The sequence below is a fragment of the Salvia splendens genome, unplaced genomic scaffold (assembly GCF_004379255.2).
Source record: "Salvia splendens isolate huo1 unplaced genomic scaffold, SspV2 ctg704, whole genome shotgun sequence".
NCBI lineage: Eukaryota > Viridiplantae > Streptophyta > Magnoliopsida > Lamiales > Lamiaceae > Salvia > Salvia splendens.
The window spans coordinates 1-72,089 of record NW_024599372.1 but is presented as its reverse complement, the minus strand read 5'-3'; the positions used below and the strand labels follow the sequence as shown (position 1 = coordinate 72,089).

The window sequence follows — 72,089 nt, the reverse complement described above, 5'->3', positions numbered from 1 at the left end:
GACGCATGCTAAAGGCGTACAACTACATTGGGGTTTTGGAATTTTGTGCACCTTGATTTGTGAACCGCTATAAGTCTATAACCATGAAAGGCATTCAAGCCTTCTGAAAAAAAAGAATGAAAGATATTTATGCATCTTGTCCGTGTAAACTACTTCCTTCGTTCCATAGGTAATGAAGTCATTTCCCTTTTTAGTAAAAGTCAACATATTTATTCCTACTTACGTTTCCTCTCTCTTACTTTATTATCTTTTTATTTAATACATTATACATTATTTTCTTAATCTCCGTGCCGAAAAGAAATGCCCCATTACTATGGAACGGAGAGATTAACACCCAACAAAGATGTTTAGGCTTTGCATGCTCTTACACATGAACGAGAATGTATTATGTACTCATGAAGTAGTGGATGTGGGTTTTCATAAAAGATAAAGATGTAACACCGCTAGCAACAGAGCTTCATCGAACTGGACAAAGCAAAATTTCAACAAATTAAAAGACTAGGCAGAGAGAGAGCTTGACAACTTGAATATTGTGAATGTAGAGATTTTGGTGTTCTGTATAATGGACTTGACTACCATATAATAGGTGTAATCCAATGCATGATGAGGCAATTGAAGTTAACACAACTTAAGTCTGTCATCATTGCTAGAGTGAAACGACTCCACCGGGGGTTACAGATGTTACACGCGCTACTCAGGGACGCGTGCTCGAGTTGAACCTGGACGGACACACCTCACATCTAGGTTCGTTCACGTATGAGACTTCTATATGTCAGCCACATTTCCTTCGCCTCATTATGTTGGCGATGTGGCCACCTCTGACCACGGACCACGGCTCACGACCTCGGCCTCTGCATCCACGAGGCGAGGCAGCGGCGTGCGTGTGAGGTTTACCACCCATCTTTGTCCACTTTAATTATTATATGTAATAATTTAGCCTCTTAAATATAAGATTAATGAAGGCTCTAAAATCTATGTGGGATAGTTAATACACCTACTCACAATTGAAAAAGTATGAAAGATAAGAAGGGTGGTTAAAAGTATTGTTAGTGGATAGTGGGGTTCCACATTATTGTTAATGTTTAATGAGTTGTAATTGCATAGTGGTATAAGTTTTAATTAAATTGATATATAAGAGTAATAAGTTGTGGACAACTTTCCATAATGAAACAAATGCCACTGTCTTTACAAAATTGAGTGATGCTAAATGGCCATAATGTGGCCGGCCATAAAGATTTAATTTAGTCCATTTACATGAATAAAAAAATTAGAATTACCGATATAAACTTATATGTGTGTGAATGGACTTGTAAGTTGATACTTATCTTTGAATTCCATTACGAAAACACATTAATATCACGAATTACTGTATACGTTGAGCAACAATCAAGAAATGACAGTAGTAATAAGTTGAGCAAAAACTACGAAAGAGTAACACTAACATGTTGAGCAATATATAATGAAGATGATATAAAAGTAAAATCAAGTAGTATTAAACCAAAAATTTGAAAAAAAAAACAATTATTTTTGTTATTTAATTAATTTATGGCTGGCCATAATATGGCCGCATAGCATTATTCTACAAAAGATTATAGTACTTCACTTTTCCCATTTTGACCTTGAATTGGAAAATTTTCCTGTGATTAGCTTCCAACAATTATATTCCAAATTCAGTAAAAGCAAAGATTAATCGTTGGGAAAGATTATCATGCTATTATATTTCCTACTTGTATGTTTGGCTGGATGGCATTCACAAATCACAATAGTTTGACATTCATAGCATGATGACTCTGTTTTTTTCCCTTCTAACAAAAATGAGATTCACAAATTTTACAATGTATCAGTAAAACAGTAAAAGAAATGAATGAAGCAACAAAATTAAATTTGTTTTTGAAACACACGTGTTCACAAATGTTTAACGCGGATACAACTCACTGATCGTTGCTTCATTTCTGGAAAACTCAGTTGCTTTGATCTCGTCGTCGCTACTAGGCACGAAAAACCCGGGCTGCAAAGGCACCGGGAAAGTGTAAGACAAGCTGTGAAGCATCACCACAACCGAAGCCATCGTCGGCCGATCACTTGCATTTTCTTGAACACATAACAAGCCGATATGAATGCATCTCAGCATATCATTCCGAGAGGCCGAAGCAGACATCAATGCCGGATCGATCATCTTCTTCGCTGTTCCCGCACGCCAATTTCTCCAAGCCTATAAAAATACTCATGATTTTACCAAATCTTTATTGATGTTTTAACCACTCTTAATCAATGAAAATACTTGAACTTACAAAGCTAAGCATGTAGTCTACGTTCTCTCCATTTTCTACATTCTTGAAAGAGCTATTACTCTGTCCGCTGATGATTTCCAACACCAGCACTCCAAAGCTAAACACGTCGGATTTCATCGAAAAATGCCCATTTCGTGCATATTCTGGTGCCATGTACCCGCTGCCAAATGTACATAGGATATGTTTTCAAGCAACCGAAAAGAAGGTACTATAAAAGAACATTTATAACTTACTAGGTTCCAACTATTTTGCGTGTTTTGGCCAGTGTTTCATCATCTGTGAACAATCTTGCCATACCGAAATCTGAGATTTTAGGGTTGTTGTCTTCATCTAGGAGTATGTTGCTCGCTTTAAGGTCACGATGAATTACACGGAGACGAGCCTCTTCGTGCAGATAAACAAGTCCTTTGGCGATGCCCTTTATGATCTTGTATCGGCTGTCCCAATTAATAGCCAAACGCTTCATCGGATCTATATCTCAACAATATAAGTACATATATATATATACATCAATTTTTAGTTAACAGAATTTGGATGTTTTTTTATCAGGTGGCTAAAATGAAAGAGGGAATTACCAAAAACAGAGCAATCTAGGCTTCCATTATGAACAAATTCATATACGAGAAGCCTCGTAGTGAAAATCCCAACAACCTTACTAAATTTTTGTGCTGAAGCTTGACCATCAACACCACTTCGTTCTTGAACTCCAATTCACCTTGCTTTGAGCTCATTGATAACCTTTTGACTGCAATTCGTTGGCCACTCCGAAGTTTTCCCTATACAATTCATGCGTATATCAAACTATGCACTATAATATTTTTCCAATAATTTTATTGAATATGAAAGTTTGGTTTCAACTTATCTATAGTAAGATGATTAATCCCAAATTTTGCCTCTAGATTAAAGGCATATTTACCTTATAAACTGCACCAAATCCTCCTTGTCCAATTTTAAGTCTATTGGAGAAATTGTTGGTGGCAGCTACAAGCTCTTCAAAATCGAAAATGAGGGACTGCTCTGCGCTTACATCCTCCTCCTCCTCATCTAAGCCTATTTAAATCACATAAAATGTAAATATATGTCAGAAGCTAATATGCATCATAGTCAAATGATGATTTAAAAATAATTGGATTACTAATGTGCTCTGCTTTCTTCTTCAATCTCTTTCTGACATAATTGCCAACACAAGCAGAAATAAGCAGAGACGCAGCAATTGGAACAAGAATAATGATCACTATTCGAGTGCTATTACCATCATTGTTCCCTGCAAAAACCAGATTACAAACTCATTTACTTAATAGGCATAATTATCATTTAATACCTATCGTTACATTGAGTAATCAACGTGTAATTTGGGATTACCTGGCGATGACGGAGGAGACAAAGGCTCTGCTATCATCGCTCGAACTTGCTCAATCCGACTAATATTATAAAAGGGCTCAATAGAATATTCAAGATAGCAGCCTGGCATATACAAAGCAATCCGTGCATTGTTACCACAACACAGCAATTGCTCCGCCCTGATCAGGCAATCCGCGCAGCCCGCCGCCGAGAGATCCGGCACGCACTGCACCATCACGAACATCGTCTGAAAATCTGGGGCCGTCTCGTTCCCCGCTGCAATCTTCATCAACGGCCCTCCTGCAGCTGCCTGGCCGCGAAGCTCCCTAAGCAGCACCCGCAGCTGCTGGTTGAACTGCTCGGGGCTGCTCACATTCCGGACGCTCCCGGAAAGGACACTGTATGATTGAGCTCCGGCGCCGCCAGATATGGGCTCGTCGGAGTAGCGCAGAGTGCACATTTGTCGGAAGAAGATTCCTTGTCTCCAGTTGGGGCAGAGTGATTGGAGAAGCGGGGCGATGGCTTCTCGGAGGCAGCTGCGGCATTCCTCTAACTGAAAGTCGGTTCGGCAGAGCGCGCTGGCGTAGACTCGGTCCGGGGCTTGGCCGGCGGTGGCGTTGTAGTAACCGTTGTCGGTGATGTTTGCTGGGAGGGATGAAAGGAGGGAGATGAGGTTGGCGCTGTATGTTCCGTTGGAGGTGTAGTTGCCGCCGAAGCAGCCGTAGTTTTGGGCTGTTACGGCGGCGGAGAGGTTGGTGAGGATGGCCAGGATCAAGAGGAGACATGTTTGACTACTCATTATCGTTTGAGTTTGGTTTTAAAATTGGGAATGGGAAGAAATTAAATAGACCAAATTCAAACAAGTTGGGTTTTTATAAGAACTTGTGGGGTGGAATATATTGCATGCATGCTATTTAACAACCAAATCATTTTATTTAAAATCAATATGTACGTCAAAAGTTACTTATATAAAAAAAAGACTATGTAGGTCAATAGTTGACCTTATATAATGACAATATATAGGTCAATAGATGACCTTATATTAAAACAACGCGGTGTGTAGAATTAAGCAGAATTTAATATATTACTTTTAATCATTTTCAATTTTATATATTTATATAAACTCTGATATTTCTAAAAAAAATTTAAAGTTGTGCAATGCTTGGCAAGTTGAGCTCAACACAGAGCCAAATTTAGAAGGAAAACATGGATTGAATAAATATGCCGTAAACAGGACGTTCACTTACTGAGTCGTCGTCACTCGTCACATTTCATGAAAAAAATAAACATTGTAAACCAACTCATTCTGCCAAAATAACACTAGTATTAATTCAAATTTCATTGTATCTTTTCCTCCCAATTATTACTCATTCTCTAAAAATATTAGTAATACTCACACCGTCCCACAAGAATATGCACTATTTACTTTTTAATTCTTAATTCGTTCCACAAAAATATGCAATTTCTAATTTTAGAAACTTATTTCTCTCTAATGAGATGTGACTCATTCTCCACTAATAATATTTTAATTATTTTTTCGTTCTACCTCTATGTTACTTTACTAATTTTGCATTAAAACTCGTACTGAACCCAAAGTGTATATTATTTTGGGATGGAGTAATTATTATCAAACTTCATTCTATCTTCTCCCCTCAATTATAACTCATTCTCTTAAAATATTAATACTTCATCTCCATGATTTGAAGATTCATTTTGACCCGACACTGATTTAAATGAGCATTTTGACTCAGACACGTGCAAAAAAAAATTACTTGCAATTACCTTAGGACAAAAGAAGTACTCCCTCCATCCCTATAAACATTTGGTTGGCATGAGTTTTAATGCATAAATAGTAAAGTAAGAGATCTATAGAGAAAAAGTAATTAAAGTATTTTTTAGTAAAAAATGAGTCTCACCTCTACCTCTTTAGAGATAAAAAACTTTCCAAAATTAGAATATTTATAGCTTTTAGGGACAGATTAAAAAGAAAATTGTTAATACTTTTGAGGGATGGAGGGAGTATTATTTAACACTCCTATAAACAATAGTATGTCGTTTGTAAGAGCTACACTAGATTCTATCCTCTTGTTGACTCCCCAAGGTCCATACTACATATACATACCCAAGCCTTCCTTAGACGAAATCTAACTTTGAAATGGTGCTCAGCCTCGCAAATCGCAATCACCTGAAAGGACGAGTGCACTGGAAGATTTTCGAAGTCTGTCGAAAATACACCCCTTTGATAGTGAAAAATATAGGATGTCAACAAGCCCATCCAATTTGTGGTTGTAATTGCAACATAAATCGTAATTTCAGACTTTTGATAGTTGCTGTTTCAATTTGTGGTTGTAATTGCAACATAAATCGTAATTTCAGACTTTTGATAGTTGCAAGAAACATCGAGGGTCTCATTGCACATTATAGCCAGAAAAGCAAAGGTGCAGGTTATGGTATAACTTAAGACCGATGAAGTAGCTTACAACACAAATAATAAGTAGACTTATGTAATCAAAATTTAAAAATGAAAACTATCACGACTAAAGATAAATTTGTTAGTTATTGGAACTTGATAATTAACATACTCCAATGACCCCTGTCGAGAATGATGCAGATTTTATATCTACTAAAGCAATGTGAATAGATGAAACAAAACCACTAACCTAACTCTGCTACAACTCTCCACCCTAGAAAGGTATCAAATGTTTTGTACATCACTCACCAGTAATCCTCTCTAATCCAAGTGCTTTGGATACTGGATGCTTCTACAAGTATTTCCTCTGTAGTCTGTATTGAACAAAAAAATGCAGCTCTGCAACAGCAAAAACTCAAAGTTAATCACATTGCTAGAACAATAACCTTCAACAATCAGCAACAAGTCTGATTGATTTCTGGAAATATACAAGTTCGCTGCAATCAACAAGATATGATATGCAAGACATACCCACTCATTTGGTCTTTTTTACTCAGAAATTCTCTTGTTTCTTGCCTCTGCTTTCCAATGCCTTCGGCTGGATCCATTTGCTGCACTACTATCCGAAATTGGAGTATTTGAAGGATTTAATAGTGGATTTTCTTGATGGCCGCCACCATCCACAAAGGTCGCTGAACTTCCGCTTGAAATTACAGTGCCACCATTATTCAAAGGACATGTTTCTGAGTTCTTGTGCATATGGGCTGTCCTGGCATCTTTCTTCCAATCTCTCTGACAATGAATACGGGTCAAGTAATCTGGGCCATGACCCGGGGCAATTCCGCTTACTGAAATATCAACTTCCAGAGGTACAGATAGAAACTCAGTATGCAGCTGCTGGTAATGCACAGGTGTTGATTGATCAATACTTGAAGCCTTTCTTAGATCAGCTTCTTGACGCTTACGAGCTCTATATCTACGTTGCCTCTCCCTATTCTTCAAACGACGAACCGAAATATCATCAGGACTTCTAGCAGCTTCTTTTTCATCATGATGCAACAACAGAGAACCATCCATCCTGGAATAACCACAAGTAAAATACAGGTTAGAAAGACATGTGTTTCAAAAGAACATCAAGTAACTCTTGATTGCACAATTTACTTCATCCATATTGATTTTCAATAAAAATTTAATTCCACAATGAACAAATAAACTGGGTTTATTTTTCTGTAAGCAATCACCACACGTAAAGGCATAAGAGGCACAGAAACGTAAAAACTGTTCCAATTAGAGGAACAATATATAGGTGCAATGGAGACTTGAGATGACAGAAACGTAAAAACTGCTCCAATTAGAGGAACATTATATAGGTGTAATGGAGACTTGGAGATCCTCTCAGATAGGAACATACAAGTATGTAATGTTTCTGAGAGAATGAGAGTATGGATGCATGTTTAAATTAATATCCAAAGTTAGTGCCATGGGGAATATAACTTTGAAAATCCTTTAAATTTGAGCCTGAGGTGTCTTCAACCACAACATGTAGATCATAATTTTTCTCCTTGAAAGATGAATTATAGCTTCTACTAAGGTATAAACTTACACAATATTTACAACACATCTGACCAGCTTAAGGAGGGTAGGCACTTGGCACTTGAAAGAGAGAATTTTTCCATATCCTTATCTTTAAGAAAGTATGTTTGAGCCTATAAGAAACAGCAAAGCAGACCACATGTACACTTCACATGCAAAATTGCAATAGCTATAACATAAATATAGATGATCCAGTACTTTATATCCACCAGATGGAAAATTTGACAGTTGAAAAGAGGGTAAAACAATGAAGGTGGTCATTGGCAGATAGATCTTTATGAAACACTGTTAGCAACGCAGCAGATATATTCAGTTGGCAAGAGATATTATTGAGAAAGAAAGAAATAAACCACTAAACGGTAGCAGTAGGTAACTAGATATGGCTTGAAGATACACTAAAACTGATGGTAGCACTAGTATCCTGTTTTAAACAACAGCTGAAGAGAATTAACTCAGTGGAAGTTATCCTATTGCTTCTTTTAGTTGCAAGAATTCAAGAGGTTGGTAAGTTTTCTTCCCAAGTGCTATTGACTTAATGTTAGCCACTTGATTCAATTATTCTAGTTTTTTCATAAATGATACTCCCTTCATCCCTCACAGGTATAGCACATTTGACTTGCATGTGTGAAAGCCAAACATAGCAATTGTGCCACACTTTTGAAGGACAGAGGGAGTATTAACAACACCATAAGTATGCGTTGCAACTTGCATGTGTGAATGCCCAGACTGCAAGCATCACACATGATGTTGTCAAAAACGCGCCTGGGGCGCAGGGTGCATGTGGCTTGGCTGGAACCGCCCCTAGGTAGCCACAGCGAGCCAGGGGCTGCTGTGTGATCCTGGAGCGTTCGTGACCTTTCAAATCTTTAAGCATTAAAACCTTCAAACGCCATTAAATCTTTTTTCCCTAAAATTACTAAAATACAAAGAACGTTGAAATCTGACATAATCCTTCAAATCTCCAAAAATAATCTCTAATGTTCCTTTAAAAACAATGAATGTTCCACAATTCTGAATACGGCTCATTTTCAGCATTCTTCTTCTACTCAAATTCTTCCTTGTTCTTCGACTCAAAGGTTTCAAATCCTTTCTCAATTCAACTCACATTCTCCCAGAATATTTGAAGAATGGAAAAAATCTATTAGAAACAGATTCATGTTTCGAATTCCACCTGTGACTTTTCTTTTTATTTCCAAGGTAAAAAACATACTCCCACCGTTTCCTAAAAATAGGAACTTTTGAACGGCACGGGTTTTAATAGTACAAAATTGGTAAAGTAAGAGAGAGAGAAAGGAAAAGTGTGTTAGTGGAAAATGGGTCTCAACTCATAGAGAGAAAGAAGTTTCCTAAAATGGAAAGTTTCTATTTTTAAGAATCATACCAAAATGGAAAGAGTTTATATTTTTAGGGATCAAAGGGAGTATGTTTTTTACTTCTGTTTTCGTTTTCGAATTCCACTTGCAACTTTTGGTAATTGTCTTTTTTAATTAATCCCAGTGACTTCCATACAGAAGTTTCTATTTCTAGTGCAGATTAACTGATTTTTGGAACTGTTAGTGCACCCGATTAGAGGGCCCACACCCTATCGCATCGTGTCACACATGTATTTTAAATGTAGAAGTTATGGATACAAGAAGATGGCTAGTCCTCTGTGGCAGTCTTTGAATAACCACACCACTACTTAGGGGAAAATAACTGACAGTGATTAAAATCACCAATTCTTCATATAGGAGTTTTCTGTATCAGACTATCAGGATTAATCAAATCTGCATCAAAAACTACTTTATAATGGCTCCTCCATTCATGAATTAATCATTGATCTCTATATGAGAGCCAGAGACGAGAAATTATCAAACGCATCACCTTCATGTGATTCATCACAGTTTCTATGAGGGAATTGCTAGAGGAGTTGAAGTCGTGTACTACTATTAAGAATAAATTAAAGACTGAAGACAGCTAAATAAGCTTTGTTTTTACCATTTTAGCATTACTGCTCAGGCTGGAACACAATCTAACGATGTCTCCTTGGATGATCATAACTTGCATGCATTCTACAGTAGTATTTTCCAATAATCAAAATCACGAAATCATCAGAGCTCGCATCGGGCCATACCCTTTCACAGATATGAAGTTATTAGATCTCTGTTATGATCTATTTCGAGCCATTTATTTCCAGTTTAGCTAAGACACATGTTATGATGAATCGGCGAATTTCTGATGTTAGTGAATGCAGGAAAAACGCAGATCACGACACAGAGAATTTACGTGGTTCGATTTACTGAGGTAAATCTACGTCCACGGGAAGAAAAGAAGGCAGAGTTGTATTGCTTGATCTGTTTTCTACAGCTTACAATACAGACTTGCTATTTTGTATTTTATCTCTAGAGATCGAGAGAATGTAACCCTATCTATCAGATCTAGGTTCTATTTATACAAAGGACCAAGATCGTGGCATGCAGCTATTTACTAGGTAGTGGATGTCGTGGAGATCGTGGCGATCTTGCATGGGTCCACTATCCTGCATGAGTTAATGACTGCTTGACACCACTAAATAGATCGTGGGTGTAGTGGAGGTGGAAATCCTGCATGAGTCCACTATCTCCTAGTTCGGTCAAATACTGAGACCGAACTGCTGAATTATGGCCGAGCAGCTTTTGCCGATCTGAGAGTAGAGCTTGATGCCGACCTGAGAGCAGAGTTTGATTGGTTGGCTTTTACCGAGCTGTAGGCTGGGGCCGAACTCTTTGGTTGTGCCGAACTGAACTCTGATACTCTTTAGTCATGCCGAACTGATACTCTTTCTTGGGCTTTAGGCTGATGGGCTTTACTGCTGTTGGGCTTGTTTAGTACCTTGTTTAGTACGTACTCCATCACTACCCCCCCCCGGAAAGCGAAGTGAATTACTTCGGCATTCTGGATAAAGGTACGGGGTAAGTCGATGTTTGTCCTTGGTCTTATGAAGTGAACTCTTTTTTGACCGGACTCGTCTGTGGTCTGATGAAATAAACATCTTTGACCGGACTCGTCTTTGGTCTGATGAAATAAACATCTTTGACCGGACTAAGCTTGTGTCCTAATTTGGCGAGTTTTATCGCTCGGATCGGACTTTCCGTTGTCCTAATTTGGGGATCGGACTTTCCCTTGTCCTAATTCGGCGAGTTTTATCGCGTGGATCGGACTTTCCCTTGTCCTAATTCAGGCAAGTTTTATCGCGAGAATCGGACTTTCGTTGCAGTTCGTTTCAGACGAAGTGCTTGATTTTTAAGCCGAATTGTGGTCTGGTATCCTCTTTAGAAGCTTGGACTTCACAATCGTTGGCTTATTGCAGCTCGTTTCAGACGAACTGCTTGTTTAAGCTGAATTGTGGTCTTGTATCTTCTGTAGAAGCTTTGACTCACAATCGTTGGCTTGTTGCAGCTCGTTTCAGACGAACTGCTTGTTTAAGCTGAATTGTGGTCTTGTATCTTCTGTAGAAGCTTTGACTCACAATTGTTGGCTTGTATATGTTCTAAGAAGGGGATCAGCCTTCGAAGAACAAGATACCTCAGTACCATTTGTAAGAGACGACACGCACAGAGACAGACAAAACACACAAAAACGCACAGAGACAAATAAAGACCAAGTAAGCCAAATAAAGCACATTGACTGAACAGGACTCAAGACTGACTGACCGGACTGTCTCTTACAAATGGAACTTTTTGAGGTTGGAAATGTGCCATGTTCGGGGTACCTGTTCTCCTGACATGTGAGCCAATTTGTAAGACCCTTTGCCGAGGACTTCTGTCACCCGATACGGACCTTCCCATGTGGGTTCGAGCTTGCCCAGCTTTTCTGCTCGGCTTACCTCGTTGTTTCTCAAGACGAGATCTCCCACTTGAAATTGCAGCTTCTTCACCCTTTGGTTGTAATACCGGGCTACTTGCTCCTTGTACTTGGCTGCTTTTATGCATGCCAATTCTCTTCTTTCTTCGGCAAGATCTAGCTCGGCTCTCAGTCCGTCGTCATTCATTTCTGAGGAGAAATTTAGAGTTCGGGGACTGGGTACGCCGATCTCCACCGGAATTACGGCTTCAGTGCCGTACACCAGACTGTACGGAGTTTCACCGTTGGAGGTTGTGGGTGTAGTTCGGTAGGACCATAGGACTTGAGGGAGATTTTCTACCCATTGTCCTTTGGCTTGTTCTAACCGAGCTTTTAACCCTTTCACCAGGATACGATTTGTTACCTCCGTTTGTCCGTTTGCTTGTGGATGAGAGACCGAAGTGAACCGCTGTTGAATATTCAGCTCTTGGCACCAATTCTTGAACGTCTTGTCGGTGAACTGAGTCCCGTTATCCGAGATGAGGATGTGGGGTATGCCAAATCGGCACACTATGTTCTTCCAGACGAAATCCAATGCCTTCGAGCTCGTTATCGTAGCTAATGGTTCAGCTTCTACCCACTTTGTAAAGTGGTCCACGGCAACGATTAGGAATTTCATTTGCCGAGGAGCTTGAGGAAGTGGTCCCACTATGTCTATGCCCCATTGCATGAAAGGCCAAGGGCTTTGCATAGTGAATAGATCGGTCTGCGGCATCCTTGGGATATTTGCATGGATTTGGCACTTCGGGCATGTCTTGACGAGCTGCACTGCTTCTTGTACCAAGGTTGGCCAATAATATCCCCATCTTAGAACTTTTTTAGCTAAAGCTCTAGCTCCGATGTGGCTGCCGCACGATCCTTCATGAACTTCTCTGAGGATGTAGTCCGTCTCTTCTGGTCCTACGCACCGCAATAACGGCTGGAGGTAAGACTTTCTAAAGAGGACTCCTTCATGAAATTCGTACCGAAGTGCTCGGCACGTGATCTTCCGAGCTTCTCTCTTATCCTCGGGCAATTGTCCTTGATCCAGATACTGCAAGATCGGCGTCATCCAGTTCGGCGAGCTGGACACTGAATGTACCTCGGCTTCATCAATGCTTCGATGCATTAATTCTTCCGCCTTTGAGCTCGGATCTGAGGCCAACTTACTTAAGGTATCTGCTCGGCTATTTTCCGCCCTGGGAACGCGGATTATCCGAAAATAGGAGAAACTTCGGCTGATGCTTTGCGCTTTGTCCAAATACTTCTTCATTCTCTCGTCACGGGCTTCACTTGTACCCAACATGTGATTTACTATGACTTGTGAATCACAATGGACTTTGAGAGATTTGACGAGCAGACTTTGCGCTAACTGGAGTCCGGCAAGGAGGGCTTCGTACTCGGCTTCATTATTAGTAGTGGGGAATAGGAACCGAAGTGAGTAGGTTACCTCGTGTCCGTCGGGAGCGACGAGTAAAATACCAGCTCCACTTCCCATCTTGTTTGAAGCTCCATCTACGAATCCGCTCCAGCAGTCTGGCGGCTCTACTTCGGATTCCAAGGGCTGTGCTAGTTCGGCATTGGCAGAATTTTTCTGTTCGGCAATGACAGGGATTGCTTGATCGAACTTGGCCTCTGCAAGAAAATCTGCCAAGGCTTGTCCCTTGATGGCTTTTCGAGGTAGGTACTCGATTGAGTGTTCTCCCAGCTCTATGGCCCATTTGGCGATTCTGCCTGATGCTTCTGGCTTGGTCAAAACTTGCCGAAGAGGCAGATCGGTTAAGACGCATACCTTGTGAGCATAGAAGTATGGCCGCAGTCTCCTTGCTGCATTTACTAATGCCAGAGCAATTTTTTCCAGAGGTTGATACCTTGTTTCTGGACCTCTTAATGCTCGGCTTGTAAAGTAGATGGGAAACTGCTTTAGGCCTTCTTCTCGTACAAGCACCGCGCTAATGGTTTGATCGGATGCCGCTAAGTATAAGAATATTACTTCGGCTTCGGTTGGAGCAGAGAGAATAGGAAGCTCGGCTAGATAACTTTTGAGCTCGTCAAAGGCCTTTTTCTGCTCGGCTCCCCACTCGAACTTTGGTGCCTTTTTCAACACCTTGAAGAACGGCAGTTGCTTTTCGGCTGCTTGGGAAAGGAATCGATTCAGTGCGGCTAGACATCCGGTTAGCCTTTGCACGTCATGTATGGACTTCGGCATTGCCATGTTCTGAACGACTTGAACTTTTGAGGGGTTTGCCTTGAGTCCGTCCTTTGAAACCCAACAACCCAGAAACTTTCCCGAATCTACCAAAAAGGTACACTTTTGGGGATTAAGTTTGAGGTTGGCTTTCTTGAGCACGTTGAGAGTGGACTTAAGGTTGTGCTCGTACTCCGAAGTGCTTTTGCTTTTGACGACTATATCGTCAACATACACTTCGACCTCCTTTCCAATCAGGTGCCGAAAAAGCTTGTCTACCATCCTTTGATAAGTGGCTCCGGCATTCTTTAAAACCGAATGGCATCTTTTTATAAGCGAAAATGCCGAAATCGGTAATGAAAGCTGTTTTCGGAGCGTCACTCTCATCCATCAACACTTGGTGATATCCTTTGTATAAATCAAGAAAACAGAAAATTTCGAAGCCGATCAAAGCTTCTACTTTTTTATCTATATTCGGAAGGGGATAGCAATCTTTGGGACAATGCTTATTTAGATCGGTGAAATCTATGCACATCCGCCATCCTCCTTCCTTTTTCTTGATCATGACAGGATTGGCCACCCACGAAGGATACTTCACTTCGAATAACACATCCGCCTTCAATAATTGACGGACTTCGTCATGGATGACTTGACTTCGTTCTGCCGCAAAGAGTCTTTGCTTCTGTTTTATCGGCCGGACCGAAGGATCAATATTTAACCGATGAGTGATTACCTCGGGGGGCACTCCGGTCATGTCCAACGGAGACCATGCAAAGACGTCTTTATACTCCTTGAGGAGCTGGATGGTTTTTTCCCGAAGTAGAGGCGTTCCCGCGAAGCCGATCTTAACCGTTCTGGATGGATCGTCTTCGTACAGCTGAACTGTCATCGAGTTCGGCTCCGGTATGACTTCGGTCATCGCCTCTGACTCCGGCTGCTGTGATTGCTATGCTTGATGGTGCCGATCTGACTGCTCGGCACTTCTAAGCGCAATTTGTAGACATTCCTTTGCTCTCTTTTGGTCACCTCGGATGACCGCTATCCCTCCTTTAGTAGGGATCTTGATGGTGAGGTGATAAGTAGAGCAAACGGCCCGAACTGTGTTGAGCCAGTCTCTCCCCAGGATGATGTTGTACGGGGACCGAGCTTTCACCACAAAGAACTCGATCATCGTATTGGAGCTTGTAGGCGCTTTTCCCACCGTGATCGGAAGGCTGATAATGCCTTCAGGGCGGGTGTCCTCCTGGGCGAAACTTTTCAGAGGAAGTGGAGCCGGACTAAGCCGAGCTGGATCCACTTCCATTTTATCGAAACATTCTTTAAAAAGAATGCTGACTGATGCTCCTGTATCCACAAATACTCTGTGGATCAGTTTGTTTGCCACTCCGGCTTGAATGACAATAGCGTCTTGGTGAGGAGAGATGGCTGGGACGGGATCGGCATCTGAAAATGTAATCACTTCGTCTTTCTTCAGCCTTTTATGTGTTGGCTCCTCTTGATTGGAACCTCTGCGTTCTGCTTTTAGGGACGACTTAGTCTTCCCGGCAGGGAGAGCATCAATAGTCTGGATTACTCCATCATATTGCGGCTCGTCGTCGTCTTCGGGATCCTCATGCCTTTTCGGATCCTGAGGATTGCAGTTCGCACCTCTCTGCCATTTGTTCTTTTTCGGCTGCTTGCTTTGGTATTTTTTAACGTTCCTGTTTTCACAAGAACATCAATACCTGCAGCCAAATCTCGGCACTCCTCGGTATCGTGTCCGTGGGCTTGATGGAAGGAGCAATATTGATCCTGAGGTCGCCGCACGGCTGATTTCGTCATCCGCTTTGGTCTTTCGAACATATCGGAATGTAGTTCGAAAATTTCCGCTCTTGACTTGTTCAGCGGTACGAACTGAGCAGGCGGCTTCTCGGGGTTGAGACGGGGTCCCAATCTGTCTCGCACCGGAGCCCTTTGAATTCTTTCAAATGGAGTCCGGCGAGGATGCCCCTGATCGCTATGATCGGGCTTCCTTCTGTCTCCTCGGGACGATGAGCTGTCTAACGACCGTTTGCGACGGTCTGCCTCATCGGCCCGGGAGTACTGGTCCACAATGTCCCACATTTCCTGAGCTGTCTGCGGACCGCACTCAACGAGCTTCCTGTAGAGAGCTCCAGGCAGGATTCCATTTTGGAATGCCGAGATGACAAGCAGATCGTTGAGATCGTCTACTTGCAGGCATTCCTTGTGGAATCTTGTCATAAAGTCGCTGATTTTTTCGTCGCGACCTTGACGAATAGAAAGCAGCTGAGCCGAAGTGATCCGGGCTTCCGCTTTCTGAAAGAACCTCCTGTGGAAAGCATCCATTAGATCTCGGTAGGATCTAATGCTGCCTTGAGGAAGGCTGTCGAACCACCTTCTGGCGTTCCCGATGAGCAGCTCGGGGAACAGCTTGCACATGTGGACCTCGTTGAGACCCTGGTTCGCCATGTTATATTGATAGCGTCCCAAGAAATCATGAGGATCCACGAGTCCGTCATAGGTTATCGACGGAGTTCGGTAGTTCCGCGGCAAAGGAGTTCGGGTGATATCGTCCGAGAACGGAGTCTTTAATGCTCCGTACATGGCGAACCCGACATCTCTTCGGTACGGAGGAGATGGAGTTCTCCTGTGGTTCCGGTACCGAGGAGGAACAGGAACATGTCGGGGTTGAGGATTCTTTCTCCTGGAAGACACGTCACTACTGCGGGTAGTGACTTTCATGCCTAGATGAGGAGGGAGAATCCGTCGTTGTCTTCTCCGGCTGTTGGCTCTTCTGCAGGAAGGTTAAGAACTCCTCCTGCTTCTCGGCCAAGAACAGCTTGACAGCTTCATTTAAATCGGGCTGCTGGGAAGACTCGGTGCGATGACTCCTGGAGTGGCTTGTTCCTTCTTCGTGAGAACCGGAGGTAGATGTCTCCCGAGGCCGTTTTTCAGACCTGCGAGCTGGACTAGCTTCCTCACGGTTATCACGAACGGTATTATGGGTGTTATGTGATCTGGTATGCATTTTTTTGGGGTGGAAAAAGGGTCAAAAATTCGCTTTATCACAAATTTGGTTCTCTGTTTCCCACAGACGGCGCCAGTGATGAATCGGCGAATTTCTGATGTTAGTGAATGCAGGAAAAACGCAGATCACGACACAGAGAATTTACGTGGTTCGATTTACTGAGGTAAATCTACGTCCACGGGAAGAAAAGAAGGCAGAGTTGTATTGCTTGATCTGTTTTCTACAGCTTACAATACAGACTTGCTATTTTGTATTTTATCTCTAGAGATCGAGAGAATGTAACCCTATCTATCAGATCTAGGTTCTATTTATACAAAGGACCAAGATCGTGGCATGCAGCTATTTACTAGGTAGTGGATGTCGTGGAGATCGTGGCGATCTTGCATGGGTCCACTATCCTGCATGAGTTAATGACTGCTTGACACCACTAAATAGATCGTGGGTGTAGTGGAGGTGGAAATCCTGCATGAGTCCACTATCTCCTAGTTCGGTCAAATACTGAGACCGAACTGCTGAATTATGGCCGAGCAGCTTTTGCCGATCTGAGAGTAGAGCTTGATGCCGACCTGAGAGCAGAGTTTGATTGGTTGGCTTTTACCGAGCTGTAGGCTGGGGCCGAACTCTTTGGTTGTGCCGAACTGAACTCTGATACTCTTTAGTCATGCCGAACTGATACTCTTTCTTGGGCTTTAGGCTGATGGGCTTTACTGCTGTTGGGCTTGTTTAGTACCTTGTTTAGTACGTACTCCATCATGTTACAACAGCACTTTCTTACCTAAGTTTCTCTTATTTGATATATCATGTAAATTGTCATTTTCCTGAGACTTTCTTCATCAATTTACTACTTTCATTATTTTCAAATGAGTTAGCATAAGAAATGTGTGAATCAACAATAAAAGCTCAGATTCCCCATTTCACAGAGATAAAAATCTTAGTCATGATCTCGCAGCTAAATCCGTTCACGAGGTATACATATACATATTAAGCAACAAATTTTAGTAATCAATCGAGATTACACATCGATGCATTGCGTATATAGAAATCACAAAACACCCTAATTTCTACAACCACGCCCCTACAAAAAAAAGAGAAAAATTTACCTGGTTGAAGATTCCCCGATGAAAAAAACAGGTGCCAGGAAACACCATGAACAGACCGCCGTAGCTAGGCCGGAAGATTGAAGAGGAGATGGACGATCGAGAAATGGGATTGGTGAGCTAATTTCAGTTGCTTTACGGAGAATTTCTTGGGTTCATAATTTGATAAAGTCAAAGCTCCCCTAAAAATAACAAATTAATTTTAATTTAGTATACTTTATGCTAATCTTGCTTTGTCACCAAATTTCGTTGTTTAAAGATAACCTTCGACTTGTTATAAATTACTACTGGTATAGGATAAAAAAAATTATTGATAATGTTTGGGTATGATATGAGTACTTGATATTTGATATATAAATTAAAAAGGCATCTGCGAACTTTGTCAAACTATCATTTTTGATATGTAACATTTGAAAATATGTCCGTTAACTTCGACTTAATATCATTTGAGCTATTATTTTTTTTACAGGAATATCCTCAGAGCATCTATAACGGGTGCCATTAGCTAGAAGCAGCTTGTGCCGTCAGCACGACACGCGACGAGCTCGCCGTTGATGAAAGACCACGCACTCAGCCTACTCCAATTTAGTTTGATTAGTAGTTCCATCGATTCATAGATTAAACCGTGAACTGATAGTTCCATTGCTTCGATTAATGTTCCCATTTTAGGATTCAGTGTTAAATTGAGGTTGGTTGAAGTGTTCTTTCGAACTAATGCTACGAAAGAATCTAGAAACAAATTTATCATTCAAAATATCCTTCATCAAAGGTACATATGTACAGTCGCCGCCAACTAATTGGACTTATGTCCGGCCGTCGTCTTATTAAGATTAGGCTAAAAATTCTAAATCGTGAAAAATATACTATCTCCGTATTTAAAAAAAAAAACTTTTAAAACGGTACGAGTTTTAATACATATAAAGTAAGATAAAAGAAGAGAAAATTTGATAAAATAAGAGAGACAAAGAGAAAATTTGATAAAGTAAGAAATGAGAGGAGAAGAGAAAAAAATAATAAAATTAATGTTAGTGGATCGTGGGTTCACTTAATTATAGTGGTATAAGTGGTAAATAAATTGATACTAAGATTTTCTGGAATAGAAAGTTTGAAAGTTTCTATATTTAAGAGATGGACTAAAATGGAAAGAATTGTTATTTTTAATATTCGGAGATAGGAGTCTCATTATTCACAAATCTAGTCTTAAAGACCGAACTAGAGACCAAATTAGGGCCCTTAGATCTAGATTTTAATGGATGAGATTAAACCATGTCTCATGAATTTCGCTACTTCATTATATAAGCAATATACTTCAAATTAGGGGTATTTCGGTCAAATTACATCTAGGGTAAAAAAAAATATCAACCCTGCTTCTCCTCATTCACGCCGCTCCTCTTCTTTCTCATCTCTCCCGCTCTTTTCTTCTTCAAATCGAAGAATACTTCTCCAAATCGAAGAATTCTTCTACTAATCGACGAATTTTCTACAACAAAGCGACGAATCTTCTTCTACAAAGCGGCGCTCATCTTCTACTCCAAACCGACTCTCATTTCTACTGCAAATCGACGCTCAAACGTTGTTTCTCTGCCAAAATCGATGACTCCGCAACTTCCTCTTCAAAATGGTTGATACTCGAAAATCTTCGACGGAAAATTCTGGCCACCAGTTGCGTTCCGGCCGAACTTCTGGTGAAGGTAATACAGCTTTGAAGCTTTTCAAAGATCTTACACTTAATTTACTTCATCTAATTCCTAAGTTTGATTTTGAAATTTGTCAAAATAGCACAACAATATACTCGAAAGCATCCGGCTAAATTAAAGATTGTCAAACAAGCAACTCACAAGCTCGATGCAGATCCTGGAAACAAATTTCCAGATCCAGAAGGTAAAACCTAGGATTTAAATTTGTAAAATGAAGTAATAAAACATTATAATGAAGTAACAAACTCTAATTATGAACTACCTATTTCCTGTATTGCATAGATTTAGGATTTTTGGATTAATCTAAACTGCTGTGTTCTTTCGACATTAATATGAACTACATATTCTTTTTAATGAAGTAGTAAATTGATAAGATGAAGTAATCAATTACGATGATGAAGTAATATAAATGCTCTGTTTAAATAGTAGGGTTTATGACTGAAATGAAGTAATAAAACATTATAATGAAGTAAGTGACTCTAAAAATGAAGTAATAACACTTAATAATGAACTAACATAGTATTATAAGTGAACTAAATGGATGATATGTTGTATATTAATTCTGTGTTTGTCATGTATAGGTAAAACGTCCTCTCCCACAAGGAAGAATCCAAGTAGTTCTCCTCAAATCCCTATTGAAATCCCTGGTACCAAAGGTAAAAGTTAACTGCATATTAACTGAATTCAAATGAACTACATATTCTATTTAGTGAAGTAATAAATTTGTAAAATGAAGTAATAAAACATTATAATGAAGTAACAGACTCTAATTATGAACTACCTATTTCCTGTATTGCATAGTTTTAGGATTTTTTGATTAATCTAAACTGTTGTGTTCTTTCGACATTAATATGAACTACATATTCTTTTTAATGAAGTAGTAAATTGATAAGATGAAGTAATAAATTATGATAATAAAGTAATATAAATGCTATGTTTAAATAGTAGGGTTTATGACTGAAATGAAGTAATAAAACATTATAATGAAGTAAGTGACTCTAAAATTGAAATAATAACAATTAATAATGAAGTAACATAGTATTCCAAGTGAACTAAGTGGATGATATGTTGTATATTAATTTTTGTGTTTGTTATGCATAGGTACAACTTCCTCTGCACCCAAGAAGAATGCAAGCAGTGCTCCTGAAATCCCTCACATCGAAGGTAAAAAAAAGTCTCCTTAAGCATAGATGCATGAAATATTGAATTCATATGATTAAGTTAACTGCATATTAACTGAATTCAAATGAACTACATATTCTATTTAGTGGAGTAATAAATTTGAAAAATGAATTAATGAAACATTATAATGAAGTAACAGACTCTAATTATGAACTACCTATTTACTGTGTTGTGTGGGTTTAGGGTATTAGGATTGAACTTGACTTCTGTGTTGTTTGCACATACAAATGAACTACATATTCTTTTCAATGAAGTAGTAAATTGATAAGATGAAGTAATAAATTATGATGATGAAGTAATATAAATGCTCTGTTTAAACAGTAGGGTTTATGACTGAAATGAAGTAATAAAACATTATACTGAAGTAACAGACTCTAAAAATGAAGTAATATAAAGCGAAAATCATATTAAATGAGGAAACAGAGTATTCCAAGTCAACTTTCTATAATTGTATATGATATGTTGTACATTAATTTCTGTGTTTGTTATGTATAGGTAAAACTTCCTCTGCACCCAAGAAGAATGCAAGTAGTGCTCCTCAAGTCCCTACTGAAATCCTTGTTACCAAAGGTAAAATATGAATTTATATTTAATGTGCACTTAATGAAATAACATAGTATTTCAAGTGAATTATCTATGATTGTGGATGATATGTTGTATATTAATTTTTGTGTTTGTTATGTATAGGTACAACTTCCTCTGCACCTAAGAAGAATGCAAGTAGTGCTCCTGAAATCCCTCACATAGAAGGTAAAAAAAGTCTCCTTAAAGCATAGATGCGTGAAATATTGAATTCATATGATTAAGTTAACTGCATATTAACTGAATTCAAATGAACTACATATTCTATTTAGTGAAGTAATAAATTTGTAAAATGAATTAATGAAACATTATAATGAAGTAACAGACTCTAATTATGAACTACCTATTTACTGTGCTGTGTGGGTTTAGGGTATTAGGATTGAACTTGACTCCTGTGTTGTTTGCATATACAAATGAACTACATATTTTTTTAATGAAGTAGTAAATTGATAAGATGAAGTAATAAATTATGATGATGAAGTAATATAAATGCTCTGTTTAAACAGTAGGGTTTATGACTGAAATGAAGTAATAAAACATTTTTCAGATTGTTCATAGTACTTCATTCGTATACTTTATTACTTCATTGTTGCTTCATTCAATACGCCTTGTTCCCCATATGTGCAAATCAGCATTATTATGCTGTTTGTTTTTGCTTCAAGAGAAATGCTATTGCTGTAATAGACAATTCTGCAAACGGGGATGACAATGACCTCACAATCAATTATGGTCACATTCCAGAAACATTGGTTCGTATTCTTCTCTTATGATTGAATTTTATAGCACATACATATGAATACACACAACTATAAATGACATGTATTTGTTTTGTACGTGCAGAGATCATACTTTTGTCACTTCCTCACCAAGAATGGTCTCCACGCATATTGTAAGATCATGTCCAACTCCAAAATGCAGAGATTGAAAATGCCATGGGGGACAGTCGATAACGTTGAAGATTGTGGAGTATTTCTAATGCGGCATATGGAAACGTACAAGGGTGAGCGAGAAGGTTGCTGGAATTGTGGCTTAAAGAAATCAAGTTCGGGTGTGCTTCAGATCTGGAGGGCTAAATATTGTTCGGCGCTGATGTTAGCCGAAAACAGCCACGAAAACTTCAACAACAAAATTGTTACAGCAGCGTATTACGAAGAGTGTTGGAGATCATGGAAGATTATGACCGAAGATTATGGAAGATTGCCAAGGATCATTCCTACAATTAGTGACATTAGGTAAATAATTTACCTCCTAAGATAGAGTAGAATCCCATAATTTAGGCTTACCATATAGATACACTCTTCTAGCTATAAAGAATGTATCAATCGTGTATTCATTAAGCAAGTAAATAAAACACAATTTCCCTTCCTATCTTTTTTTACATGGTATCAGAGCAGAGTAAAATCTGGCTCAGAAAAGCTTCATCATAACCAAAACCCTTACCAATCTCGGCCAAAAAGGCTGAAGTAAACCCAAGTATACCAATCCATACCAATCTCGGCCAAGAGGTTGATTCCAGCAATCCCTACACATAAACATGTCTGATTCAAACTTAGAAGGAGATAACAAACCCAAAATCAAGCCATCAAAGATGAAAACAAGCAAGCATGTCATTGTTGCATTTAAATTAAATGGAAAGAACTATCCTTTGTGGGCTCGACTGATGAAAGTCGCGATAGGGAGCCGATGAGGATATTCTCACATCAAAGACCTGCCACCGGAACCGGAGAATCCCGGATATGCCGAGTGGGAAGAAACTGATCTCGTGGTGTTTTCGTGGACCATCGACAACATCGAAAACGATATAATAGCCGACTTTGCTCACCACCAAACTGCGAAGGCGATATGGGACAATCCCGCCGTGATGTTTGAAGGCAAGAAAGACCCGTATCTCATATACGATCTGGAAGATAAAGCTATTGCACTCCGCCAAGGGAATTTAGATCTCGAAACCTAGTACCGCCGAATCCACGGATTGTGGATCAATGTGGATAGATGTCGAAAACAGCCAGTCGATTGTTGCGACAAGGGGGTCAAGCAATTCCGAGAATTCTCGAACACCATAAGGTTGTTCAAATTTCTCACTGGACTCAACCCGGAATATGATACGATTCGTAGGGACATCCTCAAGGATGAGCCCTATCCCTCAGTCGAAGAGGCCTACGGAAGGGTCCAGAGGGAGGCGGCTCGATTGAAAATCATGCCACCGGCGTCCTCTAAAACCACCGAAGACCACATCGTGGGTAGTGCCGATGCATCATCGGGAGAAATCGGCTATGGGTTCGGAGCACAGAGAGACCGTCCAACTAACCGAATACCACCGCGACCGCCACCTACCAGAACCAATCACCAAACAGGAGGCAGAATCGACAAATCGAAACTTTGGTGTTCACATTGCGGGAAGAACAAGCAAACAAGAGGTACCTGCTTCTTTCGGGTGGGATTCCCAGAATGGTGGGATGAAAAACAGAAAGCCCGAGCACAGATGAAACTCGCTGCGGTCAGAATTAGCGAATCGGGGCAGAAGCAGGGGAATCCCCAAATCCAACTCGAAGATGGAACGGTCGGAGGGGTGAATCAATTCACCCAGCAAGAACACTCCGGCGAAAATGGTGGTGGCAGCGGTAGCGGCGGAGTTCGAGTCGGGAACTTCGTGGAGAGAACAGGAGCTCCGTCGGAGTCGCAGAAATAGAGTGGAGGCGCATTCGGAGGTATAGGGATCCAGAATCAAACCCTAAGAACTTTTCCTTATTGCAATTTAATCCCCTGAATTATCATGTTGGTCCTGCAGTTTTTAAAAATCCCAAATGTGAACCCCCAGACATAAATATTTATGAAGACCCCCCCATAAGTTCAGTCAATTCCGAACCATGCCCAATTGTTAGCCATATTCCCATACATAACCAATTCGCACCTTTGATGAATATTTCCGCTGCGCTATCTGTGCAAAATACTAATAATATTAATAGGAAAGGTTGGATTTTCGATTGTGGTGCCACAGACACTATGACCCCGGAGAGATCTGATTTTAGTAATTTTAAAGAAGTTGCTAGCACCTATATTAGAACAACCAACGGGGAATTGATTACAGTAGCAGGGGTAGGAACCATAATAATCTCTCCTACTATTCGACTATCAAATTGTTTGTTTGTCCCTAGCTTATCTCAGCGACTAATGTCAGTAAGCCATGTGACAAGAGAATTGAATTGTACACTCCTAATGCATCCAAATTTCTGCATCTTACATGATATTCGGACGAGGAGGATCATTGGGCATGGCACTGAGGATCAAGGACTCTACTACGTGGATGGGGTAGCTCAACATGGCAGTGCAATGCTAGCTCACCGATCCACGAAACAGGAGGCTTGGCTGTGGCACAGAAGACTAGGACATCCGTCTCATGGTTACTTTAAACTTTTGTTCCCAAACTTTTCTTTACCTAGAGATTTTTCTTGTGAAACTTGCGTTTTGGCCAAGAGCCACTGACAGTTTTTTAAACCATCGGATACTCGTATGAAATTCATGTTTAATTTAGTGCATGCGGATGTGTGGGGACCAACACCTGTTATTGGGGGGTAGTGGATTTAGATATTTTGTGACATTCATTGATGATTGCACGAGAATGACTTGGATTTATTTCTTGAAACATAAATCAGAAGTAGTTGACAAATTCATCCTATTTTTTCATATGATACACACCCAATTCCACAAAACCATAAAAATCCTTCGTTCAGATAATGGGAGGGAATTTGTCAATACCGCTATGTCCAATTTCTTTCAATAACAGGGTCTTCTTCACCAAACATCATGTGCTTATACACCCGAACAAAATGGGGTCGCAGAAAGAAAAAACCGAACCATTCTGGAAATGACTCGTGCCCTTATGATTGAGTCCAACGTCCCGAAATTTCTTTGGCCAGAAGCCATTGCAACCTTTATCTACCTCATAAACAGATTGCCCACAAAAATCCTAAACACCAAAACTCCCCTCGATGCTCTTTCCCAACAAGCCCAGATACCAGAATCCCTTAGCATGCCACCAAAAATCTTTGGATGCACAGTCTATGTTCACATTCCCAAACATGAAAGAACCAAATTCTCCCCATGCGCAACCAAATATGTCTTCGTGGGGTATGGGGTCAACCAAAAACGGTATAGGTGCTACGATCCAAGCACTAGGAAAATCCTCACCACCATAAACTGTGACTTCCTAGAAGCTGAGTTCTTCTATAAACATCACCTTAGCAGTCAGGGGGAGACATCAGAAAAAACCCTAAAAGTAATTATGGGGACTGTCTAAGTTGGTTTGTGCCACTTCCAAGCCACTCGATTGAGGATCCACCCGAGACAGTTGTCACTGTCGCCGAGCAGGCCTCCTCCCCTGAGTCCCCTCAACCGCGCTCACCTGACTCTCCTCAACCAATATCCGAGGTATGTCCGGAACCGGTCTTTGAGGAAAGTTCTACAGTTAATACAATGCAGAAACAGAGGAAAACGCCATAGACGGTGATACCGGGAGATATGTTCTTCCTCCGCGAAGTACTCGAGGTGTTCCCCCGAAGAGATATTCTCCGGAGAGGATTGGGAAGAAAAACAGATATGGAGTAGCAAACTTTGTCCAGGGCAATCTGACGAAAATGGCTCGAGCTTTCGAGGCCGCATTGTATGAGGAACAGGAGATCCCACAAACGACCGACGAAGCTATAAAGGTTAAACACTGGAGGGAAGCTATGTTTACCGAGATGAAAGCCTTGATGAGAAATGAAACATGGGTGAAAGAAAGACTCCCGGAAGGAGTGAAGGCAGTAGGGTGTAGATGGGTGTTCACTGTCAAAAGAAGGCCAGACGGATCGATCGATCGATATAAGGCCCGACTAGTGGCAAAGGGATATACCCAAACATACGGAGTCGATTATGCCGAAACTTTCTCCCCAATAGCAAAGATCAACACCGTACGGGTACTATTCTCGATTGCGGCAAACAGAGACTGGCCTCTCCATCAGTTCGATGTCACGAACGCGTTCCTACACGGCGAACTACCTAAGCCCGTGTTTATGGTCCCTCCTCCAGGGTTTGCTGACGAGTTTAGGGCTGGTGAAGTGTGTAAACTGAAGAAAACACTGTATGGGCTAAAACAGTCCCCGAGAGCATGGTTCGGCAGGTTCACTGAAGTAATGAAGAAATATGGATACCAGCAGAGTAATTCAGATCATACATTATTTCTCAAGAAAAGGGGTGGAAAGATCACGTGTCTCATCATCTACGTTGACGACATGATTATCACAGGGGACGATGAAGAGGAGATAGGTGAATTGAAAAAGAACTTGTTCACGGAGTTCGAGATGAAAGATCTAGGTCTTCTTAAGTATTTCTTGGGCATTGAAGTCTTACGATCAAACCGAGGAATCTTCATAAACCAAAAGAAGTATGTGCTTGATTTGCTCGCAAAAGTGGGAATGATATATTGCAGACCTGCCGACACTCCAATGGTACAAAACCATGGATTGCAGATACGTGAAGGAGGAAAGCTCACCGACAGGGGGAGATATCAGAGATTGGTAGGAAAACTTATCTACCTGTCACACACTCGTCCAGACATAGCATATGCTGTAGGTGTCGTCAGCCAGTTTATGCACTCACCGCAAGAAGATCATTGGGAAGCAGTCATAAGGATCGTTCGATACTTGAAAGGAACTGCAGACCATGGGGTGTTATTTGAAAAATACGGTCACTTAGAAGTACGTGGATTCACTGATGCGGATTGGGCAGGGAACCCCAATGATAGGAAATCAACCGCCGAGTATTTCACTTTTGTAGGAGGAAACCTTGTCACTTGGAGAAGTAAGAAACAGAAGGTGGTTGCGTTGTCAAGTGCAGAAGCAGAGTTCTGAGGCATAAAGAGTGGCCTCGCCGAGATATTATGGCTGAAAAGACTCATGACTGAACTTGGTCTTCATCCATCACAACCTTGTAAGCTGTTCTATGATAACAAGGCTGCGATTAACATCTCAGAGAACCCGGTTCAACATGATAGAACCAAACATGTGGAGGTAGATCGACACTTTATAAAGGAGAACATTGAGGCAAAAATCGTCGAACTGCCATTTGTCAAGTCCGAAGATTAATTGGCTGACATATTAACTAAAGCAGTGAACTCGAAGTCGTTTCGAGAAGCACTAGACAAGTTAAGTGTTGGAAATCCCATCGCTTAACTTGAGGGGGAGTGTTGGAGATCATGGAAGATTATGACCGAAGATTATGGAAGATTGCCAAAGATCATTCCTACAATTAGTGACATTAGGTAAATAATTTACTTCCTAAGATAGAGTAGAATCCCATAATTTAGGCTTACCATATAGATACACTCTTATAGCTATAAAGAATGTATCAATCGTGTATTCATTAAGCAAGTAAATAAAACACAATTTCCCTTCCTATCTTTTGTACAAAGAGGAAAGCAAACACATTGAAATTGATGTTGAGAAAATTATTGCAACATATTTAAAGAAGAAATGATCATTTTAGTAGATTAAATTTTGTATTCGACATACATCTGTTATGAGCATTGAATAATGTGCCATGCTTTCTAATGTTGTTCATTATTAGCCTATACTACTGCATTTGGTAACAGATTTAGTTCATTTCAGAAATCTTAGTTTATTTCAAAGATCTATTGACAAATGGAAAATACTTCATATAAAGTAAGATTAATAATCTACTCCTACAATATATTTTGTCTATTCTCTTTAAGCTTGCAAAAAGTCTAAACAAATTCAAATTCAAATTCAAAATGTAAATGAAGTAAAAAACTACATGATTGAAGTACAGAAGTAAGGGAATGAAGAACATAATTATCCGAATGAAGTAAATTTGGAACAGAACTACTTGAACTAAATAGAACAACCAGCCTCAACATCGGATTTTCCTCTTTAAATGTTGTTCAATATTAGCCTGTAATACTGCATTGAATACCATATTTAGTTCATTTCAGAGATGTTAGTTCATTTTTGAGATCTATTGATTATTGATAAGTGAATGACAAATGGAAAATATATCAAAGTAAGACTAAGAAAAATATTATAATAAAGAAAAAATAACCCATTATAAAAACACTTCAGTCTATTCTCTTTAAGCTTGCAAAAAGTTTTAACAAATTCAAATTCAAAATATAAATGAAGTAAGAAACTACAAGACTGAAGTACAGAAGTAAGAGAATGAAGAACAGAAATATCCGAAAGAAGTAATAAAACAACCAGCTTCAACATTGGTTTCTCCTCTTTTTCTTGTTCTTCTCCTCTTGTATCTTGTTCTTTGATACCTGAGTAATAACGTAATTGAATGAAATAATAGTTTAGTTGAATAAAGTAATATAGAAATCTAAATAACGATGATTTTTATACTTTTTCTTCTCCAAATTCGTAGCCAATAACAATACAAGTTGAATAAAATAACATCGTAGCAATCACCAAGGGAGACTGCTACCTATTTTGTACAGCAAGGGAATTGCATAATTCAATCACAAAAATAGGCAATACCCAATGACAGAGGCAACACACTGCAATACACAATGACAGAGGCAACACACTGCAAATTGTGGCTCTCCAAGAAGAGGAGATTTTGTGCTAATTCCCCTCTCCTCGATTCTCCATAACCTCTCTCTCGCACAAGCCACACCTTTATCCCCAACTTGAATATGTAATGCTGATGAATTCCTAATTTCAATTCTCCAAATTCTGCGGGAACCACACGCAGAGATCCGACGCACAGTGGATTCCAGGCCCAATCAATCCTTCTTAGTAATAATCCTCTTCTCATATCTTCTAATTTTGCTACTCTTAACCGATTATTTCCATTCATGTTTGTGGTGTCTTTGCCAGCGCCGTGCTTGAGGATAATCTCAAGACTCACTTAAACCTATGCACTTTGCTGAAACAAACACAATCTCTCTCTCGCCAACCCTTCTATCAAAAGGGGATTAATGCCGGATCAGACGATGATGCCCGAGAAGAAGAGAAATCGAAATCTGATTCTGGTTTTACATCGGAGATGAAAAGGAATACCGTCTATTCAATGGATGAAATTACAGATCGTGAATTGATGAAATTGCAAAACGATCGTGAATTGAGTAAGCAAAATTGTCCGACGATGGAGATAAATGAAGATTTAAGGAGATTACAGGAAGAAGATTGATGAAGATCTATGGAGATCATCGAAGAAATCCGCGATCAAAGATTTGAGAGAGAGATGAAACACGTATTTTATTTCAGGAGAGTTAATAAATTGATTTCCTAAAATACCCCTCAGCAAGGTTTTTTAAATAAAATAATGAAATAATGGTAAATTAATCATAACCACAAGATTAAGAAAATGAATGACCCTAATTTGGTCTCTAGTTCGGTTTTTAAGAATAGTTCGACATTGATCACAACTCGTATATCCAAATAAGTAAAGTACATACATTTCACAATAATTTTAAATGTTACAGATCTGATTCAAGTGAATCATACTTATAATTTATAAAATTCATTAATACCACAAAACTGCAAAATTTATTAATGAATAAAAAATACAAACTTGGATAGAAGTTAAAATGTTTAATTTAAGAAATTTCAAAACTCAAATTTTAATTTTGAATAATGTTTTTGACTTTTGAATTAAGCAAGTTATAAAACTGAAATTTCAAAACTCAAATTTCTGTAATCTATTGCTGATTATATGGATCCAGCTGCTTAATCATTAACAGTGACAGTAACTGAATCGAATTAAATTGGTGATTGTCAAACGCTGCCTTCAATTCTAAATAAAACTGTCTTAATTTAATCAATTCTTACATTTGCGTTGACTAACCAAAAGGTTTCACCGGCGCTTCTTCAGCTGCAGACGAGAAATTGCTCGTGCTCCACTCCATTCGCCCGCAGCTCAAGGTCTCAATTTCATTTCCTTTTTTGTTTTCCATTTCTATAAAGTCCGGTCCTTTTCATCTTGGGATTTGAAGGAAAGATTGAGGAGTTGTGAGTTTTTTTTGAGGGTTCCTTGGGTTTGAGGCCCGAACAAGGAAAGTTGTCATTTTGTTTCACTGTGGTGGAAGAATCAAGGTTCTGGAGTTCAGCAGATCGATTCAGGATTTATCTGTCTTGTTAGGGCTTCTTGGGTTTGAGGTTTGACAAGAAGATCTAGGGATTTTGCTTTGTCGGTGGAAGAATCTAGATTTTTGAATTCAACTCTTGAGGTTTTGGAATTATTTGATTACTGAAATTGGGGGGTTTTTTGTTGAAGAAGAAGAAGAAGTAATTAGGTTTTTGCTGAGGAAAAAGTGGAGTTTTTCGTCTTGAAAAAATGGATCCAAATCAGCCACCTTCGAATAGGCAAACTGATCATTTAGGTGTGAACAAGATTGGGAAAAACATCAAGAAAAGCCCCTTGCATCAGCCTAATTTTGCTAGTGCTGCTGGAAGGCAGCAGCCTCAACCCCAAGTCTACAATATCAACAAGAACGATTTTCGCGACATAGTTCAGCAGCTCACCGGTTCACCATTACGCGACCAGCCCCCTAGGCCTCCCCAAACCCACCCGAAACCCCCCAATAACCGGTTACAGAGAGTCCGTCCCCCACCTCTGGCTTCGACCGGTAGACCTCAGCTCCCCTTTCATCCTCAGGCCCCAATGCGAATGCCTGCACAAGGCCCCATGCCTTACCCGAATAACCTAGGGAGACCTCCACCCCCGGCCCAGTTTGATCAACGTTCCCCCAACATGTTGCTACCGTCCCCTCCTCCTGATGTATGGGGAAACACTGCCGAGTCTCCCATTTCTGCCTACATGAGATACCTTCAAAACTCTATCATAGATTCGGGTCCCAGGCAACCCCACCCTTACCCACAAGGCCAAATGCAGCATCAAGTTCCTGCACAAAATCTACCTCAGCCTCATGCATTTCCTAACCCGGCCATGCCTCCGAGAGGAAATGGACCTCCCACGAATCTCCCATCCCCTCGGTTCAATGGTCCTCCACCCCTTCTTCCATCGCCTCGTATGAATGGGCCAATGCCCCCTCTTCCTTCACCAAGGGCAAACGGCCCTCCGTCCCTTTTACCCTCTCCAACTTCGCAGTTCCTCTTACCTTCGCCTACAGGCTTCGTAAACTTGTTATCTCCGAGATCACCTTTTCCGTTGCTTTCTCCAGGGTTCGACTTTCCCCCGATCTCACCCAATTTCTCGTTCTCTGGAATTTTAGGTCCCGGACCTCATCCACCTTCCTCCCCTGGTTACGGATTTCCTTTGTCCCCTCCTGGTTTCTTCCCTGTACCCAGTCCAAGATGGAGGAACCTATAACGGTTTAGTCGAGACTCGAGCACAGCTTCTCCTTCAGGGATCATGATGTGAAGTGCAATACAAGACTTAAATCTTGAAAATGTTTCAAGCCTTTGTACTCTTCCTCTTTACTTTTTTTTTTTTTTGGTTTTTATTTGCTCACACAACTTTGTCTTCTTTGACATTTCAATTGACATTTCAATTTTTCCATAACCATGTCTTGCAGATTGTGAATGTGCCCTTTTATGGATATGGTTGTTGAAAAATGTGTATGCTATTGCTAAGCTATTCAAGAAAACAGTTAGGCAGAGCAGAGGGATAAAATGTTGGCACTTCATTTTATGGTTGATTTTTTGTCATTGCAAACATAATATTCTTCTGGATTTTGGTCAAATTGTAGACTGTTTCAAAGTTATCTGCTTTGAGCTGAGCGTGGAAACGGTCAGGCATTGAGGAAAAAGACTTCTATTTCCGTGTTTTTTCCCTTTTTTGTCTGTGTTTGCTTTTTAAAATTTTGTGTTTTTGTTTTCATACAGAAAATATTGCATCAGTAATGAATGCAAAGTTTGACATGCCTAAATCAGAGAAGAAGAGTTTTGGATGTGTGTTGGCAAGATAAGACAATATTCTAGATGATGGGACACAGTTTCTTGTCTTGTTTCTTTGTACAGTGACACCAGTTTCCAGAAAAGGAACTAGGGAGTAGGGAGTAAGAAATTAACTTTAAAAAAAAATTTAACTTCTCATAAAAAATACTATATTTTTGAGATAAAACTATGGAATTGATCAAATAAGATAATAATAGAAAGAAAAAAAGTAGTTATTATTAGTAAAATATGAGGCTAATCTCGTTAAAAGGAAAAAAGTTATTAAAAATACTCTATAACGAATTATTTTTGTGGAACGGACAAAAATGAAAATAGTACTAGTATCTATTTATATGGAACGAGGGGAGAATTAAATGGAATTATGATACATTGGAAATATATAGTATTAGTAGAATTTATTCATTAATGTATTATTTTCATGGTCAAGTTAAAATAAATAGCACTAGTACTCAAAATTACTAGTATATCACAATTTTTTCTTTTTCGACAGTCAACGAAAGTGTGTCGATTTCGACTTATCTTTGTCGTATAAGTCCACTCAGGCACTCACCATTCCTCTACTCAAGTCTCAAAGAGTATATAGTGCTAGTGATTTATATTTTGAGTAAATTTTAATTTGTGTTAAACAAAGTTTGTTGAAATTATAATAATCATTGATCAATTGTTTTACATATCGACATGCCTAGCATTTGATTGGAAAATGATAGATGCATTATGTAGTTCTATTTTTGTGTTAGTTGAAAGTTTAGTTTGTTTAGTTTTATGTTTGAGATTTTATTAAATCAATTCATTGGTATATATAGTGCTCAAATTCTTTTAATTACTATAAATAGAATATTGATTAAATTAATTGATCATGTTTATATTTTGAGTCGAAGAACTTTGGTCTTTATAACCACCAAATTAAAGACGCTTCTTTCATTGTCAAAGTAAAATGTACAACCCAAATCTGAATCTCTGAATATTTGAAATCCCCCATCTCATTCAACATTTCAAATTTCAGTCATAACATAAATAACGAAGAGCAAAGTTTTTCCAATTTCAAATTTTGTACAACAAAGCAAAATCAATACCCAAACTACATGCCGGTTCTAGCAGCAGTCCATATCTGCTCATGAAAACTGATCTAAAAAGCACAAATTCTTCATAAAACCTACCTATGTCGCCCAATCCTACAAGGGCCATAATGTTAACCAGATATAAGAGGAGATGTTGCTGCTATTTCCAATTCCAGAAAGCAAATGATACATTACAAGTCGACAACCTCGTCATCAAATCATTAGCAGTTAGGCCATGTCAACTTCCTTTCTGGATGCTGCCAAGGGTAGCATGTCTTTGCGCCATAAATTATCATTGGAGAACCTTTTCAGGAGTATGCTACATGAAGTTTTGATCTTAGGTAGAAGATCTCAAGACTGCATCCACCAAGTCAAAAGGGAATGCTTTAGAAACCCATGTTTTAACTTCCATTAGAATTTGATGCATTCTTCTTCTTTCTCTTATGCTTAGGTTTCACAGCGTCCAATAATGTCTTGGCTTTGTTTTTCTCCTCTCTAGCTTCAGCTGCCACCAATAACGGAGGTGATGGATCTGCATCTCTATGGGATTCATCCTTTACATTCAACTGTTGCTTTTCAGGTGGCATTACATCCATCTTCAGATTTGGTGTTGCTACAGCTGCAAGATATGAAATAATTTATATTTCTATCTACAGGACTAGCGGAAACCAAATATGCTGGAAAGTAGTATGAATATCAATTAAGGATGGAGACTGGTTCTTGTGAATGAAGTAGACTGGAAGCATCTAAGAGTTGGCTCATGCCCAGTTGAAAATATAAAACTACCAAAACTACATACTGTATATAAAAGTTACCAGAATCTGAAAATATAGAACCACAAACAATTGAAGGAATAAAACAGAGGGACGAAAATATAAAGAATCAGATATAGTCGATTTCAGAGAGCGAGGCACTTGGGTGTCCAAATATAAGAAAAATCATACTTCTGAACAACAAGAAATATGCCATAAATGACATGGAAAATATTCATTGAACAAAAGATCAAGAGTAACTCCTTCTGAGAGGGAGTAAGATGGCATCAGGAAGAGAATTACAAACCAGCAAGAATTCGTACTAGGGAAATTCTTATTTCTTAGAGTCTAAAACCTAGAGTGCCAACTGCCAATATTTAAAACGTAATAGCAATAAAAAAAGTAAATGTAAGACAGATCTTGAAATAATTTTATTATCAAACTTTCAGAGGTAATAATAGAGTTTCATCACTCCTTTCATCAAATGCACAAACTGTTAATAAAAGATTAATCATCCTAAGAACTTTTGACAGTTTATGTTGTGGCTTGAAATTCTATGGAGAGGTTGTGAATGATTATGTGCCTAAGTCATCATTGGTCAATTTGTTCTACGGAAACAAACACAAAGATGACAGAACTACCAATAGAATACCTCGTGAAGCTAGACTTGCTTTCAATTCATCAGTATCTGCAATCTTTGAGTATGGATCCCTGCAAGCACAAATAGTCTACATCAAGAGCATGTCTGCTATAAATAATTCAGACCAAGCATATGGTGATGTATTTTGAAGGCTTGGATGCATAGATTCTTAAATAGAAAAATAAATAGACCAGCATATTAAATAATTTGACGATTTTGCAGACCGTGCAGGCATCCATCCAATTGGCGTAAAATTTATTGGGATTATTAATCAGCATGACAAACATAAGATGTCAACTAACCTAAATCCTGTACATAAACGTACAGCCTGGACCATATATTATCATAAAGAGCAATGAAGGAGATTCCCATGATCATATCAGTAATACTACTCCTCAGACCATGATGTATTCCATGATAAAAAAACATTCCAGTTCATTGTGAAGTGAAACATATATGTGCACATATTCAGATATAATAAACACACACAAACAAACTCATACAAATAATAATTGAAAATAAAAAGGCTTCTCATAGTGATAGAAATCTGTGGGTTCCATCCTAAAACCAATTGGTGATAGGAAGAGAGGCCCATGAGACTTATATAGTGAATTAAACTCTTTGTGTACACCGATGTGGGATATTTTTTATGTTCATTTCATGTTTCAATTGCCAACACCCTCCCTCAAACCCTTCAAGGTGAATCTTGGAGGGGTTGGACTTTTTTATGATCGATTGGACAATCGGCCCAATTTTTTTCCGATCGGTTGGACCACTGGCCCAAATTTTCAGCTCGGTTTCAGCCCAGATATACTGCTAGGTCAGTCAATTTTAGCCCACAATCGGTGACCCGTTCTGATACCATGATAGAAATCTGTGGGTTCCATCCTAAAACCAATTGGTGATAGGAGGAGAGGCCCATGAGACTTATATAGTGGATTAAGCTCTTTGTGTACACCGATGTGGGATATTTTTTATGTTCATTTTATGTTTCAATTGCCAACACATAGTAAGAACAATTTCCTTCACTGACGAAGTCAGTAGAATAAGTATTTACCAACTAGAAGGTCCACTAATGAGGGCTTTATGTTTGCTGTGTCTCAAACTGCTTTCATCTTTCTTTGATGAGTGGCCCTCAATTTCCATGTCATCACTTTGACATTTCACTAGTTCCAGTTTAGACTTCTCCATGTCCTTTGATATATTGCTGATATCTACTGAATCAGGGTGTCTTTTGATTTTTTTCAAATCTCTTTTTGTTTTATATGATTCAACCTGCAGAACCAATAAATAATTGCAAAATATTTCACTAAGCCGGGTTATATAATACATTATGAGATAGAAACAAAAGAATAAACTTAGTTCAGTGCCAGCAACAGCTGAAGCATGTGTACTGACAGCTTTTTTAATTTTGCCAGTAATATCAGCAGCCTTCACCGATGCTATCCGCAAGCATTGCATTACAACACTTTGCATTACACCTTCTCCTCCAGCTTTTTGAATAGCACAGACATCACCATTTGTGTTCAAAGTAGCAGTCAGTTTTCCACCCATAACAGCTTCTTCAAAGTGTGATGGGTCAATAATCTAGCAACATATGTGGGGAGTAGTGTATCAGTAATCTAACTAATCAAATGTGAGACAACAAACATGTGAACTCGGGGGAAAAAGTCATGTAAGTCATGTCCATGATAGGCTTACCACTCTGCTCTCATTACCAATAAATGCAAATGTTACTGCTATTGGGAGATGGTGTACAATCAATGCTAATGGTTCCCTGACCTGTCATAGCACAAAAACAAAATTTAAAGTTCAATATCTATTATCTAACTTTTTACACAGGCCAGCCAGGAAAAATAAACAGTTCAGCACCCACCAAAACTCCCCTTTTATTAGTAAGAGGGGCAAGGTGACAAAGCTATTGACTTAAAAACAAATTTATTGCATGCCATAAATAAAACATGTTTCGTGCTAGCAGGACAAAATTGCAAATAGTTTAGGGTGTAAAATATTTTGAGATCATCTATGAAGGGGAGAGAACAAACTTCTGGTGGATGTATTATAACTTCCTGACCATCTTCCCCTCCCAGTGTGCACTCTGGCCTTCTGAATGTCAAGAGCGCAGCCAAGGCTGCAATATTTGCAGCATCAACAAGATTCCTATTTTCAAGGAAAACAGAGATGCCAATAAAATAGTCTATGATGACCAGCAGAAACATGTAGATCGTCTATTTGAATTAAGGCATAGATGTACGGCTTACCCGCCATTGTCTAGAATGTGAAGATCGATACGGATAGACCACACCCATTTCCCAGCAACGACACAAAGTGATTCAGTGTCAATGGCCCTGCTTTCCCTGTGAAACACATTTCATGTTTCAGCATGAAACATGATGTCAAATTTCACACTATCTGCTAGTCCTATAAAAATCATTTATGCTTCATTGAAAAACTCCAGATGATTAAGTTCAACTTCAGTAGATAAGCAAAGTGCTGTCCTAGAAAAAGTAATTTAATGAAAAATGCTGTTTTATAAAATTACCTTAACCCACGATCAACTATCCGTCCCAGCTCAACAGCAGATTCCCCAGGACGACCAATTTCAAAAGAAGGATCTGCCATTGGCGAGAACTCAGTAAATATGGCAAGAGTGCCTTCATTAGGGCGATCACGGTAAGGTTGCACTAGTTGTGATGTTACAAACCCCATTACGCGAGTCTGGCCTAGCTGGACTTCTGATGAGCCATCTTCACTGTTCAGACACCAAAAAGTTGACAATTTTATTTCAACCCACACAACCACAATTATCTCTAAATCATGATCATAATTTTTATTATAAATGAAGAGCACAGAGAGAATATATAAGAAACAACAACCCAAGATTTTATATGTTTCAACATTAAATATAGTTATCCATAAGTGGTAAAACACATTCGCTGCTTAAGAAAGTCCAGGCACCGATGAACCTTATCATGAAAAAATTACAAAAAAAAAACTACAACCACTATCCTTAATTTCAAAAGAGAATAAAGGAGATTGATAAAAGCTCCCAATGGTGGAAATATAAAGTTATAGTTTTCCATAGTTAGTGATTTATCACAGGGAAAACAAATAAAAGATCACTTAAACACAAGAACCTTTCCAGTGTAAAACTCAGAATAAATAGATGTAGCGTGAGACGTGAGTTCTATACTAAAGTAGTTTGGACAAGGGATTACACGATTGACCTTACTATCTTTCTCCTATAAACAAGATGAAACTAAGAAATACTATAGTTTTAGCCAACTACAATTACAAGTAATAAAATCTACTTTGGTAAAATTATTTGGTGAAACCGAAGATGATGTCTTACATGCCGAATTGAATAGTTAGATTCCGGTAATCAAAAGGGCCACGGCCGTCGATTCGGAGGTCAGAGAGCAGGGCTGTTTGAATGAAGTTCTTCTCATTGACGGTCATCCGCCACGAATTGGCCAACCGCTGCTCCATAGCATGAGAGTACTTGGTTAATTTCTTCGACAAGAGAACTGAATCCAGAAATTCACGAGCGCTGCTCGGGCGGTGGTAGTGGTGGTAGATTAGTGAGTTTAACCGGAAATTTTGAGAAGAAGAAGGAATTTGAGATAGAAAGGGTTTAGGGTTTAGTGAAAAGTGAATGGGCCAATTTTAGTGTAATATTAATACTATTGGGCCTTTAAAGGGATTCAGCTTTAGTCCAATCCATAGCTGTCAAATTTAGTGTATTCAAAATGATAGAAATGATGAAAATATAGCTCCTTTTAGTTTTATGATTTTCTATATTTTATATTTTTATTTCTGGACTGTATTGCATTCCATGATTCGAAGATTCTCCATTACGATCGAACAAGGAGAGAAATATAAATAACTTATTTTTTTATTGATGTTAAATCTAACGACAAATATTTATATTTAGTGTCATAAATTCATAATCTAACTTGTGAAGGAATTGATAAGAAAAAGCGAGTAAGGAAATAAAACAAAACTGTTCACATAATTTGAAATAGGAGATTACAGAAGAAAATAAGAAACTAAATTAAGGAAATAACACAAAACATAAGCCATAGCATAGATCAAAGTGGATATCTCAATGCATCCATCTACCCATTTTCATGGTCATCATTTTCCTTTTCTTGTAAGCTTGATGCTTGTCAGCTATCTTGAGCTTCCTCTTGGCATTGCGTATCGGATTCACAACAGCCATCACCTTCATTGCTTGTTTCCTTTTGTCACGCTTCGCCTTGATATTTTTGCATATTTGTCCGTAAAATTCAACAAATTTATCGTCTCCAATTATGCCTCTTATGTCATCCCTGACCTCTTCAGCTAGTTGTTTCAGATCATCTGGCATGCACAAAAATTGGGTCTCAAATAAGAATAGTAATAATTGAATCCTGAAATCTTGGAAATAAAACAGAATATGTTTCCCCTTCAACTTTTGAATTATTTCAGGAAAACACATAATACAATTTTACTCAATATAATATTTTATGGGTAGAAAGAAAGAAAAAAAAGGTGTAGTTACCAGAAATAACTTGTCCGGTGAAACCTTCGCAGACTCTGTACAATGGCAACAGCAGTTGATACGCAAAACTGCGGACATCATCAAAGCTTGCAGGTGAAGTTTTCTTCAAAAAATGGAGGAGCTGTGGTGATATTGCCTTGTAAAACTCGAACATGATTTTCATCTGCAGAAACAAAAGAATTATGCCATCAAGAGTGCTCATTAATAAATCTCCAAGTAACATAAATTCATGATATGTCGAAATTGTTTAATACAAACAAATGAGATCAAAGTTTTTATATGAACAAACCTGATTGGCCTCCATCTGAAGAGTAAGCTTCCCCATTCTCTGGAGAAAATAAGAAATAAATGGATGCTGATTTTTGTCATGTTGAGCATCAGCCTCAGAAATAAAAGATTGAAGAGTTCTCTTCCCTTTTCTTGGATCAAGAATACCAAAAGCTTTAAGGAAGCATTCTTGCTCGGCACTGTCAAGGCTTAACCAGAAGCTAGAAACATCCATGTATTCATTATTCTTTAAGAAAGAATGGAGTGCAGAAATTGAGAACTCGAGGTTTTGCTTGATAAGTATTCCAGTTCCATTATCACTCAATGGCACCTTCAGCTGACAGCACAAAGAAACAGCTACATGGAAGAGTATGCTCGGTTTCATGAGATAGAATGCTTCTGCTCTGACTTTGCTCTTATCTCTATTGGCCACTGCAGTGAAGTAAGAGGACAAAATCTGGCATGATATGTTTTGCAGCCACAAATGAGGATGCAAGAGGAATTCACAGATGGTTTCCCAAAAAGCCTGTACAAGTTATCGAAACAAATATCAGAAGATAAAATAGCAAAACATAGATCTGTGTGATTAACCTTAGCATATGAAGACTATAGATCTATAAGAACGATGTCAACTTTAAATTAAAATACATCGAAAGCATCAAATGGATCGGAACGACGGACTATAAGGTACGGATGGATTAGACCAAACAGCTAAGTTAGCTGTACAAAGATCTGTGTAAGACCATATTGAATGCGGTTAGAAATTCAGCCCAATTGACTGACAGATTTAGGAGAAAACCTCCTCCCGTGATCTTCTACAACAGATATAAACAGGTATTACAAAATAAGTACATCAACTTTCAAACATTTTGAACAGATATAAGCAGGGACAATATAAGTACATCTACAGATACAGTTAATACTCAACATTTTCATAAAGCTAAATGATTGAAAGATTTAGGAGAAACCTACTCCCGTAATCTTCTACAATAGATATAAACAGGGACAATATTTGAAGTATGATGACAGATAGAATAGTGAGTTGTACCTCAAGCTCGCTATCAAGGAACAAGTTATGAAATTGACTTAGGATCTTCCCTAACAAAACCAGAGAATAATATGCCTCCTTCCAGAATGGAATTACTAAAACATCTGATAAATCTTGTTGAGTTGATGCAAGAGCATTGTATGCTGACTGAAGATTGGTTCTGATTGCAGGAAGTACTTTAATGAGGTGTATTTGAAAATTCTTTCCAATAACTTCCACTAGTAAACCCAGAACCTGTCAAGCAAAAGCCAAGTATACTCAGAGATAATCATATGTACCAAATCGACAACCATGAAGGGCATCTTCAAGCTGTGAAAGAGCTATAAAATCAGATTCATGAACCTCAGGATTATGTTTGAAGTTTTAATCCAGGAAAAACATCATAAGCACCAAGTCACATGTTAAAGAATAGCTAAACCATACATAAAGAAATCTTGTACGAGGATGTTAAATTATGCATGATAAACATAAAATTAAAGTATCAAACTAAATTCGGTACAAATTTTATAAAAAGTTAAAGAATTACATCTCAGTTTCTGATATAAACTTCAATACTACTTCATTTGGTTTGTGATATAAACTTCACAATACCATAAGTACATCAACTTTTAACATCACAGTTCACAACCACTACTGTTACTGTTCTATATTAAGACTTGAGAATAGTTCATCTCAGATACGACCTAAGACCAAATACTTGAACTTAAACCTAAATCTTGCTCCAGTAAACCTTGGTTGTTAAAAATTCGAGCAGCAATAGCCTTCTAACTTATTGTCCAACACGAACAAAGACTGCCAGGTAGTTTTAGGCATTTGACCCCAAGCACCCAACTCCACGAAAATCAGAACAGATAAAAAGATCATGGAAAATGAAAACTGCTGTTTATCCAAGAAATATTGTGCAGTTGTTAATGAGTAGAGATAGTAGTGAAATATTATGCTTAGTGGTACAAGGTGAGAGATGCAAAAAATGTACTCCAGTAATTAAAAACTTATTACACTGATTTACCTGTGCTGCGGCACCCAATAGGCTCTGTTTTCCTTCAATGTACCAAGACAGGCTACACTCAAGTATTGAGTGAAGAGAATGTGAGCTAACATGCCCAATGAGAAACTTCATTGCAACAGCAGACATCTGTCTAACATTTGTGTCGTCGTCATTAGCCAAAGAAATGACCAAATACGGAAACAGTGTCTGTGATTGTGCATCCACAACATTCTGTGGAAATTTCACGATAATGGTATGGAGCATCTCAAGGACAGCTTCCCTTCCACTGGAATGCTCGTAACTGTAGGAAATATTGGTTAAAAATTATGATTATAGAGAAACATCAAAGGCAAAAAAAGTTAGTATCTAGAGTTGAGTATTTTCACCTCAAATTTGCAAGTAAGAAATCAAGATGTTCTTGCAAGCGCTTCTGAGAAAGTTGGTAACCCAGTAAAAATTGAAGCAATATTTTACTGCACTTTTTACGAATGGGCTCATCTTGACTTTGTACCATCATCTCTGCAACAATCTGGACAAGATCATATATTTCAGGAACTAACAGCTTTCGGTGTATGATAGCTTTCAACAGTGAAAGCGCAACAAATGAGGGCCTTTTTGCAAAATCAACAAACAATGGAAATTGGATCAGCATATGCAACTGATCAGTGGAAAGTGTGACTCTCTCGCTTTGTAGAAGCGTTGTTAACAACTTCATACAAGACTCAATCAACTGACAGTTAATCTTAACTGATCCTTGAGCTATAACCAACAAAGAATTCTTTATCTTGTCAGCTTGCAATTGAAGTGATGGCAAAGGCAACCGCACCATCAGACTAAAGCACCTAAATGCAGCTATTATAATGTTTTCATACTTTGAGCTCAAACATTGACCCAATAAACTTACAAAAGGATCAAGCATTGATAAAAGTTGTCCATCCTCTGCACTAGGCTTCAGTTTCTTCAAGTAGTTATGCAGAACTTCAAGAGCAAACGCTGTTATCAAATGAGAAAATTGCCTGTCCACATTCACTAGTCTGTTGCTTTCGATTGGTTGGATACTCTCAGCATCTCCATAATCCGCCCAGGAAATAGGCCCATACCCCTGTCCATTACCTTCATCACCGATGCCATCTTTAACGAGGCAATTCACAAATATGAATAGTTCTGTCTGCTCCACAGATGGATTACTTTCAATACCAGCAGCTATGTGTTTTAACATGTTCTCCAATTTCAACTTAAGATTTTGGTTGAGCTGCTTATGCAGATTAACTGTAACAGGAGAAAGAAGTTTCAAAGCTTGAGTTTTGAAAGTGACACTCTGGGCAATCAATTTTAGAGTTTCATAAGATTTCTGCTTTCTGGTCTCTTTCATTTTAGAAGCAATCTTTTCAACTTCTTTCTCGTCAGAAACACCCCCAAGTATATCGTTTTGTACAACAGTAAGGAGGTCATCCAAGCAGTAATCCAACTTTCCGCAGATTGGAGTCCTGAGGAACTTAGACAGCAAGAAATTGAGTGTGTATCCTAGCACGTGTAATTCATAGCCTCTCTTCAGTATGCCCTTCAAGACTTTGACAATAAATTGCAAATACTCCAACCCTAGTTCCTTCAAGCAAGCAGACAGCGCAGACCTAGCCTCATTACGTACACTTTCAAGCCGATTTTTTAGGAAGTTTGAAATACGGTGAACAACAGTTGGAAGTTGAGAGTACATGATATCACTGGGGAGCAATTTTATAAGTTTCAGTGCAACCAAGCAGATGTTAACATTCATACGGTCAAAATCGGAGGCCAACAACTTCTGAACCTGTCACGCCCGCATTTTCTAAGGATAGAAAACACGGTTGATCGCGACTAGGGGAGGATTAAAGAAGCGGGAAAGAAAGGGGAAAACAACGCAACTCGACCATAGCTCGAAACAAATGGGAATAGCTCGAATAAAATCAGAGTATCTCAACAATCAACATTCAACAACTCAAAAATGAATATTACCTCAACGATACAAGAACTCAAAAGAAAGACAACTACTTAGCGGAAGCATTTGAGAGAAGAAATATGCCACGTGTGATGACATGACACATTTTAAACACTTAATTTCTTCAACGGTCTTGCTCAACACCAACCGCACCCGTCACGCTCAACCTGCAAATTTTAAAAGAAAAGCAGGGCTGAGTACTTGATGCACTCAGTGGACTCATGCCGAAAACATTTTATAAAAAGTATTTATCATGCCACCATTGAGTGACCTTGGGGTTTTAACTTTAGAAATCGCCCAAGACACTAAAATCATTTCCATCGTAAAATTCGGTTGATCAACCATTTTCCCATAGCTATCTCCCATATCTGATCCATTAATGACAAGGAATGTGGCCACATCCCAAGTCACTAGACCGGCCGACCCAAAAGACGGCTCACGATCTCCATAGGTGTACACTAGCCTGAATATGGACTCACTCCCTAGACAGACCCGAATTCGATTATCCATTGATGGCAAAAGCCACATTAGATAGGTTTCCATAGAATACACCAAAACACGGCATGACAAATATTCATATTATTTTCACATAAAAAATACTTAGGGCACTGCCCTTATTTAAAAAGAAAGCCCACCTCGTTCGCTTAAGTCCTTAATTCGAAATTATTTCCCTTCCCTTGATATCACGTCTCGCTTGCAAGGAATCACCTTTATCATTTAAATAGCACATAAATCAACACAATGAATCAAGTAAATAAATAAGATGCATGCACCCTAATTTAAATCGTTTATATCGTTTCTCGGTTTTCGATTATTCGGTGGCCGCCCAAAGTTCCTCCGTTGGCTCCTCGTATTTCCACCACGATGTCGGAATAAATTCCCAAAAATTATACAAGCGCATAACTAAATTATCACAACTATTTCCCTTCGCAATTATATTTATTTCGTACTTTGAATTATTCTGAGAATTGAATAAATAATTCCCCACAATTAAATTATCGGCCGAAGGATTTAATTAATTTGATCCAAGTTAATTATTATCTAAGCCCTCCTTATTTCTCCCATTTATTTAGTAGGGCCTAAAAGGATTAGCCCAAATTAATATATATCCCCATTTTGTTTGACAAGGCCCAAAACTAAATCCCATAAAAGAAAAAGAGAAAAGACTAAGACTCAAACTAAAACAATTTAAAGAATGCTTTACTCCATTCCCAAATACCCGTACACCTCAACATCCTATTTTATACACATCACCAAATTATATAATCCCAAAAGAGACGGCAAACAATTAGTAAAAAGAAATTAATAAAAGAATCAATTTTAGACTCCCATCCATAAAATGCCGTCCCTTCTCTACAATTTCACACTCCTCTTTCCCCAATTTCTAACTCTTTCTCTCTCCTACACCTCACCTTCTTCTAATACGTAACACAATTCTCTTCTCACCTTTTCTCTTGTTAAGTCCCAAATGAAAATTCCAAAAAAAAACAGAAGTTAAATCTCCAATTCAAAATCGAAAATCCTAAACTCATCTCCCTAAATCGCGCTTCTCTCTCCCTCTCTCAATTTCTTTCTACCGGCGTTGTCACCAGCCCGCTATCCGAGCCGCCGCCGTTGCTCACTTCGCCGGATACACTGCAGTTTCAGCGCCGACTCCACCGCGACGCTACCACCGTCGTCCCGGTCTACCTCCCAACTTAAATGTATGATCTTTAACTAAACTGTCTCCTTTATTTTTCTTAATTGCTACTTAGTGAAACGAAAGGAAAAAGGTATCGAAGTCTTAATTATCGACGTGGGTTTGGGAAAAAGGCTGCTTTGTTTCTGGGATTACATCTCTATACGCATGATTGTACATAAATGAAAGAAAAGAAAAGGCTTGGTATTTACCTTCTTAGCAGCAGAAACTTTCTTCTCCAACTTAGTTTTCTCTATTTTTTTTTCAAGGTTTCTGAAAGGTGGGAGACGTGTGGGGGTGGTTATATTTATATATGGTTGAAGTTGTTACTGAATGTCTCCTAATTCTCAGGGGAAAGATTTGAATGGAAGATTTGCACATATCTACGGTTCGCCCAATATTGGGTTCTCCAAAAGTAGTTTCATAGAAGGAAAAAAGATTTGGGCTGGGTGCTTAAAAGAAATACGTGATAGGCTCTAAAAATAATAATAATTCCATAAACTCTCCAAAATAAAACGGAACGATAGTTGGCTAAAAAAAAAATTTCGACAGTAATCCAAAAATAACTTAAAGGAATAGGGAAAAGTCGGGTGTTACAGAACCTTGGGAAAAATGTGTTTGAGCAAACTCTCTTGTATGATAGGTAGTTCGCCGTGATCAGTGATCCTCATCAGAGATGATGAAGACTTCATGTTAACGGTGTAAGGACTGGGTGCATCAGAAGCAAGACCTTTAGATTCATGGATCAGAAATGACTCCTGAAAATGGAATCTATCAAGTATAGCGCCGATAAGTCGCAACAAAAGTTTTTGCCTGTCTGGTTTCAGCCCCAAATATCGCAAACATCTGACTAGCAAGGCGTAGTACTGATTCCACTTCATGCAACCAGATATTGACGCCAGGGCGTTAATACATGCACTTCTTCTATTCTCATCCTTCCCATCTGGTACATTAAACAGCATGCTAAAGAGCAGTGGTACAAACACTTCATAAGTAATGACCTAGAAATTTGTATACTTCAAAAAATTAGGGATATAAAAATCACAATTATACTACTCAGCATATCTCGAAGATGTTTGAGAAGCTTACATTCGACAGATTGCCAGACCTGACAAAGTTGCTAAAACGAACTACTGCTCTCGCTCTCCTGTGTTTCTGAATTAAGGGCAATGACATAATGCAAGAACCCGATAAGTATTTCTCTAAGTTGAAAATAAAGATTTTTTTTCACCGAATTAAGAAAAGGAGTTACCTGTACATGTACTATGTTATAGAAGAAATCTTGTTCAACATGAACACAACATAAGGCCCTATACGAATCAAGGTTTGGTTCATTTGGAAGCTTCAGCACCATTGCCCAGAGCAACTTAATCCATATCTAAAAACAACAAATATATTATTAATATTGAAAAAAGTTTTGTTTCCAGTAATTATATGCAAACAACCTGACTGGTGCAATGAAGCAGGATAAATTATTCAAGAGGGAGAAATAACTAATCCAGATAACATAAATACACCACATGGAAAACTCAGGCTTGCAATAAATAAAAGAGGAACCACTTCAGGAATGGAATATAAGTAAAAGAAACAGCAATTATTTTAACAAAAAATAAAATATTCAATCACTTTTTTTATTACACTATCTACTTTAGTCTGTTTTTATTTTTCCTACTTTATTGCTCTTTCTTATTTTTAAATTTTATATTTAAAAGTAATTCAAATTAGTTGGTACCGAGGAAGAAGATATTAAACCATCTCCTGAACGTTCTATGTACTAATATCTCATTTCGATGCTGGCATTAATGTAACTAATCATCATCGACTGGCATTACATTAGAGCATCCACAATGGCGGCGAGCGGATCGGCTAGCCGATCCCCGGTGCTGGCCGGTCCGCTCGCCAATCCATTGTAACCGGCGAGCGCCATTTCGGTGAAAAAATCGGCGAGAGCACGCCGATTTCCGAGCGTTGGCCGATCCACTGGCCGCCATTGCAGGCTCCAGATCGGGGAGCGATCGACTAGCGGTTTTTTTATTTATTTAATTTTTGAAACACTATATATACGTGCTTTGCACGTCATTTTCATGCACACCACTTATTTTAATGAGCTTTCTCTCTATCTTAATTTCTGTACTAGAGCAACAACGCGAAATGGAGAACACCAACAAAGGTACTCCAGTGACGAGCGGGTCTCAAACTCCCCCGGTACCCGTGCGAGGTGGATAGGGTCCGATGCCCAGGTACTACAACATGTACCCGTGGCAGCAGATGATGCCCGGGATGGCAACCGAGGGTAGTATGCCCGAGATGGCAGCCAGGGTTAGTATGCCGGGATGGCAGGGGGTACCGGGGATGCAACGCGGTATGCAGATGATGCCGGGGTGGGCACCCGGGATGCAGATGATGTCGGGGCTGCAGCCGTGGATGCAACCCGTGATGCAGGGGAGGGGAAACGTCTATCGGGGACGCAGTTCACTGGGTTGGAGACTTTCTCCTTAGAGGAGTTGGAGATAGATCTTCTCGGGGTTCCGGACACTCCCGTTCAAACGGGAAGAGTAGGGCGGGGTCGGTGTCATGACCGCCCATACTAGGGATAAATAAAACTGGGAAGTCGTGACTATGGAAAGCGATAAAGACCAATATTCAAAAAGAAAATACAATTAACTTTGAGAGAAAATATTTTTAGTCTAAAAAAAAGGTTAAGTATCAAATTAAAGTCTCAAAGTACTTAAGGGCATGAAATGTATAGAATAGTGCTGAAGACATTTAGAAGATAGTTTCAAACAAGGCAGCGGAAAAAAAAACAAGTATCAAGGGAGAGTCATAGGATGACGCCCATGTATGAAGACACGACGCATCCGAAAATTCCTAAATCTTGACTCAACATCCACCGCCACATCACTGCTCAACCTGCAAAATTTTAAAAAGAATTTGCAGGGCTGAGTACTTGATATACTCAGTGGACTCATGCCGAAAATATTTTATAACAGTTATGTCATCCATACTATAGTGAACTCGAAGTTTATAATTGGAAAAGAAAAAGACAACGAGTATCACCAAAATATTTTCATAGTCTGGCCAGACAAACAATCTCATCCACTTTCTCAACAATCCAACAATCACATCAACTTTCCACAGTGCGACGAAAGTGTGGCCACACTATTCGCCCACGAGACCGGCCGACTAGCAAGGACGGCTCCCGATTCCACCAGTGTACACAACCTGATAGGGTTTGCGGCCCTACTCAGACCCGAATTCATTTCACAACACAGCATATAGCCTAACAGAGCAAGCTCAGACGAACTAGGCATCAGACAACAATCTCATACTCAAAACAAACATGGCATGACATAACACTTTAAACCACCCTTATAACACCATATCGCATTTTCAAAAACTAAAGAGATTTGTAAAAGAAAGCCCATCTCGCTTGCTTAGACAATATAATACCCAACTCAAAGCAACCCTCGTTCCTTGTGCTCACGTACGCACAACAACCCCTTGTCAACACCACAACACAATTAGCCTTCCATCAATATAAATTATCATGCATGTCCTATCTTTCCTTTCATCATTTTCCTTAAATTTCCCATCCCAAACGTTCATCAACATAAGGAAACACACCATAGTATACCTCAACGTATAACACATAACCACGCCATAAAATACGTTCCTTAATTACACATGCATTATGTAATTCCTTCAAACTTGACAACAAGTATTATTTTAACATGACAGAAATCTGGCAGAACTGTGCAGTCGTTTTGTAAAAACCATTAAAACTCCATCAGACCTCATATGAAGCTAAACTTTGGTCACCACACAGTAGACACATTCAAGTCCATCCAGTTAAAATTTCACACCAAAATCATGTCATTTAGTCCGTCAAAACAAAAGCGAAACTCACTGGTCGGAACACAAAAATTCTGGCAGTACTGCGCAATTCAATTGAAAATTTTGTAAATATTCATCCGATGTCCAATGAGGCCGAAATTTTAACACAACATAGAAGACTCTTAAAATTTTATCCAGATAAAAATTCACATCAAAATAAGGTCATTTGGTCGGTCAAATCAAAAACGAAACTCACTGGGCGAGAATACAAGTTTATGGCTGAACTGCACAGTTAACTTCAAAAATTCATTAAAAATTCATATTTCGTCAAAAGAGGATGAAATTCATACACAATACAGAAGACATCTCAAAATTTACTCAATTAAAAATTTGTGCCAAAATAAGATCGTAGACTAAAATATTTTCTCTCAAAGTTAATTGTATTTTCATTTTGAATATTGGCATAGTCACAATCTCCCCGTTTTATTTATCCTTAGTATGGGCGGTCGTGACAGTCAGGGCGGCACAAAGAAGAAGGGCAATGGGGTCGGCGAGTCGTCGCAGCCGGTTGATGATGACAGCCCGGTACGGAGGAAGTGGACTAATGCGGAGAACGTCGCGCTGTCCAAGGTGTGGGTGAGTATTTGCGATGATCCCCTCACTTCGAACAATCAGAGGATTGTCAACTTGTGGGCTAAAATAGCAGCAGCCTACAAGGCATTTTGCTCGGAGGGGATGCTACGCAACGAGGAGGAGTGCCGGAAGGGGTGGGACCAAATCAGGGTTCGGGTCTCCCGATTTTCGGGCTTGTACACCAACGCTCTCCGCATGCAGAGCAGTGGCCAAACTGACGAGGACTGCAGGAGGATAGCGGAGAAAGCCTTCCCCGTGCCCGGGGTTTATAAGGAGCTCACCTACTAGAACTGCTATGAGGTGCTGATAGACTCCGAGAAGTTTCGGGCAAGTGTCGACGCTAGCTGGCCGAAGAGGCAGCGACTGAACTATACCGGTGATTACAGCGGCAGCAGCGGCGGTTCCCACGACCTTCTCGAGGGTGCTCAGGAGTTCCCGTCCCCTCCATTGTTTACTCGCCGCACTCACAACGGGTAGCGAGCGGGGTCGCCCAGGGGTCCCCGGAGGTCCAGTCGGCATCCCCCCCTGTTGGCCAGTCGACAGCCGAGCTCGCCTTCTTCGCGCGTCAGCAAACGCGGGCTCAGATGGCCAAGACCTTAGCCGAATGGAGGGCGGCAACTGACCCCGTGGAGAAGAGGTTTCTTCACTCGATGCTCGAGAGCATGCGAGTCGATTTGGATGCCGCCGCGGCACAGTTGGAGGCCTCAGACGCGACCTCAGATGCCACGAGGAGTGAGGCGGAGACGGGGGCTCGTGTGTGGAAGAGGGTTTTTATAAATTAATGTAATTTTTTAATTAATGTATTTTTTTTAATTTTAATATTATTATTGCATTTTCCTGTATTTGTGTCGTAAATTTAATTTCGTATTTTGTGTGATTGTTAATTATTTGTTTTTTTTTAATTTTGTTTATTGTGACTAGGCTATTGCTTGTCCAGTTAATTGTCCTGATGATGTGGTAAGATGGGTTTTAGTGCTGATGATGTGGCAGAAGAAGTTTGTGGCTGGGTTATGGCCGACCTATGTTTATTTTGGATGCTCTTGCCAAATAATTTTTTGGAATATGAACCATCTGCTGACCTGAAATCACAATGTTCAATGTACAGATATGAGTACGTTACGTATCTCTTTTGCTGGCACTATGCAGTCAAATTAATGTTTGCTTTTTGACAAGTGATCAAAGTTCTTACTTAATGATGATAGATTCTATGCAATGGAGTACTTTGTATGTAGAGCATCCTTAGTTGTGGCCGGATTCATGTCCAAAGTCTTCTTCATGTCATCATTTTTCTAAATTTGAGTTCTGACCCAAAACTCTTCTAACCTTGCAGGCCACAATCTGGGTCACAACTATTAAATTGCACTATTCACCCTTTCAACCTATTTTACTCGTAAAATAGAAAACGTTGAACAATTCAAATAGGAAAAATTCATTGTTCAGTCGGAAAAAGAAAATTACAAATCCTAAAAAAAGAAATTTAAAAATCCTAAAAAAAGAAATTTAAAAATCCTAGAAAAAGAAAATTACAAGTCATAACAAAATGAAAAAAAACTACTTCTTCATTTGTGCACGAAAATAGGCGATCATCTCATGATGCAACTCGAGATCGAACTCCGAGATTATCGAGGTATTCCCAATTATGTTCTTTTATCGTAATATAGCGGGAGTAGGGAGAGGGGTGGTACATGATTTATAAATTTATTTATACTCAAGATTATTAAATATCTATCTTAATAAAGTAAGAATTAAGATGTTCTGTTTTTTGTTTATGTTTTCACGCTTCGCGCTTTAAAAAATGTCCCTGATCACAAATTTGTAAGTTAAAAACGATGCCTAAACCAAAAAAAACATGCAGTAAAAAGGAGTATAATTTGATATTTTTACGTCCGCGGTTGCATTCCATTATTGACTTGCAATTTTAAAATAGTGGCAATAATTCACCATATTCCATTTCCTATTTTAATATCAATCTACTTTCTTCTTTTCATAAAATTAGATTTAATTAAATGATGGAGTAACACGGTTTCAATAAAAATAATTGATATAATGTGTGATAATATTTTTAAATAAAAAGAGATTTATTTTTATGAAAGTAAGAAAGGCACTCCTATAATTTAAGTTTCAATTTCAACTAATTTTTTTGTTTTCTATGCACCTTCTATTACAAAATTAACGACTCCTCCTCTCTCCCTTCCCACTCTCCCTCTTCCATGGAAGACGCGATTCCAGCAACGGAACAGCCAGCATCAGAATCAACCGCGGAGCCGAACCACGTGCTAGTCCCTCCGGGGCTGACGCCGGAGGAGTTCGAGGATCTCAAACCCGCGGTGGCGGAATTCCACAATTACAGGGTCAACGCCGGCCAGTGCTCCTCCATACTCGCGCAGCGCGTCCACGCGGCGCCGCAGGAAGTCTGGTCCATCCTCCGCCACTTCGACAAGCCGCAGACCTACAAGCACTTCATCAAGAGCTGCACCGTGCGGGACGGCTTCGTCGTCCGCGTCGGCGAGCTGCGTGACGTCAGCGTCATATCGGGGCTGCCGGCGGCCACCAGCACCGAGCGCCTCGACATCCTCGACGACGATCGGCGCGTCACCGGCTTCAGCATCGTCGGCGGCGACCACCGCCTCAGGAATTACCGCTCCGTGACGTCCGTGCACGAGCTCCCCGGCGCGATCTCCACCGTCGTGCTGGAGTCGTACGCGGTGGACGTGCCGGAGGGGAACACGGAGGAGGACACGCGCCTCTTCGCCGACACGGTCGTGAAGCTCAACCTCCAGAAGCTCGCATCCGTCGCCGAAGCTAGGGCTACGATCGATTGAATTTACAGGTAATTAATCAATTCCTATCTACGGTCGATTTGCACACAATTCTGCAATTCCAGTTCTGGAAATAAGATTCCGAGAAAAAAATGAGGGGTTTCTTTATTTCCAATTGAACTCTTTGTTTTGTTGTTTTGAGTGTTGTGTGAATTTTGATTTATGGTGGATATTGATCAATAATTGGGAATAATATTTGTAATTGTAAATTGTAATACTGGCGATTGTGGAGTAATTGAAATCTGAGAACTTGACGTCAATCAATTTATTCTTATTCGATTGGTAATTTTGCGTTGGAATTTGAAAGGCACTATATATAGGCTAATGCAAATATGCAATGTACTTATACTGTACATTGTTAAATTTAGTTTAGGTGTTGCACTTTCTTTGTTGTGATGATTCTTGAATGGATAATCAGTTTTTATGTGAGAGAATACTGTAATACTCTCTTGATAAATGCGGTTTCATTTTAGTTGGCTAATGATCCAATCACTTGATAAAGCCCTTCAATTTTTGTCCGACTCTGTTATTGATTTCTAACAAAAGAAAGCATAAAATGGGTGCTTATGGAACAATGGATTATAGAATCGACTTTTTTCTTTACTTATCCACCTTTTGTCTTTTTTGAAAACCATATTTAAAAAAAGAATTGGGATTCGCATTTTCAACAGCTAGAACTCGCATGAGCAATACAAAGATATGTTCAAAATCATCAACATAAATGCATTGCTTGACCTATAAGCCCAATTCAAGGAAATTTTGTTAAATATTTTAGCAATATGTGTACAATGCAAGTGACCATGTGTTCTTGTAATAAAGACTTGAATAATGAAAATGCAATGCTACCTCAACTTTCTCACTGTTAAGGAGTAACTAATTTGGAGAGTAATAGACACATTATTTCAAACGAAGGTGCGGTTAGCATTTGGGTAACAGGAAGATGTTTGGAGAATAAATGCATCAAGTTCCTCACCATTTATAGTTTCAAGTTGGAAACAACTAGACTCGTCTTAGATTTGTATAATTGGTCAAGATTCTTGACAAATCTCCAGTTTTACGTAGGAATGTCAGTGTAGCCCGCAACCTATAGGTTGGCCCGAATAGCCGCCAAATTTATAGGGTTAGGGTTGAACTTTTATAACCCGAAAGAAATTATAACCCGACTAGCCCACACCCAATTAACCCACAACCCGTTAGGTCCAGACCCAAAAACACGATGGACTGGCCCGAAAACCCGATAAAATTTTTATTATTCCAATTTTTACTCCTAATTCGACACTTCATTGATTTATTTTATAATTATAGATAACTAAAAAAAAAGTAACTTTCAATTTTATATTAAATATATAAATTATATATTGAATTCTTATTAATATAATAATGGATAAATAAACTAAAAACTTTAAATTCACTAAAAATTATTTAAATTTCTAAATATGCATTAAAATTTTATGAAATATCTCAAATATTAGTATTTGATCATGTTTATGATTGAAATTAAGCATATATCTCAAATTTATCATTATTAAATATTTTACATTTTATGAATATAACTAATTTTCATCATTATTTATGGGATTGATCGCATGTTAATCTTATCGGTAGCAACCAGATTAAGCCGCTGGGCTAGCCCGAAACCCGAGCTTTTAATGTTAGGGTTGAGCTTTTATAACCCGAAAGAAATCACAACCCGACCAGCCGGCACCCGATTGTCCCACAACCCGAATAGGGTTGGCCCGAAACCCGGTGGGCCGACCCGATTGACATCCCTAGATTTACCCGACTATAGCCGAGCTCATTCGCTTGAGAGAGGTGCTGAGTTGGGTCCAAACTAAGGGATGGAGAAAGATAGAGTTTGAGATGGAAGCTGAGGCTATAGTACTCGCAGTGAATCTATCATTGAGGCAGTGGTGGAAGATTGTCATCCTCATTTGAAGATGACAGCGAATCCTCTATGAGGTTTATAAGGTAATCAGCGAATCGGGTTGCCCATACGCTTGCTCGGGCTTCGGGTATTTATAGCTGATAGCAAGTATTGGTTGGATTGCATTCCAATTTTTATTTGTGATATAAATGTTTTGGATTTGTTTGAATAAAATGATATTTGGTGTAAAAAAAATATGTTCGTTTTTTGGCAAAAAAAAATTAAAATAATTTCTAGAATAGCCAATGTCACTTCTACACTTTCCATAAGCTTTTACATACCCTATACGAATATATTCGATTTTCATAAGATTATTGCTCGGATGATGTTCAAATTCAAGCTAGTAGAGATTCAAATATAAAAGAAAATACAAATATATCACACATATACATATATAAAAGGAGAATTTTGAAAAAAAATAATAAAAATATTATCATGTATTTTTAATAAAATTAGGAAATTAGAAATAAATTATTTATTTTTTGTAGTAATTAAAGGGAGTGGAAGTGCACAGATTTTAGAAAATAAAAGAGTGTTATTATAAATTTTTTAATAAAATTAGGAGAGGGAAAAGATACATATCATACGCTTTTTTATTTGATATATAATACACATCACACAAACATAGGTTGATATCAAATTTGACATTGTACCAAAGTATCCAAATATTGTAAGGTTTATTCCTACATTATTTTAATTTATTTTGTCAACAAGATATTTGAATTTAAAAGGTGGGATGAATTAAATTGATTTGGACCTTTTCTATATTAAATGGTTTTTTTTTCTTCAAGATAAATTTGGAATCATTCCAAAGTTTTAATTCTGTTTCAATACACCAATTTAGATTTTATCAAAGTTGAGACTGGTATACAATCCCCGAGATTTTTACACAAGGCTTCCAGAAAGAGCAAGACTTGAGATTTACAAAAGGAAGAAGTCCCCACAAAAGTGAGTTAGGCACATCACATAATTAAGGCAACAAGTCGTTGAATACCCGACAACTAAGTACCACTGGGCACGGGTGACGAACTTCTAGAAGATCGAGTTAGATTGTAACACTTTGGAGAAAAGAGATGTAAAGGTCATCACATGATCCATATATATATGTCAGTGTTGATCGATCAATGTGCATATGCAAGCCACACCGATTTGCAATTCAAAGTAGGACACAAGATCTTCTTAAAATTGAAATAATTATATTCATTTTCAAAGCTTAGGCCTTGTTTTGTGGGATTCTCAAAGAAATCGGTCATGTCGCTTAACATTTTGTGTTGCCACCAAACATTGGCAATGTGCACATTTTTTTTCTTTCATGTATCGCAGTATATGTATGATCCCTAAGGAAAGATGTTCTAAGCCAATACAAGAAACAATGTTAAGTCTGTAATCAACTATACAAATGCACATGACAGAAAATAATATGACGGCATACCTTCCAAAGAGGTAAAGTGGTAAACCGATGTATTTCATGAATTGAGAATTGGAGTAATTCTTAACTATGGTAAAGGATCAAGGGTTTTGTGATAAATAAAATTTTGTGGACGCCGATGCGTCGTGGTTATGTGGATCGATCTTTTTTTGCATAGTTCTTACAGAATTGTATTCCTTACGCATACAAGGATGTATTAATTCAATTCATGGTTGATGAATGAATCAAATTATATGCACGCTTATCGAGATGGTAGAATGAGTGGATTGATTGTGAATATTTTTCTTTGTGGACATGTAGCGTTTTTCTTCTTCTTTTGGTTGAATGAATTGATAATTCAATTCATATAGTATGTTTTACACGCATACCACTCTTTTTGGGTTAATGAAATATTGTGAAATATAAATCTGCCACTTCAATTGAGAATCAATTTTGTAGCAGTTATGTACCGATCAAAACTAAATTATTAGAGCAGAGCCTGCTTTTAATTTAAGTACTGCGAAATAGAATTGAGTATGGATTTCTTTGGTTTAGGAATTGATTATTCAATTCGTATGTGTGATGTATGCGTGAAATCTTCTGATTGAGAATCTGGTGTTATGATTAATGGATTTATTTGGTCGATTTTGATGTTATTTTTTTGTTGTTACGTTCGTTGGTTATGACCTTGGGGAACATCAAAATTTAAATTTATCGATTTTAATGAAAATCGAATTGGGAAAAATTATACGGAATCCCATTAAGAGTCAACAATTTGCTATTTGCCGGGGAGCTATTGGATTGGCTGTCAGGATTTAGTGACTCGCTGAGTTCGCGAGGCACGCGGGCCCAGTGACTAATTGGCTAGCCACTGTATTCCAGAAAGTTATCAACGACTCGCTTGCGAGCGTTTATATTCGGTTTTAAGTTTAAAAAAAATTAAAATCCAAATTTTAGGGTGCATCTCATGTTCCTTCATTGAGGTGTGTGTATTTTAATGCGAATATTAGTCGGCCAACAAAAAGATTAATATTTGGCACGAGATACACACATACCTTTAGTGATAAACACATAACAATTATTCAGTTTTCGTGTAAGTAAAGTGTGATGCCCACAGGTGGACACTGCTTAACATGATCTTATTGTCAGTGTTTGATCACTGTAAAGAGGCTACCACTTACAAATTCACATTACCGTCAAAAGACATATTGTGAATGTTGTGCTCGGTACCTCGATATGTTTTACTAATGTTCAAAATAGATTAGTCGAAATAAGACGTTGCAACAGTAACCTCTCTTGTCTAGACTTCTTTACTGCGAATGTTAGGACGGTAAGTGTGTGTCTATTTTTAATGCGATATCCACAAGAAGATTAATATTTGGCATGATATACACACATACCTGTGGTGATAAATACGTGATGATTATCCAGTTTTCGTGTGAGTAAATGTGATGCCCACAGGTGGACATTTGCTTGACATGATCTTATTATCAATGTTTGATTACTGCAAAAGGTTAGCACTTGGAAGTTCATATGACTGTCCACAGACTTGATTTGAATGTTGTGCTAGTACCTCGAGATGTTACCATTTTATTTGAATTTTATGATGTGAGCATGACAATTAATTTGGTTTTGTTCTCTGTTCAATTATGATGTCTGTTTCTGCAATTTCTTCCAACATAAACAATATGTTAGTGTTGAATGAGTCAAATTTTAAGGATTGCAAATATTATATTTTGATTACTATGGGTTGCATGGATCTGGATTACGCGCTATGGATTGAGCAACCTACTTCTCCTACGGACGGTAGTACTTCTTATCGAAGGATAAACTACAAGAAGTACAATACTCAAACCGTGTAAGTCTATTGATAATTGGGTTTAGCATCCCTGAAGCCTTTCGAGGCAAACATCTGAGTATATCACTAAGGCCAGTGAATACCTTGCCAAAATTATGGAACATTTTGTGAAAAACGATAAGGTTGAGACAAGCATGCTTGATCTCAATAAAGTATATAAGGGCGGGCAACATAAGGGAGCACATTATGAAAATGTCTCATGTTGCTTCACTTAAGCTTGAATTCTAAAGACTTGTTTGTGCATTTGATGTTGCACATCTGGTCAGTATCTCAAGAAATAAAGTAAAAGGCATTAAGAAAAAGTGTAATGAGAATGCTGCTATGGATAAGGGTTCATCACAAAAAGAAACAACATAAGGATAATGATAGTTGTTTCGTTTTTGGTAAACAAGGATATATAAAGAAGAATTGTAAATATCACGCATGACATGCAAAGAAAGTTACAATTCTTGATTTGGCCTGTTTTGAAGTTAAATTAGATTTAATCCCTAATGATATTTAGTGGGTAGATTCTGGTGCTACTGCTCACATAAGGTTATCAATGTAAGGCTTTCTGAGCTACCGAAAGTCAAATTGATGGTGAAAGATACATCTATGCGGGATATGACAAATCGGTGGAAGTATAGACTATTGGGCATTGTAGATTGTTATTAAAGACTGGAATTTTTCTGGTTTTAAAGGATACTTTATTGTACTGTCTTTAGACAGAATTTGGTTTCTATTTCTGCTTAGAACAAATTTGGTTTCTCTTGTTCATTCAGAAATAGTAAGTTTCATCCTTCAAATAATTCCATTATTGTGGGCACTGTTTCCTTAAGTGCATATGACAATCTTTACATGCCTAATTATGTTACTTCATATTCAAAGCTTTACATGTTGAATTAAAAGGATTAAGCGAAAATTAAATAATGAAAATTCAGTAATTTATGGTACAAGTATTTAGGTCATATCTCGAAATAAAGGATTGTGAGGCTTGTGTCAGATGGTATATTGAATACACTTATCTTTTCAGATGTTGATTTGTGGGTTCAATGTATCGAAGGAAAGCAGACCAAACATAAGAAATTAGGTGGCAATAGAGCTATACATTTTAGAATTGATATATACGGACATTTGTAGTTCATTCACTTCGGTTTCTTAGAATGATCAACAATATTTTATATCATTCATAAACGAATATTCTTGTTTTGGGCATCTACATTTAATCTATTAAAAGTCAGGGGCTTTACACAAGTTCAAAATATTCAGGGCTGATGTTGAGCTCCAACTCAACAAAGGCATTAAGAAAGTCAAATCTGGTCGTTATGGCGAATACTACGACATAAATGAATGCTTAGGTGAACAATGTCAAAGACCTTTTAACCCTTTATTTGGAAGAGTGTGGGATCGTCCTTTAGTACACCATGTCAGGATCGTCTAGCATGAGTGGTGTAGCTAAAAGACGAAATGAACTCTTAAAGATATGTGAAGGAGTATGATTTCTTACTTCCTTGTTGCATTCGCTTTGGTGAGAGGCATTAAAGACTGTAGCATATATTCTCACTTTGGTTATCCAAAAAAAAATAAAAAAATATTTAGGGGTTTTTAAATTTTATGATCCCACAGAAGGAACTAATTTGAGTGAAATATATAGTATTCCTTGAGGATGTTGAGTTTGGGGGAAAGAATGTATCAAGGAGCATTACTTTTGAGGAGGAGTCTGTATAGACACCTACTACTGCTTCTGACAATGTTCAGGTACCAATTACTATCATTGAAGAGAAGCAGATTAAGAACCTCAATTTGATAATGTTGTAACATTCAATCTCATGTGGATTATATCATTTAAAGCCAATCTCAACAACCTCAATTAAGGCTCTCCTCAACGGTACCACAAATTTATGAAGTTGTTCTTTCATTTGGATTCAGAAAGAATGCTATTGATGGTTGTGTGTATCACAAGTTCAGTGGGAGCAAATGCATCTTCTTGGTATTGCATGTCGATGACATATTGATTGCAATTAATGATAAGGAATATTGCACAACACCAAGAATTACTCTCGAAGAAATTTGAGGCGAAAGATCTTGGAGGAACCTCTTTTGTATTTGGAATCGAAAGAAATAATTTTCGATTGTCACAAAAGGGATATAGTGAAAACGTGCCTAAAGTATTTGAGATGCATAATTGCAAGTAAATAGATACCCCTATGGCTAAGGGAAACAAATATAGTCTCATTCAGTGCCCTAAGATAAATCTTAAGATTTAGAAAGTGCAAAAGACTCTATATGCTTCTGCTATTGGGAGCCTAATGTGTGCTCAAGTATGTATTAGACCCAATTTGATTTTTATTGTTAATATATTGGGCAGATGTCTTAGTAACCCGATATGGATCATTAGGAAGCAGCAAAAAGGGTTATAAGATATTTACAGAGAACTAAGCATTACATGCTCACATATAGAAAATCTTATCATTTTGGAGAAATCATTAGGTCTTCTGATTCTGATTTTGTTAGATGTCACTACAGTAAAATGATCCATTTTAAGTTACATGTGTCTATTGGCTTTGGAGCCATTTCATGGAGAAGTGTTGAGCAAATACTCGTATCACCTTCTGCCAAGACAACAGAATTCGTAGCTTGTTTGGGGCATCTATTAATTGAATAAGGCTGCGAAACTTTGTCATTGGGCTGCATATTGAAAGACCGCTTAAGTTATGTTGTGACAATAACTCTACAGTATTATATTCTAAAATAACAGGAGCTTCCTGATTGTTAAATAAAGAGTTCGGAATGGACAAATACATATAGAGCATAAGAGAACGGATTTGATGATGACAAATCCGCTCACTAAGGGACTAGCACCCAAGGTCTTTCATGGGCATGTAGCCCAAATGGGTGTTATGTTGTTTAAGGATACTTCTGTTTAGTGGGAGTTGTTTTGGTTAGTGGTTTATATTGTGTTTTGAACATGAAGTTATAAACTCATGTTATTCTCTGCAGAAATAAAGTATTATGTTTTGTCCATTACTTGTGTAATTTGGTTTTGGTTTGATCTCACTTTGGGAGGATCAGTTGGAAATAGGCATGTATGATCACCTTGCATGAAATTTCCATGCTATACTCCATAATTGATCTGTTATTGATTATATTTGTATATGTGATTACTGATGGGTTTAATCATGAAAAATATGGTGACTGCCTCTTTAGTCCTTTGCCGATATGGTTGATAATAAGATTGTTCAGGAATACACTATGTGATAGCATATTTGAGCGCTCATTCGGTTTGTACACATTTATTTGGTGTCATGTTGCCCAAGTGGGAGATTGTTAGAAATTTGGGCTTCCACATGACTAATTTAATGTGTATGGCTATCTTTCAATTGTCCAATTAAAGTGATCTATTAAAGATTAAAGTTTGGGCTAAAGTGTATTTATTTGTTATGGAAATAAGTGTAGATACCATTTTGTGATTTTCTATTTGATGAGGGACCGAATAGAAAATAAATGGTCTTATATTTATAAAATATAAGATTAGGGTTATGGTCCCCAGATGTCAGAAGAACGTTCAATATCTCTGTATTCTCTCGGCAGACTATTGTGAAGGACGTCTCTGATCGTTTGGAAGATCCATAGCCGCTGCAAAGCAATTCCGCAGTTCAATTCGTTATAGATCAAGGTACGCTCTCGCTTTACAGTTTATGCTCCTTCTTCGTCGTTCTTGATTAATCATCATAGAGAGCTTTATGTAATTGTTCATTCTAACATTATTATGCATAGAAGACAAGTTTAGACAATGGCAAGCATCCACCTGCTCAAAATTTATTTAGGATTTGCAAAACTTAGTATACTTTTGTCTTGTCCTGCAATTCCTAGACAATGAAGATTCTTAGAAAATTGCACGTCGGAAAGATGCACGTCATGCAATTCCTAGATTTTGACACACCTAAGAAAATTGCTCTATTTAAATACTAAGATTTTTCTATATAATACTCCATCCGTCCCTAAAAAATATATTAGTTTTACTATTTTAGACAGTCCCCCAATATTAGATAAAGTTTATATATAGAAAGTTTTTCAACAAATAATAATCATGCATATCATTTATAATATGGACTCCACAATACACTAACATTCATTCCACAATACACTAGCATATTAAAACCCGTGCAATCTACAAGTTTGTTAATTTTTTGGGGACGGACAGAGTATTTGAGTATAATATAATAGAGAGAGAAATATAATTAAATGTTGTGACATAATAGAAAAATTGTGTAATCGAGACAAACAGAAACGTAAAGAGACACAGAATTTACGTGGTTCACCAAAGTTGGATTGGCTACGTCCACAGGCTGAAACGGAGAACATATGTTATTTAGATTGTTTTCAGATTACAGAGTTTTGTGCCCTACTCTTATATAAATAGGCACACAGACGACGGGCTAGGCCCAATATAAATATTAAGGCCTAAAACAGAAACATATCATAGCACCGGGTGGCAGTTTTTCACTGCATGTTTGCATACTATGTGCAGCTGCTTCGGATATGCAAATTTTGGAGATAGGATCTTGTGCCATTGTTAACATCGGTGATGTAGATCCTAACTCTACCAGCATTGCACCAAAATTCAATATCAGAGACATATTGTTGTGAGTTTATTAACATAACATGATGTGTCGTTGATGCTGTTTTGCATTTCTATTTGCAGATAAGATTCACAACAAGATATTCCTTATGATGATGACTAGAATGGATCAAATTGCAGACCTAGATTTGTTCTATAGAAGACAAGTTTAGACAATGACAAGCATCCATCTTCTAAAAAATTATTTAGGATTTGCAAAACGACCATGGCAATCATCCACCTTCTCAAAAATTATTTAGGATTTGCAAAACATAGTATACTTTTGTCCCCCCTCTGTCTTGTAGTTATACTTTACTTATTGTATTGCATATTCAGATTCAAGGCATACAACATACTAAGAGCATCTCCAATGCACGGATGTCCCACTCGGACATCCACTAGAACTTCCCAAAAACACCTCCTGCCACGTCACTAGGACTTCCCATCCCACTGCCACGTCACTAGGACTTCCCCTGCACAATCCGCCCTTCCCATCGCCCTTCCCACTAGGACTTCCCGCAATAAAAAAATCACAATTATTTAATTACGTAACGGAATTGTAATTTTGACACGGAATACGGGAAAATTACATAATAAAAAAGAAAAAATACATAGTCATACAAAAAAGAAAAAAACATAGTAGTCATACAAAAAAGGAAAAATACATAGTCATACATTCTCGGCTCACTCCGCGTTGTTCTCGTCGCCCGTGCAACCCTCGTCGTCCCCGCCGCTAATCTCGGCGCCATCATCTCCATTGGGTGACATCCCCAAATCGCGTCGACATCCATCGATGACATCCTTCAACATAATCTTGTACACCGGATCGGTCGTGCTTTGCCACATATGCATGGCCAGGACCAAGCTAGTCGTTATCTGCGCGCAGGAGAGACGGTCGAACTCTTCTGGGGGAACAGCGACCTCCGATTGGACCTCGAACGACCCGCTACCGCTGCTGCTTCCCCTAGCCTTCCGTTGCTCAGCCTTTTGCCCAATCGGGCGACGACGACGACGGGAGTCTGATTGAGGTAGCGGGCCACTTCATCGGCTTCTGGGAGCTCGTGCGAACCAGCACTGCTGCTGTATTCACCGGAAGCGTTGATCTTCGTCCGCTTCGGCCAGCCTGCTTCGACACCCCCACAAAACTTTTGGGAATCCTTCACCACGAGATAGGCCTCCCACTGGTCGAAATCTTTGAACTTCAAGGCTCTGTCGGGGTACTACACAAAGGCACGGTTCTTCACATCCTCCTCGGACATACCGCTGGTTGCCTGGCCGAGATTGTTTTGGTAGAGGCCGGCAAATCGCTTAAGCTTAGGCCTCAACCGCTCCCACTGTTTCCGGCATTGTTCGGGAATGCGACGCTTCGCCCCAGCCGGTTTGTGTGTGAGGTAGGCTTCAGCGATGCGATACCACAGTCTGTCAATATGCTGGTTAACACCGACATAGGGATCCTCGACTATTGAAACCCAAGCCTTCGTAAGCGCGACGTTTTCCAACACGCTCCAGACCATCCTATTTCCCGTCTCCTCCTCCTCCTCCTCTGCCACCGTTCGCGAGGAAGAGCCCATGGCTTTCCCCTTGCCCTTGCCCCTGGCCATGCCCCTTGCCACTGTCCCCACATCATCGGGAGTCTCCCTGACTGGAGATAGCCCCAACTCCTCAAAAGAGAAAGTTTCCATGCCGGTGAACTGAGTCTCCGGAACAAAACTGGAGGGGGAATCAGTAGACAGCATATCGATAAATGGGCGATAGACATTTTCCTCAAGTGGTTCAGGGCACCTGCCACCCCCCTCCCCCATGCATGGTCTACATCATCCCCGACATTATCCCACCCATCCCCATCATATTTGGGGTCATGCCCCGCATCCCCGCTGCCCTGGGCATCATACCACCCATACCACCCATCCAATTGTACATATTAAAGTACGGGGACATCATACCACCCATTATATCCATTCCACCCATTCCACCCATCCCACATGCCATTTGTTACTGCATCCCCGACATTGCCGGAACCATTGTCGCATTTCCACTAGAGTTTCCCTCCAGTTCGGTGGGAAACGTCGGAGTCTGCGACTCGCTCGTGGCAGTGGAGTTCCTATTGTTCTCCATTAAGTAGAAATGAAATTTGTAGTAAAAGAAGAGAGAAACTTGTTAACACAAGTGATGCGAATAAAATGAATTTTAACGAGTCGTATATATAGAGTTTTAAAAAAAATATATTAAAAACCGCCCGCCCGTCGCCCACACGTCCGAGGACATCCGACGTCCATACGGGACGTCCGTATCCGAGTTTCCACGCCACAATGGCGGACGTCCCGGTCGCCCGTCGCGGATGTCCGACCGGACGTCCGCCATTGAAGATGCTCTAACATTAAATATTTTATTTAGAAAACAAAAGACTTATTCTAAATATGTCATGCCACTTTCCAATATAAAATGTATAAATATTAGTATAATTTATTATTGAATAATTTATACTCCACTATCCAGTACCATGTATACAATTTGTTGATAACTTATATATATTGAATCCAACAATAGCCGAGAATCTATAATTACTTTCTAAATTTTGTTCTAAATGTGTGTCTTGCCCAAGTTTTGTATCACGTTCTTCTTCGTGTGCTTTGTTGTGGCATCGGGGCAGAAATGAGGGAGTTTCACTCCCATTCATTTCGCTCATTACCGGGGGTGAATCATGCGGTTGATATGTATGTTGGGAGTTTGATTCTTTTCATCTGGGAGAGAGGAAGGTCAAGGCACGATGTTGCAAACTACGTGCAACATCAATATTTTTTTAGCAAGAGCGATGACATAAAAATGCAATAAGAACGCCTATCAGAAAGCCCGATAAGGAATATTAGAGAAGTCACATGAATTGGGGAAAGGAGGGTGACATCTATAATCGATTTTGATAAACGGATAGAAGCTTAGGGCATTAGCAATGGGGGCCGATCCCCACAGCCGATGGATCGGCCCCCCATCTCCTTCCACCGGTCGCCATAGTGGGGAGGGAGCTCATCTCCCTTCCCGTTCGCCTTCGCCTCCAGGCCGATATATCGCCCCAGCCGATAGCCTTCGCCTCCGCATCGGCCCTGCGATGGGCCTCCATTGCGGAGGCAGGGCCGATCCCCAAGCCGATTTTGCATTTTTTTTAATTTTATTTACTTTCTATATATACACCTTCCTCCATTTCACATATCACTCTCATCATTTTATTCCATTTCATTTCACACATTCATCTCTCTAGCAAAATGAATCCCAATGATGGCAATAATCCCAGCGAAAACCAGTTTACTGGCCAAGGAGGTGGGTTTTCGAACCTATTAGCCGGAGAAAACCTGTTCGGGTTGGGAACCCAATCATCACAGTTTTGATCATCTCAGATTCCGTCTCAAAGGAGGTCTACCTTTTTCCCACGGCACCCAATACGCCAGCTTCCCCTAAGGCGGCTACGTCGGTGTTGGTAAACCGATGAATACATCGAGTTCCAGCGATGATGTCTACCGCCCAACGATGAGCCCAGCCCGCGTTTGGTACTCTCGGTACTGACGAATCCATTGTTCAGTTAAGAGACTTGAACTTCAGCACCGACGAGTACGAGGTGCCCGATATGGAGCCATCTCCTCCTAGGGCGAAGGCGGCGGCGGCGGGGAAGAGGAAGGAGAAAGTGGGAGCCAAGTCTTATGAGGGCTAGGGGTGGGTCGATACGAGATATCGTATCGAAAACGTTGTATCGTATAACGTATCGAAAATATCGATATGAAAGAATTTCATATCGTTATCGTATCGAAAGTTTCGATATATCGAAACTTTTGATATGGATAATATCAATATCGTTATCGTATCGCTATTTCGATATATCGTACCGAAATTCGATATATCGATATATCGAATTTCGGTACGATATATCGAAATATCGATATCGTATCGAATACCTGTATATCGAAAATTATAATTTCAAAACTTAAAATTCACACAAAAATGAATAAAACTTCAACACAATAAAATTAATTGTGTTCTTATCTCCATAATCAAAATACAACACAACCAAGTACAATTAAATGGATTTATATATATTTATAATTTTAAATTTTAATATGTATTGAATTTCAATATGTTTCGATATATACGATATATATCGTATATTCGATATAAAATGATATATCGCTCGTATCATATTGAAAAACGATATATCGCTCGTATATTCGATATAAAACGATATATCGCTCGTATATTCGATATAAAACGATATATCGAAAATATCGATATATATCGTATATTCGATATAAAACGATATATCGCGATATAAGGAAATTCATATCGTTATCGTATCGAAAACTTACGATACGGTATCGTATCGTAACCGAAAATTCGATAGTTTTTCGATATTTTTCAATACGATACGAGCGATATATCATTTTTTCGATATTTTTCCCCAGCCCTAATGAGGGCGGGCAGGGTGGGTGCACAAGGAGTATCTACTCCATCGAGGAGTCGATTGCTCTTGCTCGTTGTTGGGCAGATATCTCTGAGGACGCAATTGTAGCCAACAATCAGGGTGAGGGCGGTTTCTGGGGACGTATCACGCAACAATACGAACAAGTCAAGCCCGACGATCTACACAAGCATTGGAAACGCATGGTGTTCGAGTGCGCTAAATTTCACGGTATCTACGATGGCCACTTCCCGGAAATGCGTAGCGGAGAGAGCGAACTCTCCGTCAGAGAGTTGTCGTTGAAGGAGTTTAGGGCCACTTTCAACTCAAAATGATTTAAGTATTGGGATACATATCAGGTTCTGAAGGATTTTTCCAAATTCAAAACGGGTATGTCAGAGGCGTTGCAGACGAGATCGGTGCGGACACGCCTGACGCTCTCCGGGAGCTATAGCCGCGGCGGAGCGGAGCCAATAGACTTGTCAGAGGACCAATCGCCCATTGAGCTTCCTCCTTAGCGCCCTATGGGCATGAAAGCAGCGAAGGCAAAAGCAAGGAAGGGAAAGGGGAAGACGGAACGGATGGCCAATCCGCACCAGTCTAGGCTGACAATGCATTAGGTCATGTCGCCTTCGCACAATCGATGGTGGGCCTCTACAACATGCACATGAAATCCAATTCTCGATGTGTGAAGAAGTCCATCTAAAACACCATCCAAGGGTTGAAGAAGAAGATGGATCTTGACGAGGATGACGAGCCGAAACCCGATGGATTGATGTGTGTTTGTTGTTTTTATCTATTTAGTTTTTTATAGTATGTTTTCTTTAATGAAGCATGTTTTTAATGAAGTATTTTTAAAAAATGAAATGAAATGAGATAGGCTCTAGGATGGGCTCTCTATTGCAGAGAGATAGGCCAGAGCCTACTGATATGACAGAAAAAAAATGGAAATAGGCTTTGAGAATGAAACTTTTTGTATAATTTATATAATGTTTAAAATTTTTGTATTGATATGGAGAACAATTAAAACATTTTGTATGGGTTAAGACACTAATGATTGGATAAATGGTTCATATATGAAATTTTGCCAAAGAAGGAAGGCCTAAACTAAACTGAGAATCTGAGATCAGAAATCAGAACCGCCGCGCCGCTTGTCTCTCCTTTTACTGTAATACTCTTCCCTATATTTTCTAATCCACAAAAATTTGAAATTGATTTTGCAGTATCATTGGAGTAACATTCTTTCTGCATTTTGGGTTTTGCAGATGCTCTAATTCTTCTTCCCAATTCCTTCGAGTATGCCCTTCTCTCTCCGCTCTTAACTAAGTTAATTGGTTATTTATATTTATATAGATTAGTAGTATTTCTTTTTCTACCTGGTACGACTCAAATCTTATTTTTTTTTATCAATGAACCTCTAAATCATTTTTGAGGATTGTCTTCAACTCATACGCAAAATCCTAGGTAAAATTTAGAATCACTTTGTTTGGTGTGTTTCGTTTAATGTAATGTGCTGATACGGCGCTATTTGCTGCGAGGATTCATAAGTTTAGTGCGACAAAATACATGCGGATTAACTGTTTGATAAAATGTCCATATGATGATACATGGGGTTTCGTAAGAATGAAAATGGTATGGAAGCTGAACGCAACTTATTATACTTTGTTGACTTATGCTAAGAAATGCTAAATAGTTTATTGCATTTTTCTTATGTTGAGGTAGAAGAGAAGTCCGAGAGCTAGAGGGATTTCTTGCTAGAATGTCAATCATCTAGTTACTAGATCTATTTATGTGGAAGCAGTAGTACCTCACCAGTTGAGTTACTACATGAACATGCTTATGCTTTCTCTTGCCATTTCTTTGAGTGAACCTGAGTATTGGATTTCTGTAGCTTTACGAAGCCTAGATTTTTTTGACCGACAAACTTGCCCTATAAAAATAAATTAGAATCTAATTAACCTTGCCAATGCTTAGTATTGCTGCAGAGTCTTTCCTTTGGTAAATATTCAGGTCTTAGTCGTAAGTTTTATTATATTCTCAAGGCACATTAGGTACTGTAGAAAGCATATATCTACTTAAATAGGAAACAGACTGAAATGATATCAAATTGATGAAGGACACAATTGTACAGAAATAATCTACTCCTTTGGCATTAAATTACCAATATAGAGTTTTAATCAACATAAGGAATACTTATCTGAAAGTTTCTGTTAATATTAAGAAACTTCATTTCATTGCAGCAGTCTTTGAGCACTTGGGGCTTTTTGCAACCAAGACCATGTCTTTTCAACATGAGCGATTATTGGGTAGCCAAAAGTCGTAAGAAAAAGAAAAACTGAAACTTTATCTCTTCATGAATAATATGCCTATATGCTTGTGAACCATCTCACCATGTTATAGAAGATACTTCTCTACAGTATCAATGAGCACTTTGACCCTATGCGGCACCGATACGTCACCCTGTTGCCGTATCGCGGATCGGATACGTATCCGATACTGATACGCGACAGATACAACCGACGATACGTATCCTGGGCGTATCCGCGAGGTGGGCCGTATTGGGCCGGGAAACCTCAGATTCGATACGTATCTTCGGTGGATACGGCCCAGTTTTAAAGCCCATCTAAAGGAGCCCTGTTGAAAGGAATATATAAGCAGCGGCTAATGTGTTGCCCTACCCCAGCTCGTCCCAACGCCCGACTCGCGCCTGCGCCGCCACTGCGACGACGACGACGACCCACGCCCGCGCGGCTGCAGCAAGGTTCTTGATATCGTTCTCTCCCTTCCCCTGTTAGAGCTTTCAATTTCAGTAGTATGGCATCTCCAAATCTGAGTGCTACTGCTGCTATCATGTTATTTTGAGTGTAATAGACCTTTAATGTCTCTATGTTGAATTAGAATATCAATTTTGTAATTTATTATGCACTATTATTATTTATTAAAAAAAATAGTTAAAACGTATCCGCGTATTGAGTTGTTTGGGAAAGAGCCGTACCCGCGTATCCGTATCCTTCGGATACGGATACACGTATCCGTATCGGTGCTGCACAGCTTTGACCCCCCCTACATAGTTCAGACTTGTAAATATTTTTACTGGCCTGAGAATACAAACTTCTCCGATGTCTTGAATTTATTTGTGATTCTAGTTTGATTGTTGTTAATGCTGAATTATACGATACATCTTTGTATTATGTTTTTTTCAGCAGTTGGTGACTTTGTTGGCTTTCTCAGACTGGACTAACCTTTTGAAGGGTCATGGAATTTCTAGTTCCCGTGGTGTTTGTTGTTTATTTGGAATCAAAGACATTCGGAATTTTATCTTTGATGAGAGATGCCATTTCACTTTATGAAACACTAATTAAGTTTTTTATATAGTTCGTATTTGATTTCTTATTGGTTGGGTTGTTGGAGAAAGGAACTAATACCATGTTTGTGTAGGTCATGTACTTTTAAAGAGCCTATAACATCCAACTGCTGGATTGTGTAGATAATATATCTATTGGGCTTTAGAAATCATCTCTTTAATGTTTTAATCTAATCGACATCCTCAGTAATAGTTTGAGTTTTATTTCATTTCTTAGGGATTGAGTGAGCTAAAATTGTTCCTTCTATGAGAGTGACATGCTGTAATTTGTCTCGGTTTGTTCAAGGATTGAGAGGAAATCTAAATGAATATTAGGACCAAATCTTAGAAAATAATTTCTTGACGTAACTTAGATCAGGGGAGATTTCTTGGATGAAAAGTAACTGAAGTTAAATCTTTTTATGCTGGTGAGTGTGTTGTGTGTGTGTGTTAACTGGTAAGGCCTTCTTGTTTCTCATTTCAAGGTAGTTAAATTAAATGTAAACTTTCATATGCACTAGCTGCCTCATGAAGAGGCATATCACTTGTGCTTCATTTCTGCTTTCTTCTCCCAAACAGAACATCAGCAATCACAACATGTGAAATTCTATCTATAATATACATTGTTGTTCATGTTTATTCTTGACTTGCTAGGTGAATTTTTCCTGATGGAGGCCAAGTTCTTTCCGCTTTCTTAAGATTGTTGGAGTTGGTTTCAAAGCAAGAGCAGAGGCCGAAGGCCGTCTCCTATACCTAAAACTTGGCTATAGCCATGAGGTGGAACTGGCTGTGCCTCCTGCAGTTCGCGTATTCTGCTTCAAAAAACAACGTAGTATGCTGCACTGGGATCGACAAGGATAGGGTGCATCAGTTTGCTGCTGCAGTCGGAGTTGCAAGCCTCCTGAAGTTTACAAGGGCAAAGGTATTATGTACATCGACGAGGTCATAAAGAAAAAGGAGGGGAAGAGATCAAATAATCTGTGATGCTCGCAAGTTCTGCTATGCTACATCTAGATATCAAGTTTGATTAGCAAATTTGTGCTGTGGCTGAATGTTCTTTTCACTGAGGAGAAACGTTTAGAATGTTTCCATATTTGCTATGTTTCATAACTTAGATTAGATCGGTCCTTTTCAACAGGCTGCTATTTCTTGAGTCGAAAACATCAGCCATATTGTTTTGCATCTTCAGCTGGGTCTCTGACTTTGTATACTTTGCTTCTTATTGGAGCATTTGGTTTTGGCAATTCTTATTTTATATACTCCTATATATTACTGCACCTAAAGTACTGTATGTTGCAAGTAGGGCACGTTTGATTGTGTAGAAAAGACTAGAAACGGGGCCTAATCTATGCTTTCCCAACCGTTAGATTTGATGGAAAGTATTCTCACCAGACCCGGGTTAATATTTGTGACCCATTAAATTTCAGGTTTGTAAACGCTTTCCAGTGGATACCATAACTCACAACTCTCACGCGATTCTGGACTATCCTGAAGGCGACGAACCTGTCGTGCACTATATAGGTATAAATTGAATGAGATACTTTGTTGGTGTGTGTGGTTGGTGCGAGATATATGTTGGCCTAACTTTCTACTCATGCGATTTTACCAAGTCAAGAATTCATCCCACTTTCTTGCAGAGCAAAGTCGATCTATCATCTTATTATACTATATCTCACTAATCTATCATATCTCCTCACAACTCACTATTCCTTTCCTGCAAAGTAAACATACTCCACTTGTTATGGTTTTTTTTTTGTTTTCTTCTTTTTCTTACTTTCTAATCTTGTTTAAATCTCTATGAAATATATAGAAAGACGCAATGGCAACTGATATGAGCTGGAACGACGCTGTTTCTAATTCTTCCTTGAAGAAGCCATGTGAGGAAGGTGGAAGCTCTTGGGACAACTTCAAGAATCAGATGAAAGACCACACACACTCCTTCAAACTAGCCTTTCACTCGGTATTGTATTCGTTTGTAGCTTAATTACTGTTATGTTTTGTTTTTTTATATATGTTACATTAATTGTTGTAATATATGCAGGTGAAGGAAAAAATCTCAATTCCTGCAAACTGGAGTGTAGATCAAAATCCATCTCATGAATCAATGGAATTGCC

At 38.9% G+C, this 72,089-nt stretch overlaps 5 protein-coding genes, 2 long non-coding RNA genes and 1 pseudogene across 7 annotated transcripts; 4 read left to right on the top strand and 4 right to left on the bottom strand.

Annotated features, from left to right (window-relative positions):
• Positions 1 to 1,749: 1,749 nt before the first annotated feature.
• Positions 1,750 to 4,449, bottom strand: LOC121791019 (annotated as a pseudogene).
• A 1,683-nt stretch (positions 4,450 to 6,132) lies between these two features.
• On the bottom strand, positions 6,133 to 17,932 carry LOC121791014. The gene is made up of 3 exons (XM_042189082.1): positions 17,792 to 17,932; positions 6,574 to 7,120; positions 6,133 to 6,441 (listed from the first exon to the last, which is right to left on the bottom strand). The coding sequence occupies exon 2, from the start codon at positions 7,117 to 7,119 to the stop codon at positions 6,592 to 6,594; it is 528 nt and encodes a 175-aa protein (XP_042045016.1). The 5' UTR covers position 7,120; positions 17,792 to 17,932; the 3' UTR covers positions 6,133 to 6,441; positions 6,574 to 6,591.
• Positions 17,933 to 30,049: 12,117 nt separating this feature from the next.
• Positions 30,050 to 32,025, top strand: LOC121791024 (protein HAIKU1-like). Its single transcript, XM_042189087.1, has one exon. It carries the CDS (start codon positions 30,583 to 30,585, stop codon positions 31,576 to 31,578), a length of 996 nt encoding a protein of 331 aa, XP_042045021.1. The 5' UTR covers positions 30,050 to 30,582; the 3' UTR covers positions 31,579 to 32,025.
• Positions 32,026 to 33,148: 1,123 nt separating this feature from the next.
• Positions 33,149 to 38,254, bottom strand: LOC121791023 (exosome complex component RRP45A-like). Its single transcript, XM_042189086.1, has 9 exons — positions 37,968 to 38,254; positions 37,158 to 37,367; positions 36,877 to 36,972; positions 36,661 to 36,775; positions 36,317 to 36,397; positions 36,014 to 36,202; positions 35,673 to 35,890; positions 34,628 to 34,686; positions 33,149 to 33,842 (listed from the first exon to the last, which is right to left on the bottom strand). The coding sequence occupies exons 1-9, from the start codon at positions 38,102 to 38,104 to the stop codon at positions 33,625 to 33,627; spliced, it is 1,323 nt and encodes a 440-aa protein (XP_042045020.1). The 5' UTR covers positions 38,105 to 38,254; the 3' UTR covers positions 33,149 to 33,624.
• A 391-nt stretch (positions 38,255 to 38,645) lies between these two features.
• Positions 38,646 to 47,105, bottom strand: LOC121791017 (small subunit processome component 20 homolog). The gene is made up of 10 exons (XM_042189084.1): positions 47,100 to 47,105; positions 46,367 to 46,492; positions 46,204 to 46,269; positions 45,717 to 46,115; positions 41,848 to 43,268; positions 41,483 to 41,762; positions 40,474 to 40,707; positions 39,448 to 39,951; positions 39,159 to 39,321; positions 38,646 to 38,977 (listed from the first exon to the last, which is right to left on the bottom strand). Exons 1-10 carry the CDS (start codon positions 47,103 to 47,105, stop codon positions 38,721 to 38,723), a joined length of 3,456 nt encoding a protein of 1,151 aa, XP_042045018.1. The 3' UTR covers positions 38,646 to 38,720.
• A 4,626-nt stretch (positions 47,106 to 51,731) lies between these two features.
• On the top strand, positions 51,732 to 52,403 carry LOC121791016 (abscisic acid receptor PYR1-like). Its single transcript, XM_042189083.1, has one exon. The coding sequence runs from the start codon at positions 51,792 to 51,794 to the stop codon at positions 52,401 to 52,403; it is 612 nt and encodes a 203-aa protein (XP_042045017.1). The 5' UTR covers positions 51,732 to 51,791.
• Positions 52,404 to 67,668: 15,265 nt separating this feature from the next.
• Positions 67,669 to 70,799, top strand: LOC121791015. Its single transcript, XR_006048453.1, has 3 exons — positions 67,669 to 67,799; positions 67,897 to 67,927; positions 70,629 to 70,799. It is a non-coding gene; the product is annotated as an uncharacterized LOC121791015 (long non-coding RNA).
• A 608-nt stretch (positions 70,800 to 71,407) lies between these two features.
• LOC121791022 lies at positions 71,408 to 72,089 on the top strand. The gene is made up of 3 exons (XR_006048455.1): positions 71,408 to 71,495; positions 71,785 to 71,934; positions 72,016 to 72,089. It is a non-coding gene; the product is annotated as an uncharacterized LOC121791022 (long non-coding RNA).

Coding starts and splice junctions, on each gene's coding strand:
- LOC121791024 (XM_042189087.1), top strand. CDS start 30,583: ATGGATCCAAATCAGCCACCTTCGAATAGGCAAACTGATCATTTAGGT.
- LOC121791017 (XM_042189084.1), bottom strand. Junction 39,952..40,473: donor TCCTTGATAGCGAGCTTGAG/GTACAACTCACT, acceptor TAACTTGTACAG/GCTTTTTGGGAAACCATCTG. Junction 39,322..39,447: donor TTCAGATGGAGGCCAATCAG/GTTTGTTCATAT, acceptor TTGTTTCTGCAG/ATGAAAATCATGTTCGAGTT.
- LOC121791023 (XM_042189086.1), bottom strand. CDS start 38,104: ATGGAGCAGCGGTTGGCCAATTCGTGGCGGATGACCGTCAATGAGAAG. Junction 36,203..36,316: donor TTGGTAATGAGAGCAGAGTG/GTAAGCCTATCA, acceptor ATATGTTGCTAG/ATTATTGACCCATCACACTT. Junction 35,891..36,013: donor CTGGCAAAATTAAAAAAGCT/GTCAGTACACAT, acceptor TTGGTTCTGCAG/GTTGAATCATATAAAACAAA.
- LOC121791016 (XM_042189083.1), top strand. CDS start 51,792: ATGGAAGACGCGATTCCAGCAACGGAACAGCCAGCATCAGAATCAACC.
- LOC121791014 (XM_042189082.1), bottom strand. CDS start 7,119: ATGGATGGTTCTCTGTTGTTGCATCATGATGAAAAAGAAGCTGCTAGA.